At 31.7% G+C, this 72,089-nt stretch overlaps 5 protein-coding genes and 1 non-coding gene across 6 annotated transcripts; all 6 read right to left on the bottom strand.

The window, feature by feature from the left end:
• Positions 1 to 822: 822 nt before the first annotated feature.
• Positions 823 to 2,817, bottom strand: LOC124937881 (putative homeobox-leucine zipper protein ATHB-51). Its single transcript, XM_047478212.1, has 3 exons — positions 2,700 to 2,817; positions 1,711 to 2,003; positions 823 to 1,068 (listed from the first exon to the last, which is right to left on the bottom strand). The coding sequence occupies exons 1-3, from the start codon at positions 2,794 to 2,796 to the stop codon at positions 823 to 825; spliced, it is 636 nt and encodes a 211-aa protein (XP_047334168.1). The 5' UTR covers positions 2,797 to 2,817.
• An 11,551-nt stretch (positions 2,818 to 14,368) lies between these two features.
• On the bottom strand, positions 14,369 to 17,480 carry LOC124938133 (F-box protein PP2-A15). The gene is made up of 3 exons (XM_047478509.1): positions 17,009 to 17,480; positions 16,801 to 16,919; positions 14,369 to 15,159 (listed from the first exon to the last, which is right to left on the bottom strand). Exons 1-3 carry the CDS (start codon positions 17,324 to 17,326, stop codon positions 14,691 to 14,693), a joined length of 906 nt encoding a protein of 301 aa, XP_047334465.1. The 5' UTR covers positions 17,327 to 17,480; the 3' UTR covers positions 14,369 to 14,690.
• A 2,181-nt stretch (positions 17,481 to 19,661) lies between these two features.
• TRNAR-UCU lies at positions 19,662 to 19,734 on the bottom strand. The gene has a single exon. It is a non-coding gene; the product is annotated as a tRNA-Arg (tRNA).
• Positions 19,735 to 20,516: 782 nt separating this feature from the next.
• On the bottom strand, positions 20,517 to 26,626 carry LOC124938088 (pyruvate kinase 1, cytosolic-like). Its single transcript, XM_047478459.1, has 16 exons — positions 26,435 to 26,626; positions 26,229 to 26,325; positions 26,029 to 26,126; positions 25,738 to 25,893; positions 24,880 to 24,957; positions 24,589 to 24,720; positions 23,740 to 23,820; positions 23,580 to 23,651; positions 23,399 to 23,488; positions 22,695 to 22,839; positions 22,283 to 22,371; positions 21,694 to 21,789; positions 21,524 to 21,591; positions 21,225 to 21,324; positions 21,076 to 21,135; positions 20,517 to 20,864 (listed from the first exon to the last, which is right to left on the bottom strand). The coding sequence occupies exons 1-16, from the start codon at positions 26,501 to 26,503 to the stop codon at positions 20,712 to 20,714; spliced, it is 1,584 nt and encodes a 527-aa protein (XP_047334415.1). The 5' UTR covers positions 26,504 to 26,626; the 3' UTR covers positions 20,517 to 20,711.
• Positions 26,627 to 37,101: 10,475 nt separating this feature from the next.
• Positions 37,102 to 39,891, bottom strand: LOC124937879 (putative two-component response regulator-like APRR8). The gene is made up of 7 exons (XM_047478210.1): positions 39,789 to 39,891; positions 39,253 to 39,356; positions 38,948 to 39,091; positions 37,966 to 38,025; positions 37,703 to 37,855; positions 37,268 to 37,620; positions 37,102 to 37,218 (listed from the first exon to the last, which is right to left on the bottom strand). The coding sequence occupies exons 2-7, from the start codon at positions 39,299 to 39,301 to the stop codon at positions 37,102 to 37,104; spliced, it is 876 nt and encodes a 291-aa protein (XP_047334166.1). The 5' UTR covers positions 39,302 to 39,356; positions 39,789 to 39,891.
• Positions 39,892 to 48,753: 8,862 nt separating this feature from the next.
• On the bottom strand, positions 48,754 to 51,598 carry LOC124940496 (putative two-component response regulator-like APRR8). The gene is made up of 6 exons (XM_047481018.1): positions 51,466 to 51,598; positions 50,941 to 51,044; positions 50,636 to 50,779; positions 49,406 to 49,558; positions 49,011 to 49,323; positions 48,754 to 48,926 (listed from the first exon to the last, which is right to left on the bottom strand). Exons 2-6 carry the CDS (start codon positions 50,987 to 50,989, stop codon positions 48,845 to 48,847), a joined length of 741 nt encoding a protein of 246 aa, XP_047336974.1. The 5' UTR covers positions 50,990 to 51,044; positions 51,466 to 51,598; the 3' UTR covers positions 48,754 to 48,844.
• Between the last annotated feature and the right edge of the window lie 20,491 nt (positions 51,599 to 72,089).

The raw sequence follows: 72,089 nt of genomic DNA, 5'->3' as shown, positions 1-72,089 counted from the left end.
GTCAAGGGAGGGCACCACCAGATTTTGTCTTTTTATCTATAAAAAAAGTCCGAGAAAGGTTATAGATTAGGTGTATCGAACGAATTGCGTATAGTGAAGGCTTGGTCAAACATTTTCTTACAAACATAGTTCAATTAAAACTTTGTCCACGAGAGACATTATGTACAGTTTTTTTACACTCGGTTTATACACTTTAAAAAAAATTGAGCCTAAATTGATTTTAAAATAAATTTTTATACGGGTTAATCACACGTTATTTAAATAAACAATTGATTTGGAACTGACATTATATCAATCGATTCCAAATCAATTCAAATCTAGACAATTTTAAAAATGAAATAATAAAGGCTTAATGTAATAGATAAGTTAGAAGGAATAATGTGTCACTTATGTTACTTAATTATATATATATATATATATATAACATTTTAGGTCACCCGAGATAGCCGTTTGGTCGACGCTAGCATCATTATCATCTTGGACCTCCTCTATGTTAGCACCATCGGTGTCCTATTTCTTGAAGGAGAGGTGAGATCTTCATAATAACTTTTTATTTTCTACCATTTTCTAATAAACAACTGTTATCTTTGTTTATTTGATCTCTACTTGTAATTGTTCCATGATTAAATTAGTTTCACAATCATTGCAAAAAGGTCATTTTAATTCCAATACATTTTTTCAACAAACTCAAGAGAAAGGATAGATATAGTTCTTGGTTCCCCCAATAGATCTTAAGATTAGCTAGAAAAAGTAGTACAAGATCTAAAGTCTAGCTAATTAATTAAGTAATTAAATAGCATATATAGTCATTTAAATATTTAATTAAGGGTAAGGATTAGGCAGTTGATGAGACCAGAAAGGGGCCATCACGTGAGGAGCCGGCTGCACCATGGGGTTGTAGTCTCCGACATAGTTAACATTGTTGTCATGCTGACAAGTCTTGCCGGAGCTCATCCCATTTCCAGCCGATGCACTATCATTTGTCTCCTCCTCTGAAATCTCGGTGTACCCCATTGTCATCCCGTTTTTTGGTGCTTGCTCGAGTAGAATTGCCTTTAATGCCGAAACCTAGACAACCATATATATATAGTCATTGAAAATCTTGAAAATGAAATGTATCATTGAAAAACAAATTTTTATATTACTATTATGTAGTTTTCATTTAGGGATGAGCAATTGATTAACTCGTGTACTAAGTTCATGGACAAATAAATTTATTAAACTAATTTTTTGTGTTTATATTCATGATTTTGATTCGTCTAATATATTTTTAAAGATGTCTAACAAAATTTTGGCTCGTTTAACCCGTTTTTGCATTGAGACATTCAACTCAAATGTTAACCACAATATGTTCACCAATAACACATTCTGAAAATCTATTATAATAATATCAAACAAAATTACTTAATCTTTAAGAATGATAAAATAAGTATAGAAAATTTACCTCCCTCCCCTAATTTTTAACATTGTCTTTTTCGAACATAAATTAGTTAAAATATCAAAATAAAATAATATGTTTATATAGTAAATTTATTTTGAAAAACTAGTATACCCTTCTCGTTGTCAATATCAAATACTAACAATTAAAAAAATGCATTAATTTTATGGTATCTTACCAAAATGTTCTATGTTAGACAATTGAAATTTATGTATATTTGGTGTATTTTTATATGAATGTTTTTTTGATGAAGCTAGGTAAGTATTGCTGACCTCTTGTTCTAGTTTTTGCTTCTCTCTATAGACAACATCAAACTGTTGTTTGAGGGACTCGTACAAGTTCTCGAGCTGCTTAGCTTTCCACCTGGCACGTCGGTTTTGGAACCAGATCGCAACCTGGCGCGGCGGCAGGCCGAGTTCTCTAGCCAACTGCATTTTCCGGTCAGGGTCAAGCTTTATCTCTTCTCGGAAACTTCTCTCAAGTGAGTCCAACTGTTCAATGGTCATCCTCTTCTTCTTGTCATGAGGTCGATGATTAGCCGGCACCTCTGCCTCCGCCATTGTTCCTGTCAAAGACATATATAAATGTATTATGTAGAATAAGTTTGACCTAACTAAATTGTTTTTATTCATTATTGAAAAAACTATTGTAATTTCAGAAAAATGGATCAAAGAAGGGCATTGATCTACAAAGAAAAAAAAATAATATGATGATCAGAAGAGTTTAAACATAACTATATAAAAATAACATTAAAAAAAAACTTACATATCAGTCCAAAAGATTTTGTCAAGCTTTTAGATTTTTGAAAAATGCGAATAGTTCCAAACAAACTCATAAAAATAATTTTATAAAAGTATAGTTATATTTAATAACATTATGAAATATATACCTATATATAAAATCTCGAAACTATAATAAGTATTTTTTTTATAAAATTAATTTTATGTTTTTATGTTCATATGGATGTGCATTATGTTATATACACCTAAAAAAATTAATCACTCTATAATTTTTTAAAGGGTATATGTATTATAAAAAAAAATCAGAGTAATTTAAACATGATGAAATTAAGCATAACATACAAGAAATCAAAAGTTAAAATCTATGAAACCAATAAATTAAAAGAAATGTTGAGAATATAAATGCATGACCAATATCATATATATATTTAAGATTAAAGTGACTCATGTAATAAAGGAATCTCTTTAATTTGCTATAAGTAGAAGAAAGTGAATGAAACAAAAAGAGTAGAAATACATACCCGAAGGATACTGATCATGAAAACCGAAGTTGTAAACATGATTGAAAGAATTCTGATGGAGTGGTCTGAAATTAGTACTGGCACCGTTCCAATCCATTTTTCTCTTTCTCTGTTTGTGTGTTGATTGCTTTCTTCTTCTTCTTCTTCATTTATGTTGAAACCTATAATATATATATAACTGTTTGAATTCTGTAATTGTTGGTTGAATCAGAAATGTTAAATTGGACCACAAATGGAAAGAAATTAAGATAGAGGAGAGAGAATATGAGGGTTGGCAATTAAGGAAGATGTAATATATATATATATGACTGCATCAGATTAATTTTTCCCTTTTGGGGGGGCAACAAAGTAAATCTCAGTAAAGAAATGTCGTCAGATATCAATTCTTCGGATACAATTTATGATCAACAGTCAATTGTAAGTGTGTCTGTGTTTTCTGTGTGTGTGTGAGAGAGAGATGTGATCACTATTGAATTATCACTGTAACACTATCCACGAACTGGATCTGGAATGAAATGGAATAGTATCAATGGAGAAATGAAAAGGGTTCTCTCAGGTTTAGTCATAGTTCACTATTGGCTCCAAATTATGCATCAAGATCAAACTATTTCTCTCTCTCTCACTCATATTGGTCAACATTCTATGTTTTGATTGTTGTTTTTTTACTGAGTTTGATTGTTTTTATCATTATAATTAAATTATTCTCATTCATGACCCATTAATAATAAGACTTCGTTAATACTTGAGAATCTCATAGGTTTATTATGTCTTCTAGTTAATTTATTGAGTTTTTGGTGGGTTAGACAACACTTTTTGAGGTTTCAAAATTAGATTTGAGATGGGTTTGGAAAAAATTGATGGTAGACTTGACAAAAAAAAATGGAATGGAATTGATAAAAAAAAATGGAAAATTATGAATGAAATGTGTGGATAAATGGAATTTTGCCTCTTCTTAAGAATAAAAAATACCCATTTTGAGATTTAAGTTCAACTGGTTCACATTTCCCCCCTATATTATATGGGATTTGAATATGAAATATTTGATATACAAGATAATAGATAAGACCCATTGAATTAGTTGGAAAAAGAAAGGTAATATATAAGTGAAATAGTTGTAACCAAATATAAATTTAGTTTGATGAGAAATAAAAGTTGTTTAGTTGAAGTAATTATTCGATTCCTTTAAGATGTAACTTGTTAATTAATGTTAATGATAATAATGAATTATACTGGTTGAATCTTGATCAGTATGCACGCGTGAATATATTAGGGTTATAGGGTAATAGGCGTGGCAAGGTTTCGTATATATAGAGGAGAGAGTTTCAGGAGGAGGTCACAATCTAATCTAAACTGGTCCCCGCATTTTAAAACTGTGGATCTATCGGTTGCCCTGATTCTGGTCAGTTCTCATGCATACGTATGTAGTAGTTTTTAAGATATGATGATGATGTATGAATGAATAAAGGATGGTGGGGTCTTTAAATAAGGTTATATATAGAGTTAACTATTCAAGTCCAGTCCCAGCAGCAGCAGCAGCTACCAGTACTGTGACAGAGCCAAACCCTAGATCATGATATATACTCTTTCTCTTCTAGCTAGTCCAAAAGAGGAGAAACAAGACATTCCAAGATTATTCTTGATTTTGATTAGGACAATATTTTTCTTTTTTTGAAAATGATCTTGAATGCTCGATTATAAGACCTTGATTCATGGAATGTGTTTGATCAAATGTCTCAAAAGGTTTGTGAAAGTGCAGTTTGATAACACATCACAATTCCAATATATAGGTTTTGTTATAAACTGATGTAAAAAGTAATATTTTTATATAATAACTTTAACTATAGTAAAAAAAAATATAATTAAGCAAATCTTGTTTTTAAGCCTAATTTTTTTTAATTAATTAAAGAGAATTAGCATAACACCCCACCGTCATGACCCCCACTTAAATTTAAAACGCTTTCAGATCTAATCGAATATGTGACATTTTGGTCTTTTAAGACGACCTTTACTACTGGTCTACTTTAGTGGGTTTTCATGTTTTAAGTTTTAATTTAAACATTTTTTTAATCCTTACATCACATTTTTATTTTATTTTTTCTTATTTCTCTATTTTTAATTGAATTTTGTATAATCATTAATTAATTAAACCAAATAAAAATTTGAAAAAATATATAAATATATTCTTTTATTTTATTTTTGTTGGACAAAATACCAAACAAAATTCGAGAAAAGAAAAAACAAATTCTTACACTTAACTTATTTTTTAAATAATAAAATATTTATATTAAATAAACTTTCAAAAATTTATATTCACATCATAGAGCAGAGTCACATAGCAGAGTCGCTAAGAGAGTTGTAAACGTTTGAAATGCGTTAGTTAGTTTATGAGTTGTTTTTGGATAAATATTTATTTTAAAAGATTAATTCAAAAATAATTAATTTTAATCAATTTTTAGGTAAGCACGTTTTATTAAAAAAAATATCACATATTTTATTTTCCTCTCGAATCTCGTAAAAAAATATAAGGAGCCGAAATAATTTATTTGTTTAAATAATTTTGAAAAAAATAGTCGGAATATTGATCTTTAGAGTTGCCACTCATTTTTTTTTAATCAAGAAAATGTTTTATATTTATATAAGTAATTTCAAAGATTCTTTCATGTTCCATATTTGGTAACACTCGGTAAAGGACTCACACTCTATATTCATTGTAAACATTAAAGAACAATTTTACTTCACAAAAGTTTGGACTATTTATGAAAAAAAAATTTATACCCATTCAAATCAAAACCTTGACTTTTTTTTGATAGATTTTAAATTCAAAATTTATGAAAAGTATTTTTTATACCCATTAAAATCAAAACCAATTCATTGTGTTGACTTTTATTTTATAGAATATTTTAAATTCGGAATTCAAGAGCTTTAAAAACTTGATTTCAAGCAAATGTACATCAAATCTCTCCCATCATTATTTATAAATTGTTTGAATGATTATTGGGTTGTCATTCTTGAACTAAACAACTCGATTTTAAAATCAATTATAAACAAAATTAGGTATTTTTAATTTAAGTTGATTTATTTGAATTAGTTTAGATGGAAAGCTTATAAATGACTTTATGATCAATAAAGTCAAGAAGTTAAATAATCACATAGTAGTGAAAAACACATAAGCTAAAATGTAAATTTTTAGTTTTTTTATTTATGACATTAATTATAACATTAATGACAATTACATTTAATTGGAGAAAAGTCCTAGAGTCTTATTGAAGCTTTAGATAAGCCAAAATTGAGTTTAGAAGAAAAAAAATTGAAATTTTTTAATGGTGGATGTTGAAAGAGATTGATGGATGATATGATGTTTGGTTCTTGTCTTTCATCTTGGTCGAGAATCCTTTTTATAAATGGTCAATGTCGGTTGATGGCCTATGCCGATTTAAATTCGGACAAAACCATTAATGGTCTTACCCCTTGCCCGACCAAATTCTATTCTTTCAGGGAATAGGATGAGGACCTTCAACTTTATGTTGTGGCTCAATAATTATGATTTTGGACTTTATCATTATTCAATTTAAGGGAGTCAATTGTTCTTATTTGTGCATCGCGAGGAAGAAGACGAAGTTGGGCCGCTAACGCGTGTTGGACGTGGTATGTGGAGTTCCATTACGTGAGGCCAGGGCGTCCTATGCCTTGGTCGTTAGTCTGACCGTCAATCTGGACGTTAGCCTTCCTAGTGCGCTCTCATTAAAAAAAATAAAAAAACTAGAATTTCTTTTTATCAAATATTCTTTATTTCATTATTATATATTAATACTTAAATTTTTTATTAAAAAAAAAACATTTTCAACATAATGACTAAACAATATTATTTGAATAATCCTTATATTATTCCAATAAGCTAGAAATTTTAAAATCATTCTTAAATATAAATCTGGTTCCGCATTAATTAATGAATTTGTCGAGTACCGATTTTCCAAAAAAAAGAATTTGTCGAGTAGAGCTGGATAGAGATAATAAAAAAATATAGAATTTACTGCGCCGGAGATTTACTAGTGAAGGTAAGACAGTTTATCCTAATATATTTATTTTTAAATCACCAGTCCAAAATTCTCTTCCATTAAACCTTGTTTGATGTTGGGTTATGTGGGTTTGTATTTTTTTTAAAAAGAAAATTGATTAAATATAAGATATTTGAGTTTGTAATTGATTAAATTATTCTAATATTTTTCTGTATTTAAATTAAATAAAGGTATTATAATTTTTAGTTGATGAATTAAAGAATTTGATAGCTAAAAAAAATATATATATGATTTAAATAAAATGTGATAGTAATAAACTTCAACTTCATACCATTTCTAAATTATGAATTCTTTGAATTTAATGCATACTAGAGATGAATAGTTTTTTTTTTTACCGTCCACCCTCAAAAGTCATAGAATTAATAGGTACAATCTTGTTTGGATATTATTGGGTTATTTTAATAATTTTATTGAGATTAGTATTATAAAAAGTTGAATTATGTGGTTCAAAGATTGGAAAAATATTAATATATAATGAAAAATAATTTTATTAGACTGATAAAATAATATTTGAATTAATAATTTTATTGAAGAGAAAATAAGTACAAAGATGGTGGATAGATTTTTTATTGAGTTCAAAAAAAACTCAATATTAAACTGTAATTTTAGTAGTCAAATAAGTTCATTCATCATTTAAAATACTTAAATATTATTTTTATTTTATTTTTTAATTTAAATATAAATTTTAAATATAAAAAAATATTTTGATGATTTATTTTACAAAAATTAGTAGATAATTTTTTTTAATGAAATAATACTTTTTAAAATAATCTCACAAAAGTTCTACAGCCAAATATCAAACAAACTTTTGAAGATGATTCAAATAAAAGGTATAAAACGGTCAGGTGAGTAATTTGTTCTGTCGATTCGATCAGATTTTGTCTTTTTCTCAAATATTATTATTAAATAATATAATTATATCTAAAATTTTCTTTTGATATATTTTCTTTGAAAAACAAATAACAATATATTATAGGTAAATAGTTCAAACTTATTTATAAAGTGAAATATTTATATCTCAATTGTAAGTTGCAATTAAATTAGGTATATTTTTAGATTTTAAGCATAATTTGTCGGTCAATCGGTTTACAAGTTTGATCGCCACTAAGCCGACCAATCAAATTGTTGGGTTCAATTTAGCGGTTCATACACCGTCGAGCATTCAGTTTGATCAATTCGATTTAGTCCAATTCAATTTAAACGATATTAATCAATTTTTGTTACCCATCTAATTTAAATCACTCAAACAACAAGCATATACTATATTTATCTTGAGACTACAAAATGGATTCTTAATTTTATTTTATTTTTCAAATGGTTTAGATCTATCAGTGAGCTATAAAAACACTAGACCTGGTCTTGTTTAGTTAGGTAGTTACCTCATCCTTAATCTCATAATCAATCAAATTAGCAATTAAAATAATAATATATTATTATAAAGAAAAATAAATATAAAGATATTTGAATATTTGAATTATGTGAATTTTTAAGAGTTATGTTGGGAAATTGGAGAAGGAATGACATTTGACTGTAAAAAAAATGATAAAAAAAAGAGAAAAGAGAAATTTTTCACTATTTTTTCAGTGAAATTACGTTATAACTTTAATATTGAAAGTAAAAATCAATATATTTCATCATACAAAAATATGTTATATATTGGTGTTATTTTAGAACAAAATTAAAGAAATGAAATATTGAAATAATAAAAAAAAAACAAATGCTATCCAAAAGATTTGAATCAAATCTCCTTTGTCAAACCAAATTTGTTTTCTAATGTTTGGCTAAGTCTGAATGGAACAAAAACATAGTCAACTTAACTACTTAATTATAATTATTTAAGAGCTAGTTTGATATTAAGTTTTTTTAAGGTTAGATATCAAATTTATCCATAATCTAATATTGTCTGTATTTTGATGACCTTAATAAATATTTATTGAAGATTTATAGAAGAAGATAAATTGTATGCTTTGAACCAAAATTAGAACATTCCTTAAACTATTGACAACCATTCAGATTAATTACAATAATCATTATTTAAAATATAACAATTAAATAACTAAAATCTAATTTATTTATTTTTAATGTTAAGAATTAGAACAATGATTTTTTATCTTTTATAAACCACAATGACACTTAGTGAGTTTTTTTTATGTTTTTAATGTCATATTATATTATTTTATTATTATCATAAAACTTATAAATATTATTTGTATGGAGACATTACTTATTTAAAAAAAATAAAAGAAAAATGTATTTACAAATAATGCAAGTTATAAGAAAAATTAAACTAAATGAACTAAATGATTTATATATTAATAATTATAATCATAAAATTATATTATTATATAACACAAATAAAAGAAACTTAATTTTAAATTTCGGATGCAAATAAAAGATTAAAACACTAAATAAAATAGTTAAATTCCCGTGCCAATACAAGAATATTGTTAGTGATTGAGAAGTAGGTAAATTTTATTAAATTTGGTTAACCTTTAAATATTTTAAAATTTTGAAAATAATATATAAATTTATAAGAAAATAAAAATATAAAAATATTTTATTTTAAATTATTTATAGATAATAAATTATATTATAAATAAATATTAGATTAGTTATTGTGGAAAATGTGTAGTTTAAATAATAACTATTTTAATAAGAATGATTTTGCCTAGTGATTGAAAGACTCCATATTCACACATTTATATTTTCAATTCAATTTCCAATAATATGATATAAATTACAATGTTATATAGAGAATGAAGTTGTAGGTTATGGATAAATTTTAAATAAATATTTCTTTTCCAATTCATTAATAAATTTGATATTTAAACCCGTTTTTTTTAATATTAACTTATCATATTTTATTTCTTTTTTAATTATCAAATTATTTAATTAATGAATAATTTTATTTTATTTTTATAAAACTTAAATTTAAATAAAAAATATTATAATAATTCAAAACTCAAATAATTTATTCTTTTTTATATTATAGTTCTCATCTAATTAATCCTTTGAATATAGATTTGTTTTTTTTTCTAAATTAAATAAAAAATATTAACAAGAATGTCTTACAACTATAAATAAAAAATTGAAAAATAATTTGAAAAATCTTTGATTCTTTTTTAAAATGTTCAAAATTCAATTAATGCATAGATGGATGAACAAGAGAATGTGGTCCTATGATGGGAAATATGGTTGGCATGTCCATAAATTAGAACCTGCTAAAAGCCTTTTTTTCTATTTAATTTGCATAAAGTGAGTCTTGAAAATGAAATATCATCATATGTAAAAAGGAGGACAATGGACGTATCATAATTGATTAACAGTCGGCGCCGAACTAGTGATATAAAGAGAGGGATCAGCTATTATAGATTAATTTGTACAAATATTGACTTCCTTCATCATGTCTCAATCTTACCTTTAAAAACAGACCCCATAATATGTCCTTTTAGCAGGCAAAACTTCAAATAAAATAACTCATGTCTTCTGAATTAATACAAGAAATTGGAAGATCTAATTATATATTAATAATAATGGTCCAATTTGGAAATTCCAGACCCATCTGGTTAGGTTTGGAAAAAATATTATTTATTTTTAAAAATAATAATATTTTTATATAAGATTATAAAATATATTTTAATCATTATATATTAAAAAATTTAATAATATTTCTCAATTAAAACTCAACTTTATTGGTTTGTGTGCAATTTTATTGTATTATATTTAGATATAAATATATTATTATAATATAATAGTTTATTTGAAAAAGGTTTTCAAAATAAACTTAAATTATTTTAAAAATATTCAATTGAGGTTATTTTAAAAAACTATTTTTTAATATAAATAATTAAAATATATTTATATAATATATATATATATATTAAGTATAATATATTTTAATATTTTGTATATTAAATTAAATGTTATAACTAATGAAAAGTGAAGTATCAATATTTAATTAAAATGAAATAAAATAAAATTGAATATAACCAAAGTTACCATATCAATATTTTTATATTATTTAATTATATTTTGATTGTTGATGCAAGTTTATATTTTATATATATGTAGTAAAAATATTGTAAATAAACACTATTTAATTTTCAATTTTTTTTATTAGACTTCTTATGAATATTAATATCAATATTATATAATATATTAAACTTATCTTTTTATTTAGTTATAATATTAATATATCATAATATAATAATTTTATCATTACAAATATTATAGTTATAAAAATAGTATGATTTTATTATTTTTATTATAATTTTTTTCTATAATTAAATTAAATTATTTTTATTTTATATTTATTTCGTTACAATCAATTAAACACATTTACACAAAATAAATATAATTCAATAAAGGTTTAAATTTTAATTATAATTTTATTAGTTATTAAATATAATAATTAAAATATTAAATAGTAATGATACAAAATAAAATTAAATAATTATAAAAGAATTAAACTTTTTATTTTGGTACTGAATTCTTATAATACCACTTATACCACACAAAATTATAAAATTATATTATTTTTTATAATTCAAATCAATCATATATTTAGTAGGCCCTTTATAACTTAGATACTGAAGACTTTAATGTAGACATCTTTATTGGATCTTCTATCCATCACTATTAAAGTATATAATAAGAAGATGATTGTGATATCACAATGGTAGAAATATTTCTCTATTTAAATGAACAATTGTCATAAAAATTACAAGACTTCATTATCATTTTATCATTCATAATATATATATATATATACCATGTGTCTAGCTTGTTGTTTCAATCAAGGAGGTGAAATCATCTACTACCAAATGTTTACCTGTTTCATCTCACATGGGAGATATAAAGATAGTAGTTTTTTTTTAATATTAAAATAATTACCTTAATGCCCTTTATATACATATGGGAGGGACCATACTTTTGATCACCTTAAAAAATTAATAGAATATTACTTTGTCATATGGGTGTTAGTCTATTATTTTGATTCAAATTTTTCAAAGAAATATATATTCAAAATTTAATTTACTTATATTAAATAATCAATGGGAACAAAGGCACACTTGGCTCACTTATATGATCAAATTGAAAATGAGCATCGGAATTTGAATGCATTGCGTCGAGTTATTTTTCCGGTCCTAACGGGGCAGGGATGGACGGTCGCTTGAGCTGAGTTAGGCTTAAGTCCATCCCAATTTTTTTTTTTTATATATAAAGAATCAAATATTGAAAGAATTATTAGCTGAAATCTGTATAAATTAAAATTTGAGAGACAATTAATATTTGTGTGAGATTTGAGGAAAAATTTGTTTAATTTTTGTTTTAGCTGAGTTTTGTATAAAAATTATTTGATTTTATTTGTTTTTAAAATTTTATTAATCATTTTACCTTTTAAATACATAAGATAAAAAAATATAAGATTATACTTTTTAAATATATGAGATATAAAAGTAAAAATAAAAGATATTAAATAAAAAAGTATTTTATTATTTCATGAATAAAAGAAATGATGAAATAGAAAAAGTGAAATGTGAAAAATATTAGATTTTGGGTAAAAAATTCGAAAAAAACATATTATCAAACAAACTCGAGATGTTTTCATTATTATTATTAATATATATATATATATATATTTATATATTGTTAAAGTTTTTTTTATTATAATTATTTAGATGATAGTTTTTTTTAAAGATAATTTTTTATCTCTCAAACTATAAACTTTATTTATTTGTTTTATGTCCAAATAATATTTATAATAATTAACTATTTTTAAAAAATTAACATAATGTATATCTGTAAAAGATATATACGGATATTTTAAAAATAATAATAACAATATTTTACTCCTGATATTTTTAAATCACATATTTCCCTTAATATTTTTGAACTAATTTAACAACAAAAAAAAATTAAGTCCACCCTCCCTATATTTTATGAATTCGTCCCTAATGGGGGCAAGACTAAAACTATGAATACAATACGATACGACAAGGATATCGCATATCAAACTTTGAAAAAATATATTGTGCTACAGCGGAAATCACAAAAATCTAAACTCTTTATTAGACTAAGACTAATGAATAAATAATTATTTTAGTCCTGAACTATGATACTAAACAATTTGATATAATTTTTTTTTGTTTCCTATTTATAATCCTATAGATAATATCTAAATGTATTATGAATTATAAACAGACTGTATCTGAATTCATTGACAAAGATTTTGAGTTACGACAGGTTGACTTTTCCAATTCAATAAAACGTCTCTCTAACGATGAAAGTTATTAGAAAATGAAACTGGTTCTTATGAATCGGGAAGGACACCCTGTTTATATTGCTTATTATTTATTATTTAATTCATCATAAATAATAAATAAATAATTGATTTCTTTAATATACCGTGCCATATCAATAACCAAGAGCTTGTTCGGATTGGGATTATTTGAATAACCTAGAAAAAGAAAAAAAAATAATGATGGTTGATGATTTTGAGAAGGTGATGATTATATTTGGTAAAATAACTTAAAGGGTATTGATATATATAAATAAAATAAAAAATAATAATTTAAAGTAGAGGATACTTTAGTATTTTGGTTAATGAAATAAGTGATGTGATTGGTGAGAAGTGATTGATTGGAAAACTGATTTTGTATAAATTAAATAAAAAACTTTTGAAAGAACCAGGCCACTTTAACCCAATAACTAAAATATTTTAATAATTATTAAGTAAGTTCTAATAGAATAGCTTCATAAATATTGTTCGTAAACTACTTTACCGTCATCATAGTCTAGGATTAAAAGATACTCATGTATTTATATTTCAATAGACTCACTTTTTATAAAATAAAATAATAGTTTTATGGGATTTTCTGTTGTGGGATTAAAATATATCCATATTTTCTGTTTGGGGATTAAAAAACTAACGTTATGGGATTAAAATATACCCATGATTTTCTGTTGGATTTTCAATAGACATGGACATCACAGTCTACCAATTTCAATAAGCAACGTCGCGTTTTATTCATAGTCCTAATCACGTTTGCTCGTTTAAGCACAATCATAATGCTAACATTAAACACACAATCATTCCAAGGAAGGTGTAACAATGGTTTAGTCGCAATCATAAGCTAAGTCCATCACTTTAGTCATTGTCGACCGATCATTGTTCTTTATCATTATCGTGCGTTGACTATAACTTTAGTCATTGTCGACCGATCATTGTTCTTTATCGTGCGTTGACTATAACACAAACGAATAGTTATTCATATTCATAAATAAATCGATATATAATAATAGCAGAAAGGATCCGTAACAGGTATCCTTTGTCGAATAATAGCGCTTTAACTTATACATGGCTAAATGTCGCCACATTTATCTTTATATTCACTATGATAAGTCTTACATTTAGATTAAAGGTCGCAATTTGAATTCCCAGTAAAAAAAAATACTCTTATATAAAGAGATCATGACTGTGGGAAATCTCGATAACTAAAAAAAAATGATTTTATTAAAATATTTGGAATTACTATTGAAAGAAGATACATTTTATAAACTACTTTAAAGAACAATAATAATACAACCATATAGTTCAAGAAATGGTTACCAAGATTTGATTAAAAGGGGAATAAATAGTATACACCTGAGTAAATCAATCAATCATCTCTAATGTTCTAAAATATGGTATATCCCTATTCACTATAATACATGCAAAAAAAAAAAAAAAAAACTAGTGGAAATAAAGAAAATGAAATTAAATAAGGCACAGACCCACTTAATTTCACCTCATGAAGAAGAAGAACAAAGAAAGAACACATGCTCTTCTTCTTCTACAAAAACCAAACAACAAATTACAATCTCACCAAATCCTTGTGGATCAAACAACTACAAAATATAAGTAGAGTATATATTATATCACCTTGTTTGATCTCCGTCTTAGCACCTTCAAATCCCGAGGAACAATAGAAACCGAGTCTACACAAAGCCCTCCTTTCGAATGTGTACAGTCAATCTGTTTCATGGAGAACCGTACTTCGGTTGCACGATTAGAATCTTCCACCACAAAATCGCCTACTTTGTATTCTATCCAGCACCCGCGTTTTTGGTTTCCATATGTGTCCACTTCGTGTAAGGTGTCGTCCAGATAACGTTCTATAAAGAAATGCTGACCATCTGATAGCCGGATCTCGAACTTTACTGGCTTAATGTCCCAACCGTGATTGTGCTCATAACTGCAAACGCGTCGTCCCAACCTTTTATTGTATCTTCCCAGGTGAATCCTGAATGATAGGGTGTAGATATCGGCTGGAAAATGGAATTTCACTAAACCGTCTACTTCAAACCACCATATTTGTTGTAGATATGCGACGGCTTGGAATCTGCAAACGGAGAGGGGGGATAATCATTAGAACTTGCAACTTTTAAACATTTTTCTTTTGGATAGATATTCCATATGAATTTGGATGGATCCAAGGAAATCAGTTTGAAAATATAACTTAGTAGACAAATAACTATCTCATCACCAGATGCGATCACATTTAGAAACATAACTTAGGCAGTCATTCCATTTATTGGTTAAGTGTTAATTTGAATTAAGTTCATTTGCTAAATGTCAGCTGAGAAAAATAAGCTACAACTTAACTTGGTGATCTAATAAGAATGTTTAAAATACAATTATTACCTTAAAATTAATCAGTTCGGTTTTTCCCATGATACATACTTAAGTACTTCATGATTAGATATTTTCATTTAGTTATTCAGCACTTATTTTTCAATGAATTAACTCATTAGGCACTTAGAATTCATATTTAATACTTCATTTTCAATTTATCAAACAAACCCATACACAGATTTAGACATTTATTGATGATTTCTAATCTGCATCCAAATCAAATCCAACTACGGATACAAAGATTTTAAGCTTCCCCCAGAAGTATCAATATATGTCCTAATTTTTTTCAGCTTCTAACTGTATATCAATGGAAGATCTTTTACTAGGCATTGAATTAATCAAAGTGCTAATTAGTAAAATACACTGCAATCTTCTCTACACATTATTTTGCATTTTCTAAACTTCTCCTACAACAGGTAGGGTGATCACTAATCATAGCCTCCTTCATATTAACCATTATAGTTCAAGCTATTTGGGCTATAGTACTTGCTCAACTTTTCTAGAACACATCCACCAATGTTCTTGTATAAAAAAAGTTCATCATTTTAGTATGATGAGAATAGAAATCCTAGCAATTACAGCAAAATGCCGGTTTTTCTTATGTTAAGGTAAGATGTGATTTCGGGGTTCTTCAAGAATTCAAAATGTGACGTGAACAAATGCAAGTCAATTGGAATGATTCCTAAATATTACCCCCTATTTAGAAAATGAAACAGACAAGTCTTCATCATTTGAACTCATCCAACATAGACCAAATCCAGGAAATTATATCATCAACAGCATCGCAGTCATGATAACTACCCATTCTCAAGCTCAATTAGTCATTATTGGGCATGAGGAATTAGTTTCAAATCACCAATGTTCCTTCATGTTGCTTGCATAAAAAAAGTTCATCATTTTAGTATGATGAGAATAGTAATCCAAGCAATTACAGCAAAGTGCCGGTTTTTCTTATGTTAAGATAAGATGTGATTTTGGGGTTCCTGAAGTGAACAAATGAAAGTCAATTGGAATGATTCCTAAATATTACCCTTATTTAGAAAATGAAACAGACAATTCTTTATCATTTGAACTCATCCAACATAGTCAAAGGAAATTATATCATCAGCAGCATCACAGTCATGATAACTACCAATTCTCAAGCTCAATTAGCTTTAAAATCATAACAAGCATCAATTCTAGCTAACTGCTTCTTAAAAATGCGAAAAATTATCATCAAGAACAATATCAGAACCATAAAAAATCCTCAAACAGCTTAGTTTTCAGATATAAAGGAGGCAGGAAAAAACAATCATTATGAGTTCTTCAAATAACATCCATTAATTGAGTCAAAACATATAAAACTAACCTAGATTCTTCAGTAGCAATCCAGTTCCAGTATCTCCGATCCTCAATTCCAGTTATTGACATCGATTTAGCTGAGATTGACATACAAACTCTTCCCGTAAGCTTATCCAACCATACTTCCTGCAACATAAACCACACATCAGTAATATTTAGGTTTTCTAGAAAATGATTCATGAATTATAATCAAAGAATTCAAACAGATCACATACCTTTTTTCCATCGTCAAACGGTACAGGACGAGAAAGTAGGGCGAATATATCCTTCTTAGACAGATTCCGATACCTCTCAGGCGGCATTAGGTCAAGTAGATCTTGGTAATTCGTAGGGAGCTTCGATTCCCAAAGAGAATCGGCCGAAGCAGCGCCTCGAAAGGCGTGGTTGAGCCTGGCGAGTTTGCAAATCTCCGGTGGTGTTAAATAGAGAAAAACACACGCAACACAGCTTTCCGGTATATCGCCGAGACCAGCGCTTCCGCCGTTGATCGATCCATTCGAACCTTCCGCCAAAATTGAAAACGATGCTCCCATCTATACGAAGCGAATTGCTCGTTAACCGTTCAAATCATTGACGCCGGAGAGAGAGAGAGAGAGATTTAGAGAGAGAAAGGAAATGGCCGGTGATTTACGGAGGCGACTGAGAAATTGGTAAACACGATGGAGAAAGACAGCCGTTGCCTGTCCTTTCTTGACTATCTGTTGTTGGAATAATTTATTAAAACAGTTATTTTTATTATTATTATATATATATATATGTGAAAATTAAATTATAAATAAATGAATGTATTTTATTTAATTTACTTAAAAGAAAGAATCTGGTGGTTGGAAGGAATAAACCAATGGCACCCTTTTTTGGTTCAAAAGAGGAAATTTAGTGACAGCTTTTTTTCAAAACAATGTTGCTTTATTTCTAAGCAATATATCATAAATTCTTTTCAAACATGTTTAGTCATGAGTTAAACACATTAAATTAAAATTTATGATAACTCACACCAAAAAAAAGTTTTATTTATTCTATAAACGATTAGAGGGGTCTTTCAGTACAACCGGTAAAGAAAGTCGGTGAATTTGATAATTTCTGAACTCGTTAACGCTATATTTTATGTTATGCGTTATTTCGTTGGTTAACATTTATTTTTCTTATATTTTTCACACTTATTTTTTAAATGGTTAATTGAGTTATATTTTAGATGTATTTGGTGATGCTTTAGACAGGAAATTTGATGAAATAACCCTAATTGGAAAAATGATCGACACCTAATAAAAATTGCGCAAATGACCACTTCCTATTGTTCGGACGAAAATACCCTCGTTGCGTCATGGTCGTCTCGCGACGGAAATTCAAGACTGAATTGAGTATAATTGTTCAGCACGATCGTCTCGCGATGGGGTATTTTCGTCCGAAAATATGAAGTGGTCATTTGCGAAATTTTTACTAGGCGCTGATCATTTCCTTAATTAAGGCATTTATTAGCGTCATTTCATCAAATATCCCCTTTGGACACTCATTTTCTTTTAATATTTTTGTCGTTATTTTTAAACGACTTTCATCTATATAATATTGTATATGCATTTTAATATAACCAAATTAATACAAGAATCACAAAAAAGACTCAACCTACACAAAAGAGATAACATCCCATTGTATAGTCCCTCCTTTTGTGAGCACGTTTACAAATCAGACTTGCCCGAGCTAATTTAAGTCACTTTGAAGTAGAAACGTCTTGGTTTTCTCTTTTTGATATTTCTCTTAACATTCTCAAAACTGCATCATCCTATCGTTTATAATTGAAGGTGTGCATGGTAATGGTAATGAATATTTCATCTATATTGATTCTAACGATCAGATGTCCACATATCATCTCGATCATGAATTTCATGTCACCTTCTCTAGCATGCGTAGAACCAATCTATACCGCATTCACGAGGACAAACAACAATGTGATGAACAATTGAAAGCTCCTCCACGTACTTGATCGGTAGTGTTAGCTTTGTTATCGTGTTCTTCATTAGAGAATTGATGAGATAAACTCCAACTCAACACCATAATGTGTCTAAGACTTAGAGGAGTGATTTGTAGTAGATATAGGTCAGGAATCCATCTCCTTACAGGAGTGTCAACATTTGGGAGCCAGAAATACCAACAAATGTTAGACATATTCTTGTATTATTATATTATTTGAAATAACATGTTGGATTATAATCTTAGTAAAAATTAAATGAGTAATATATCTCTAGTTTTAATTTAAGAACAAAATATGTGACTCTTAAAATCCAATCATTTTGTTTTCTCCCCAAAAATTTAAGAAATAATTGTATACAAACTATTGTTCAAAAATGTCTTATTTACACCAATCTCATCCAAATACAAATAAAGATATCGATTAATTAATTATAGTTGTCATATATATATATCAAGAAATTAACATAACTAGAAAGTCACCTTTCTCCTTTGTAATTTTAAATTGCCAAACAAAACATAAAAAATAATTGGAATTGACCACTGAAATGATCAAATTGTATACTATTCATCCTACAAATTTGTGGGTTTTTTTTTCAAATAATTCAGAATCAAAATGTTAATTGGACTTGGATGCCTAAAGGCATGTTATAATTTATGCTAGTTCTAAGAAGTTTCATTCCAAATGAACAAAGTCAAAAGATTGATATTTTCACACATTGTGAGGTGAATATTTTATATTATATCCATGGACCAATAACAAATTGATAATAAACAATAGAAAATGAAAGAAGTTTCATTCCAAATGAAAGTTTGAAGATTGGTATTTTCAAACATTGTGAGGTGAAAATTGAATAATAAATCAATGGAACAATAACAAAAAAAAGAAAATAGAAAAAAGAAAATCACGCCCAGTGGGACTCGAACCCACAATCCCTTGATTAGAAGTCAAGTGCCTTATCCATTAGGCCATGGGCGCTTTTGATTAATGTTGTTAATATTTATTATATAACTATAATAATAATAATAATAATAAGAATAAGAATAATAATAAGTACAAAAACAAACTGTGAAAATTATAACTAGTATAAACTATATACAGATACAACCTTCCATGATCTTAAATTAAAACCAATCAATTTTTTTTTATCCATTTTTACCTTTCGACAATTTTTAAAAGTAACTGTGAAGATGATCTTGACAAAATATTTATTTTTGAATAACATTTAAATTATAAGTACTTGTATTTAATTGTTTTGTCTTAACATCAAACACTTTTATAACTATTGTAGTTGTTTGCTAAAATACCTAAATAACTAAATAAGCTTTTATATGTGATAAGGTCATCATTTATAATTCAGAATTTTCTTAAGTTTGTAAGAATTTGTTTTTAACAAATATTAATTATATATTATTATTATTAATTAAATTATATTGTAATTTATGTAATTTTTTAATTTATAAAACAATAATAAATAAGTTATAATTACAAAATCAATTAATATATATATATTAAATATATAAATATAAAATGGTAATAATTTATACTCCTACAATCTTAGTGTTTTCATCCAGTTTTTAATTCATTTGAAAAAAATAGGTATTTTCAAATAAATTCAGTATTAACTTAACTGATAATTATCATCAAAGAGAGCATATTATTTTAAATAAAATGATAAGGTTTCACATGGTTATTATACAAAGAAAATGAAAATAACCAACCAACCACCATTCAACAGGTGATTGCCCCCAAGAACCATATCACCAATAATTATTGTTAAATTAATAAAACCCTTCTTCTTTTGACCTAAGAGAAGTGGTAGGTAGCATTTTCTTCATTGTATATGCATATTCAATATTGAAACAAGAATAGGTTTCCTTCTTATCATTCTCAAAATGGGCTTTTCCAAAAACTAAATGAAACAATACCAAAAGCCATCTCATTGATTTTCTTTTCTAATCTTCCAGCTCGATAATCTTAACAACTGATGCATCCCCAACCTTCTGGCACACTACAACCCTATCGTGGGACTTTATAACTCCAGATGCCTTTCCGTGGTCAAGGGCCACCTTCAGAACCGAATCGTTAGTGGCACTGTTAGATTCAGCCTGCAAACAATATAAGAGAAAGAGTTGTTTTGATCAAACTGAAATCTCGAAAAAGAATATGAAAATCGGTTTAACTTAGCGAATTTAGATAGATTTTTTAAGTTAAATAAGCACCACTTATTTGTGTAGATTAAGTGGTAACCTGTAAATCTGTTTCAGTTATTCACCGATGAAACAACAATAAAAGACAACTAAAATTGGGAGCACTTACGGGATGACTAGGATCAGCCAGCATGGGGAAAAGACCCCTAACAATCAGCGATTGCCTTGCCTGGAAAAATGAGACTCAGACTTGAGCAAATATTGAAGATACTAGAAACAAGGGAGGAAAAAGTTAAGTAATTATTGGATCAAACGCACCTCAAATGCACCGGTGAAGCTCCACCTTAATTGATTTGTTTTGAGACGAGGAATAACAACAGATAGAACAGGCATTGTTGGCCTGTACTTGGCTATTAGCCTGCACAATCATAGAGCTTGTTTTCAGAAACTAAATTTTGGGACAATCATTTTGTTGCTTTTGGTATGGTCCAAATTATTTTTCTTCATTTAGTATTATAGAGATAATTTCACAATAGATGGTGATCTGATTATCTTTTGGATGATTGTAAATTTTCACATGCATAACAAATGTAGGTAGATCATGATATTATTTATACCTTGCAGCCCTGCCTGATGAAGTGAAGCATATGATTACGGAGGCTTTTACCTTGATGGCTGCTCGTACCTGATGGAAATGTAGTGTTTCACATAAGCAACATAACAAATCATTGTCGGTCTCATCAGAAAGAAGATGAAATTAGAAAATGTCCATGAAAATATAGCATACCGCTGAGGAAGCAATTGATTCCAGATGGGTCATTGGTTCGCCAACGTATTTGACAGTCTTCTTAAAGTACAAATCTTGATTGAAGACTTTCTCAGCCTACCAGAATATTAATATCAATACTGAGTGTTCCAAATTAACTTGCAAAACATATATATTTTATATGCAAAGAAACCCACGAAGGAAGTTTCCAACAAATCACTGGAAGTAGTAGAGTAAGGACGGAGTTGTGAAAAAATAGTTGAGACGAGAAAGTTCCAACTTCACATACTAGCCGTTTCTTGGCATTTAAATCCCCATAAGCAACAGTTAGGCCTTGCTTTATGAATTAAGATTATTTGGATGTACTCCAAAATAATCATTTATTCCATCCATCATCAATCACTTTATCAGTCAAATCACAACTAAAATACTAAAATTGTCTAACTATATTTGTTATAACATTTTAAAATATTAAATACAATTAATATTTTAGTCATTTAATTTAAATAATCCACTCTTTCATCAAATACGTCTTTTTAAATGGATTGTTTTAAAAAGAAAAAACTACATCAACCAAGCTCTTAGTCACTAAATTATCCAAGAAATTCACCTCTGCACAAATTTTTCCAACAGTTGAAATGGTCTCAACAGGGTACAACCCACGAAGGGTCTCAGCACCAAGAAGAATTGCATCACTTCCTGTATCATCAAATTGCAAGGAAAAGTCAGAAAAGTTCATGCCAATAAGTTTACATGTTATGCATGTGAAACTTGTAAAAAGGAACTTTCAGAATAAAATAATAATTCGTGCAACTTCTTGAAAACTTAATATCAAAATAGGAGATATAATTTCGTTACGACCCTTAATTTATTTGTAAGAACCATGTGAGACAAGTGAAGCTAAGCATCATCTAGGTGGCCTAATAGGATCAAGAACAAAATCCTGTGTACTTTGGCATCTTAGTAATCTAAATCTAGACAGAGATGTATATGGTAACATTTATCCACAACAAGAGAGATACCATCCAGAACAGCATTAGCCACATCAGTTGCTTCAGCACGAGTTGGTCTAAGATTTCCAGTCATACTGTCCACGACACGAGTAACAACAGCAGGCTTTCCAGCCATGTTACACTTGTAGAGAGCAGCTTTTTGGAAAAAGAAAACCTGCATACAAGAGCAAATAAGCAGCAAATGATAAATAAGAACCAAGAACATTCTAGTTTCAACAAATAGAGCCGTGCATTCAGATTCTTGGTTATTCATATTATTAAATATTAGCAAATGAGCCTGTTTGGAAACTTGTACTTGTCATGGTCACAATCTCATTGACAAATCGACAAAGTTAAAATTGAAAGCAATTATTGTTGTTTGGTATAAGATTCTTTATGAATCATGATCCAAATTATAGTGTAATTTTTGTTGCTTCATTTGGTTTACAATTTCTTTTCTCATGTTCCAAATTATAGTGTACTTTTTTGTTTGGTATTCAGATATTTTTCTCAATCATAATAAAATAATTATCCTGAAATGCAACATAATTTTTTATTGATTACGGAGATTTTGGTCAAAAATAACAAATGTTTTGTTTTCCGAATCATGAAAAAATGGTAAAGCAAAACTGCTCATAGTAATTGCGCAAAGAACTATAAATGTGTCAATGTAAGCTAAATATGTGCGTTGTACAGAGATCAAAGAAGAATCCCACAAAACATTTAGTGCAAACCTTTTCAGGTGGAAGATCAATTCCAAGATTTCCACGAGATAGAATAATTCCATCAGCTTCTTGTAGGATCTCATCAAAGTGGGTCAAGCCCTAAAGGGGGAAATATGGTGGAGTTACTATTTAAACAATTCAAACAACAAACTGAAGGCAGATAGAGATATGTTGATTCAAGGACACTCACCTCAACATTCTCAATTTTTGCAAATATTTGAGTTTGACTAAGATCGCCTAGCTTTGATAGGAATTCACGAGCCTAGATGAACATCAAAGAAATTTGTTAACCAATTCTTGTAGAAATCACATGAAGACAAAATATAAGCAAGTTGAATTAAGTTCCTTACTTCACGAACATCCGCTGCGTGTCGAGTGTATGATAGCGAGATAAAGTCAATCTTGTTCTTCACTCCCCATGTACTAATGACCTGAGATGAAGTTAATTTCATCAGAAAAGCTATTAATAATGTTTTCAGAAAATGACAAAATTAATTGCATTTTTTCAGAGATAAGCATTTGTTATCATGGTTGCGAAACTAAAGAAATTCAATGTCAGAACAAGGTTATTCTTTTCCCACATTTTCTCTATGATAATGTGCTATTTATGAGTCATATCTGGCACAAAGTCGAGGTTTAGGTTGATTCTCAGATTTGAATTCAGACTTCGCATGTTTAACATCAAGCTGTTTTGTTATGGTAATTTGTCTGTGATAAAAAACAAAACAAAAAATCTACATTTGGCTGAAAATTTTGATCACTAAAAATTTCTGGACCACAATCCAAAATTTGGCACAAATTTATGCTTTTTCATCCAAATGCTCCTAAGTCCAAAAAAAGGAATAACAGAAAACATGATTTGTACTAAATACCATTTTGCCATTACTCCCCAACCCAAAACCCTCTCCTCTAACTAAATGTCGTTTACAAATATGATCTCATTTGGATCCATGTTCAGAAATCTAACACAAAAAGTATTTCCAAATGGAGCATAATAACAGAAGTCCTATTCAGTTCAAGTTCAGAAACCTAAGTATACCACCACATCAAAGTTATAATGTGATTTGAAAACAAGTGTGCCATAAAGGTAAGAAGGAAAGCAAAATTATGAAACAAATAATATGAAATTGTAAATGGTTAACAAAGAAATCTATAAAATGAAATGAAACCAATCGTGTACTATCTCAAATCTTACTCACCTCTTTATCCTTATCAGAGAGTGTAGGCAGATCAATGTGAACTTGGGAGGCATGTAAGGTGAACAGTGACCCAGTTAATGTTGCAGTGTTCTTTATCACACAAACTACATCCTCTTCTTTCACTTCATCTACCTGCTCAAAAGAAAGTATTAATCATAATGTGATCATCCTACATGCTCAACTCAGTTAAGAAACCTGCTCTCAAGTTCATAGTAAAGAAGCCGGATCTTATATACAGAAAAACAACAGTAGAAGTTAAGTATCAATTGAAACAAAGGATACAGTAACTACCTCTAGCCAAACAGAAGTAGATTCACTGCCTGTAAATAAGTACTGACCAACAAAGATGGTATCTCCCTTCTTCACTGCCTGCACAAACCATAACCATTACTAGTCAACCAAACACCACTCAAAAGGATAAATGCAATTTCAACTACTTAACGTAAAATCTCAAATTCAAAATTTCAAAAATCGACCAAGGAAATATGCTGAAAAGGGGCCTGAAGCGACGTCTTCATCAAACTCATGATAAAATTCATAACATCAATAAACATAGTCCACTGCAGGTTATTATTCCTATAACTCAAACTCTTTTTGCCTCACTAATAGAAGAATGCAAGTTCAGACCTCCGTGTAGTAACTCCATTTTATCAAGTCAAACCAAAGGTACAAAATAGATGCAGTGTAATGACCCAACTATATAAGAGTGCATCATAAAATTAATAGGCGAGAGTAACATGACTTTGGGTCAAGTAGGGTTGAGGATAATAATTCACCCTGAGTCCTACTAGAAGAATAGGCTATATTGGTGTAACCATCAGTTTTTCTCTAATGAATCAAAGGGCTGTGTTTGTCTATCCTCTCTTCTTCCCCAATTTCCCCCACATATGTTTGTTGAATCTAGTTTCTAAAAGGTCATTGTCCAGCTTGGGTTTCCAATTTAGCTGTTGTATTTATCATTGAATAATGGCAAGCTTCACATAACACAAATTTTGGGGATTTATATACATATCTACTAAAATGACTTATGAGCCAAAAAGAAATCCTGTGCAAGTACTGCAACATCTACACAGATGACAGCCCTTCCAATATTTTGGAGAATAAATTAACTAGGGAAACATATCATTGAACAGGATATGTGTTTTATACCTTTGCCAATCTAGAGAAGTTGATGGGCAGAACTTCAGAAGAAGAGTCTTGACCTTGATAAGGAGTCAGAACAACCTTAGCATCCTCTTGAAGGGAAATGGACTTCTCACTGCTGTTGACAACTTGCAATTCTGCACCTACTGTATCTAACATAACCTGGAGAAAACACAACAAACATGAGAAGATTCTACGTGTTTGTCTTTGATACAGCATCAAAATCAAATAATAGGCACCACACTGTCCAAAGTTCTAAAGTCTTAGCCTTTCTAACTTCTTGTGCATAGTACTTACAGCACACAGCTTCTTGGAGTTCTTTACAGAAGTCCTCAAGTTTTCCAATGTCTCCTGATGATACTCAGCATCTCCCCACGAAAAGTCAAATCGAGCCACTGCAAATTCATACATACATACATACATATGCTCAAAACACAAATCTCCAAAATTTCTCTTGCGAATTAAACAATAAAAAAAGTAAGAGAACACATACATACCTGACATTCCAGCTTTAAGGCAGGCAGAAATATCTTCTACCGACCGTGACTTAGGACCGAGAGTCCCAACAATCTTTGTCATTGCAGGAAAGAAATTCTGCAAATCCAGCATGATCATCAAGTAGAAGTTTCAAATCAGATTCGAAAACAAATATTAGAAATAATCAATAGATCTAAATCAAGACGTTGAGGATTGATATACATACAGATTTTGATGGCTCCAGGATGGATGCCATCCTGATCGGCTCCTCGAGAAGTAAGTGATTGGAATGCATAGTTGATTTCTGAAAGATGAAGATCAAAGAACAGGAAGATGAAGATTGAAAGCTTGGAAGAGGCGGCCTTCTTTGAACCTTTAGAAAGAAGAAGAAAGAGAAATTATATGACTCTGAGTGGAGAAGAAATAGCGAAAGGGGAAAAGAACCTATCTTTCTCGTCAATTTCTTTTTCAAAAAAGGATATCAAAATTAAATTAAATTTAACTAATTAAGAAAACGGATTTTATTTTATTTTATTTATTTATTTGATTAGGGTTTTATTTATTTATTAGGATTAAACTAAATTAAATTTATTTGGATTTAAATAAAAATAATTAACTATTAATTGATCCAATGGGATCTACAAACCGACGGAAGTTTATTCTCTTCTATGTGCGGTACACTCGCCTTTAGTTTAGCACTATTTAAATTGATAGTGATTTTCACCTTCAGCAACTGAACAAAATAATATATATATTTATTTATTTGACTAAAATAATTCTCTATTTATTTTTTTAGGTAAAATTATTATTTAAAATAATTAATAAATAAAGAGGAGAGAAGGTGTCACAATCTAACTTCTTTATTTTTAATAATTTTTTTATTTAAAAAATTAAGACTATCTTAATATTATAACTCAATTTCAATTTTCTTTTTAGTGAGAATCGAATTAGTGATTTTTGTTCTTTTAGATTCGACTTTAAGTCATTAAATTATTTTAGTGGATTAATCCAATTAATTCACGTTGAATTAAATCGTATTAGAATAAATAAATCGGTCGAAAAAAGCTTAATCCGACACAAAAAAAAAAAATAGAAAGTTAGCATTAGTTACCCCTAATTTCCTTCTCTTTTTTTTTTATATATCATTCACTTTTTTCTCTAATTTTATTTTTTAAAAAAAGGGAGAAATATATGTTTATTCATGTCTTCCTTACTTATTTTTCTTAATTTTGATCTTATTCCGTGGTATAACTTATCGATTTCATCTCTAACAATAACTCTTGACAATTTGCGGTATATAATCGTCAATTGAATTATCTATAAGATTTTATTTGAATGTATAACCTTGAGAATTTATAAGATTAATATCACTTAACTTTTTTCTAATTTCATTATTACACTCCAAATGTTCGATAAAATGTTTGCTTTTTTTTTTTCTTTACTTTTTTTATCCTTACACTCTAAACTACTTGATAAAGTTCTAACTTAATTTAAATAGTTGAGTTTATTTTATAATCTAATATAAACATAATTTGAGAATATTCAATTATTTGTCCAAATAATATTTTACAATTAGATATCAAAAATTATGGAACATCATTATGTTGCAAAGAATCAAAGATATTGATAAAATTAGTGATGGTCATTTACCTACTATTTATATAATTCAAAATTAATCTAATAAAGTGTTATAATTTTCTCAACAAACAACAAACATCGATAAGAACGAAATGAGATAAGATGTTTATATCTAAATATGAGTTCTTATCAACGAGATATGTTGAAGTGTCTTCGGTTACAAAATTTGAAAGTCGGTTTAATCAACGAGATATGTTGAAGTGTCTTCGGTTACAAAATTTGAAAGTCGGTTTAATAATAAATTGCTTGATCAATTTATGTTAAGTTGATTAGATTGATTAATCTTATTTTGAAATTACTTGTTTCTATCATTAATTAACGTTTACAATTTATACTTATAAGTTATAACACCTTAGATTGGGAGGATGGTCATAATCGTGGAGATAATACTAGTTTCTATATTAATATATAAAACAATTAACTTTAATATTGTTGTTAATGAATTAAATTTTGTTAGTAAGATAATATTGATTTTAATCAAACTCATTTCAATATATTGTTATTAGTTTTGAAATGTTTTTTTTTTTCAAACTAATAACAATTGATTTTGGAATTAGCTTTATTAAAACTAATGTATTATTTTGATCAAATGAAGGTTGCATGAAATGTGTATTTCCTAATTTGTTATTTTGTAAGTATCTTTTATTTTATCTTTTATCATATAATTATTTAGATGAATTATAAAATTAGTCAAATCATGAAAATAGCCATTATTTTGTTAATAAGATTGAAATAACACATTCTAAATACATATTATAAAGATGGTTGATGACAAGACTACTTTTGTTTCATTCTTATTAAGAAATTTCTTATAACATTATTTGATGCAAAATTCATTATCATTGACATTACTCAACTAATGGGTAGTACTTACAAAAATATATGTCACAAATAATTTAATTTAATTAATAAAATATTAAATAAGTTCGCATGCTAAGAATAAATTAATTAAAGCATGACAAACAAGAAAATAACATTTATGTGTCGTTTCACAACCCAGTACGACACTAGTTCTAAAATGTATTGACCATTTGAGGTCAACAAGGGACACATTATAATAATAAAGTATTCATATTTTAATTAAAGTAATTGACTTAATTTTTTATATACTTTTAAATAAGATTGAACAAATTATTTTATTTTAAAAAGTTATTTTATTTTAATTTAAAATGTTTCAGTGAAAATAAAAATTAAGATATTTGTTTTTAGACAGAATGAGCCATCATAAATTAAAATAAACTCATCAATATAAACTATCAAATCTCAAATCTCTCTCTTTTTTGCTTGTACTTCCTTTATTTTTAAGTTATTAATTATTATTTAATTATTGTCATGTTTTTTTTTTAAATAATTATTACCCATTAATATTATTTATGGACTTGATTCTGATATATTTATTTATATAAAAAATTGTTTGAAATTATTATTATTTGGGTGTCCTTATAGTTGATTTTGTTTAATAATTATATGTTAGTAAAATAGTTCATCACATCTAATGTCAAATATTCTTGAAATATTATTAAATATTTCGATCCAATATATAATGTATCAAATCCAAGAAATATATTATCAAATATAGTATGTTGATAAATATAAACCAATATAAATATAATAGAATTTAAACTTTATCAGGATCATCTCTGCTTTGAAAAATATTTTAATTAATTTAAAACTATTTGAATCATAAAATACACAGATATATAAAGTCAATGTCATGGGACTATTTCAATATATCTCACTTTTCATTTTGCTGAATTTCTTCAAATTCTGATATTGTTGACCATCCTCTTTAATTATGGTTGTAGGTCATCGAATGGACTTGAGAAAACTCAATAGATATATTATAGAATCTGTCACCATTTTTTAAGCTAAATATTGCATTTGGTCCAAATAAACTAATATTTGGGATGAAAGAATTCACAGTATTAATGTTTATATACAGTTTTATATTATCATACCAATAAATAAGTATTGTCACATGAGTTATAAATTAATGATGATTGTGAAACTTTTATTGAATTTTTGATTAAGTAAGATGTTACATGGAGAGGTGGTTTGGATACAAAGTGTCAATTACAATATTTAAAACAATTAATGAAAAAAATATATGTAATTATTAGCATCTGGTTAATTTTCATATAATTCATACTATATTCATATTTACATTTTTTCCTTTGATATTTACATGTTTTTAATCTTTGACTAAATTATAAGATTACATAATTTTTCACTGATTTGTATTTGTAAACATGAAATTTGCCTTACCTTAATTTTAAAATAATATTATTATTTTAAATAACATTAAAATAATATTTTATATTTTATATTTAAAATAACTCAAAAATGAATTAAAATTTAATTAAATATTAATTATTGTGATAATTAAACTTTAATTAGGAAAAATATTCAAAATTCCAAAAATAAATCGGGGATAAAATATTGTATTTATGTACCCAAATTAGACCGAAGAAAAAGTTAAAAATATTTAATTGTGATTTAATCATTAATTATGTTTAATTTATAACTTAAAGCAATTGAATAAAATACCCAAAATATCTAAAAAAACAATAATATATGATCATAAGTTTTATTATGATTCTAGAAATATTTTTTGTGAAATTTTTGTTGAAGAAAAACGTAAAAAATGGAATTAAAGTCGATTTTAAATAACTTTTTTATAAAAATAAAATCTGATAATTCAGTGTAATCGAGTTTTTGTTAAAATTCTGTATCAAGATCCTGGACCATCAGATGAGTGCTCAGGATTCATCCACCAGCCTAGACACTCTCACGCATCCGGATGTAGCAAAACCATGCGCGTCCGCCCACACCGAAACAACTAACAGGATGGACTAACCCCGTTAGTCAATACCGCTGACCGCGGACGGAACGTGAACGCCGTTAGCCAAAACGACGTTGTTTCAATCTTCTTCTTCACTAGGACGCAAGGCTCGCCAAAAACACGACTCGCCGGTGTGCGATCTACCAGAAGGGACAACTCATGTTATAAGCATCCTTATCCCTTCAAATTCTGACCACGTCTCCACCTCATCCTCGCCTTCAAGACACCCTTATCCTCCAGCCTTATCTTTCCTTGGATAAGGCTGCCACATTTTAGGGATAAGATCGACGAATGATATTTTTACATGAATTATCTCTTCTCAACCGACCTTAGGGCAGTATAAATACTCCCTTATGCTCTGTGAAGCAAATCATCAAAAAAAAAAAACACTAAGAATTATAGCCTATAACAATCAGAATCAAAGTCTGAAAATCCGGCCAAGAAATGGTTTTTTTTAAAACCTTATCCAGCGACTCTTACTTCGATTCAGACTTCTGGATAGCCTCCAACACCTCTTAGGAGTGTTCTCCAAGTGTTGCTATGAATCTAGAACGCCTATATATCAATCTGTAATTGGAAAATTAGATTTTTTTTCAGATTTTCTTGTTTGATCTGTTCTTGAGTTTGATTATGTGATTTCTTTGTTTAGAATCATTCTACATATCATGTATGAACTTTCTATTGGAAGAGATCAGATCAAATCAAACTAAATCAAGAATTTTGAAAAATTAAATTTGAAAACTAGATTTAAAAAAAAAATTGTTCTTGGTTTTAATCCGGATTTTTTGATCTAGTTAATTGCTATACATGTTTGTTAACATGTTATGATGAATTTCAAGCAACTGAAACAACGTTTTGATCATGTTTGATCAAACTTTAATTTTTAAAATTTAAGCTTAAAAACTGGATTTTTGAAATCTTGTGTTCTTGAGTTTAATATAGATCTTTTGATTCAATTAATTGCTATACATGTTTGTTAATGTGTTGGAATGTATCCAAAGCAATTGTTTCATCATTTTGATCATGTTTGATCAAATTGTGTTTTTTATTTTTTTTTGGATTTTGATTCAATCTTCAAAAAATGTTTTAATGTTTGAATGATGTTCTTGTTTTGATTCTGTTCAACTATATTCATCATTTCAAATCTAATGGAACAAAAATAAGACCTTGAATTGACCTAATTTGAAAAATCCCAAAATTTGACCTAGAAATGGTATTTTGAAATTGATCTTTTTAAAGATCTTGAAATCGTTATTCATGTTAGGGCTTCTGTTCTTCGTGATCATATGAACTAACTGTAGCTTACAGATCACGATTCCATGATCTGAAAAGTTATGGACTTCTGAAATTTCTAACCAAAATAAGAACACCTCGGTCCTAAGGCTTTAGTCTAGGACCGGTAATCCTCGGTCATGTTCTTCAGTCGCTATCGAGAAAACTTAGCCTTCGATCGAGGACTAGGACTGGTGTTCTTCATCTTCGACCATGGACCAGGACTGGTATTCTTCAGCTCTGACCGAGGATCATGACCGGTGTTCTTCAGCTCTAACCGAGGATCATGACCGATGTTCTTGAGAAAGAACCGAGCCCCACGACCGATGGTTTTAACACATAACTGATGATTACATTTCACAACAATTTAAGCTAAGTTTATGAAATGTACTTACTTATTATGAAATAGTTTAAAAGATTGTGATTACAATTACCATTTTATTTATTTATTGGAGAATGATTAGGATTTTGTCTAGACATCGTGGAGTCTTAACAAATCATTAACAATAAACTTTAGATAATAAAAGTTCATAATAATCAATCTCGGTGATCCAAATTTGGTATTTATCATCTTTATTGTTGATGAATGTATTGTGCTTATATCCATATCTTAATTAAGGTCGGCCATATGAGTTAAGGGCATAAGTAAATTATGGTGAGCTATATGAGTTTTGACCAAGGTTTGAATCTAGGCTTGCGGTACAATAACGGTTTGATATTGGACACACTAGGACTAGTTTTGTGACCTACAAATATATCATTTTAGTTATAATTTTATTACACATAATATTTGTCATTTATTTTTCTCTTTTCTTTGTAAATTGTAATATTCTCTTGACAACATAGAGAACAAAATTCTCCTCTGCCTATGATTTTTTTCGTCTTGAATTTCTATGTAAATCTTGTGTTATTATTGTGCTTTATTAGTTTATACTCCATATCTTTTTTATCTTGATTAGTCTCAGATTTATATTCATTTTTCAACGATTGGTACTAAAGAGCTTTGTGATTTTTTATTTTGAGACTATTTGTTTTTCGAAGATGTCGAGTATAAAGTACGCTATTTTGTTTTGGATTGCAACACTATATTTTTTATGGCACGTAAAGATGCGAGGTTTGCTCGCTCATAGAGATTTGGATGAAACTTTATTAGAATTTGATAAGATGCACAGTTTGTAAAAAATAAAAGAGAAAAATATGAAGGATCACAAAGTTATGTCTCATATACATTTACGTATGTCGAACAATATTCTACAATATGTCTGAAGGAGACGAGTGTTGTTGGGTTATGGATGAAGCTATAAAAGCTATGTATGACAAAAAGTCTTACTAGTAAGCTGCATATGAAACACCAGTTATATTTTCATCATATGTCATAAGCTACATCTTTACAAGATCATTTTTCGGCATTTAAAGAAATTGTTGTTGATTTAGAGGTCTTGGAGGTCAAATATGACAATGAAAATTTAAATTTGATTCTTTTGTGTTTGTTGCTCAATCGTATATCACGTTTCACGATACTATTTTATTTAGTCATAGTTGTCACAACTGATGATGTATATGATGCATCAGTTTCAAAGGAAAATATGAACACCTAATTAATTATTCTAGTAGTCCGGGCAAAGAGTCTTATTGCTAAAGGGAGAACTCAAGAAAGGATTTCAAAATGTTATCAAACAAATTGATCAAATTAAAGAAAACTTTGGAAGTTTGTAATTATTGCAAAAAGGAGGTCACAAAAAATCTAAGAGTTGGAAACTACAAAATAATATTTAGAAAGAGGATAGTATTATGATTGAAAAATAGACCAAAACAAATTCGGTAAAACTGGTAAAACTAGTATTGCTGAAGTCAAAGACAATGAACTCCTCATGGATTCTCTTTGCGATGTAAGGTCGCAAAATGATTGTATACTCAATTCTGGTTGCACGTATCATATGTGTCCCAATCGGGACTAATTTTCAAAATATGATACAGTTTCTAAAAGTCATGTGTTAATGATAAACAATTCATCATTTAAGGTTGTGGGTATATATGAATAATAAAAATCAAGATGTTTTATGAAGTTGTTCGAACACTTAATGATGTGAGAAATGTTCCTGAATTGAAGATAAATATTTTTTCTCTCAGTACCTTTGATTCAAAAGGGGACAAATACATTGTTGAAGGTGAAGTTAAGAAGGTTAGTATATGTGTAAATGTTGTGATGAAAGGTGAAAGAAAACCTAACATGTGATATGTTTTTAAAAACTGCACAGTTGTAAACGATGTTGATGTCGCCACCTCATTCTATCACAAAGTTGTGACATATGTGACTTGGTCTTATGAGTGAGAATGACATGATCGATTTGAACAAGTGAAAACTTCTTGATGGACAAAGTATTAGTAGATTGAAGTTTTGTGAACATCGTGTCACTGACAAGTAGAAAAGAGATATGTTATCTAAAAGAATTCACAATACTGAAGAAACACTTGATTATATTCACAAGCTTACGTAGTTTATGAGACATTCACGATTGTGTAGTTAAGATTAATTCAAAGTGTTCAAAATAGATGAGCAAATTAAGTAGTGTCACGGTATGTACCACACTTCAAAACTTAGTTTATTTTATAATTAATGTAATTCCCACCTGAATTTTTTTCCAAATTTTGAAGTCTGATACCTTCAGAGCACAATTTGCGAGAGCAAATATGCCCCTCACCATAGATATATATCTATTAAGCTTAACTTTTCAAAGAAATATTAATACTTTTAGGTGGTGATTGGTAGAATGTATTAGACTATTAGGATAGTATACCTATACTAATAGTGAAATTATAAAAGTGTTTGGTTTGATTAATTTTATATGTACAGGAAAACTAATGGTATAACTTATACTTGGATGAGGTATAAATTAGTAACACATCCTACCTGTGATAAGGCAGTATTAAAATTTTAATTTCTTTTTATTATTATTTTTATCTATTTTTAAATATTAAAATTTATTTAATCAATAAATAAAAATAATATTTTAATTTCAACATATATTACTTTCTTTTATAAAATAAACTTATTTTATAAATTTTATTATTTAAGAATTTTAATAATTAAAAAGTTAATTTATTTTTAATAAAAAAAATTATCGTTAATTTTAAAATTAGTAGTATAAAATAATAAAAATATGAGTATTAATTATAATTATTTATTTTTATATAATATTACTAATTATTTATTTTTATATAATACTATTAATTTAATAATAACATAATTATATTATTATTTATTTATTTGATATAATATTTAAACTAATTAAAATAAAATATCAATATTTAAAATATTAATAAATTTAACTAAGAATAATATTAAAAAACAATTAACAAAAATAAAAATAAATAAAAATAATATTTTATTCTTTTACTAAATTTTATATTATCTACCAAACACAAATTATAAATTTATACAATTTATATTATATTTTATACTTCCAACCAAACAATAATAATATATATAACTTATACCTTCTTATACCTCCTTATAATTTATACCTATATATAATTTATACCTTATATATTTATACCTCGTAACAAACGCAGCCTTAGTTTGCATTAAGCTTCATTGTTTCATTTTTACACTTTTTTTTAATTCAAAGAAAAATTAATTCAAATTAAAAAATGTAGCTTAACATTTCATTTAATGTTATATATATTCTATTCCATGTTTCAATTTAGTTTTGGAATTAAATGTAGTGTTTGATGTGATTTCAATTTTTCAAGTTACATGTATATTTTTATTATATTATTTATATAAAAAAATAATATAAAATATTTAAATTAACAAAATATAAATATCTTAAAAATTAAATATACTTAGCACTTGTATAGAGCTAAAATCATTTAGTTATTATTATAAAGAAAACTATTGCCTACAATATAAATGAATAAAAGACTCATATAAATAATATATATATTATATATATATAAAAAAAAAACACACAAAAGGTACTAAAATTTTAATCAAACTATGTTAATAGAGTTTTATATTTTAAAATTAAAATAAAATTTTAAAAATATGTAACTTAGTATTTATATAATTTAAAAAAAATTTATATCGATTATTTATAATATGTATCTGTATATGTATTATGAATATGATTCGTTTGGTTAGAGTCAACGAGTAATAACTTGATAGTTAATCTGTTCATAAAATTTGAATTGGTTAAATTTAAAATTAATATAGAGTTTCTGTAAATAATATGATATATGTATTTTTAAATTAGTTTTAAATATTGTTTTATATTAATTTTGTGTTATAAAATATAAATTAATAATTAAATGTGTACAGTTGATACATAATTCTTTTTTTTTTTTTTTTAATTTTCTATTTAATTAATAAATAAAAATTCAAGCTTTCTTTTAAAAAAATAATTATGTAAACACTAATAGGGTTGAAACTTCTTTTTTAAATATAAATATGTTTAAGATTACTTTTTATACAACTTTATATTTATGATATAAGATTATTTGATAGACATACTATTCTTTAATAAAAAAAATGAAGAATTTCAACTTTTGCTTAGTTTTCAAAGGCAATAATCAAAATAATCTGGTTAATATATATTTTATAATTTATTAGAGAAATAATAGGTTCTAATGTATTTTATGACACTCTAAAATCAATTAATTAATCAAATTTATGAAATTAACAAGAATTAAATTTAATTTTGTATTAATTCTTTTCTGAAATAGTTTAAGTTTCAATAGCCTTACATAAAATATTATAAGCCAAATGTCCAATTTCACTAACAACATTAAAAATTACATTTTTAGCCCTCATACAAGAGAGCACAGACCCATTGATAACAGGATCCCAACTGCTAGTTCTAAGGTATTATTCTATTTAACTAAAAGCGATTAAATCTGTCCACAGTTTTTTTTTTTTAAAAAGTAAGTATTATCCAAAGGAATTTTGATGAATAAAACTCTCTCAACAAAAACAAATTACATTTGATTTATTTAGACAATCAAAGATAAATATGGATTGATGTAACTATTATTTTATTCAAATGTAAATGATTCATAAAAAAACAGAATTTTATTTTAAAACAGCCAACATCGACACAGACACAAACAGACGCCTCCCAACCTAAAACCTAGTCTTTAATCTAAGTATGGTTTTTGTTTACATTTTCGTCCCTAGAAGTTCCAACAACATTCTGATCCAAATTCAAATTCAGTCCAGGGTAATTGATCTGCTCCTGCACTTTGAACCTCAAAGCCATCTGCACTTTGAAAAATGAAAATTGTCACAAACACATAATTAAATCAAACTCGAAACAAATCAATAATAATGAAGGTTGTATATGTATACCAAAGAAGCCTATGGCGAGGACTGATCCAACGGGAGTCCAACATATTAGAGATCATAAGGAAGTTATCTGCGACAACTTCTTCATGATTCTCCAGAATCAAATCGTCTACTATATGCATATCAGCATTTATAGACACGGGTGAATCCAAAATGTTATAAGAAATTTCAGAAGTGGCGGATGAACCACTTCTAGGTACAATGAATTCACAAAGAGCCTGTGCATTGACCTTATTTAGGGGTTTGTCATAACAGAACTCAGCACCATTTAACAGGCAATACATTTGCACCTCAAGGTTTTCAAATGCTGATAAAACTAAAATCATTCAAACAAAAAAACTATCATTAAAAGTTAAATTCCAGCAGAAAAAGAAAAAAAAATTAATAGCCATGCTCACCGAAAACTGGTAGCTTCTTTATTTCAAGAACTTTCTCAATGAACATGAGTCCGTCCATGTCGGGGAGGTCAAATTCAGTCAGCACGATATCAATCCCACGTCTGCTTTCACCTACCATCGACAAAGCTTCTGAGGCTCGTTCAGCAACTATAACTACATCGATCAAGCAAGATTTTTGTAAATTTGAGACCCGAAAGGAAAATAATTAATAGCTCGCACAAGCAAGAATTTTGCACATTTGACGCCAAAATAAATATAGAAACCTTTGTATTGGCAGGATGCAAGAAGTGCTTCAGTCCTTTCAACTGAGGAGCGATCAGAATCCAAAAGCAATATGCAAACCTTAGCAGGGGAAGGTTTCATCTGGAGATATTGAAAGGGTACGGTGATGGAAGAGTTTTCACTATTCATGTTTGAGACAAATGGGAAGTAGAAAGAAAATAGAGGACGAGAATTGTTGACTTGTGTAATAGAAAATGTCATATGGCGGTATTTATAAGCATATGAATTTGAATGCTTGTAATCTCCAAGCATTTAAAGTTTGATGGTTCTTATCTCTAACATTAATAAAATTTAATAAAGGATGATGTGAATCAAAATAGATTCCTCACTCTCTCAATCTTTAGCATACATCAACTTTTTTAGCATTTGGAAAGTGTTTTCAAATTAATTGCAAATGATTTAGCTGACGAACTACTTTTGTGGCACTTATGTAAATATGGTTATGTATTCTTGTACCACAACACGTGTTAAGCATGTCTAGATTCCTTAATGGCAACAAACCAAAATACATTACACCTACTCCATTTTGTGATATTTGTGGAAGAAAGATCACCAAAAATAAATGTAAGAAAGAAATGAATACTCATGAAGCATACACAAATATTTTTGGGGAATAAAGATTTCATTCAAAATCAGCATAATACATATGAAGATTAACTTCCTACTAAGGGATATACAATTCAAATGATTATTTGATGGATATAACTGATTTCAATAAATCAGTTGATAAGTTGGTGTTTAATGATTTACACCAAGAGGAGGAGTGGGGCATCTTGAGCCCTAGTTCATGTTACTAGTTAAGGAAGCCTTTCAGTATTACTCTTGTAATACTTTCTTTTCTAATCCATTAGTTGTTTTACCTATCCATTCCATTCCATTCTTCTTGCAGCTAGATGAAAATAATGTAACATACCCATCACGAATAGCTTATAAAAGACAAGAGGTTTGGATTAAGGGGCTTACCATACAGAAGTATCATATTTGATTCTCGTTCAAAGGCCCCAACGTGTGTGTATTTCTTTTTCATAATTTTCCTTTTGGGGGTTTCAATGCGGTGAGTTGTTGTGTTAGCTTCTTCACGTGCATGTCCAAGTCGGTCTGGACAACCTGACATCACGAAAAAGAGAAAAATATTAATAATAACCAATCACAATTGTAAATATCTGGTTTTGTTGAATACTTTCTTAATATACAAAAGCATGTCAAAGAAACACACACACAACCATACATACAGTCTAGGGTTCACGTATTTTGCTTTTCGATTTTACCTTCCAAATTTATCAATCTCCATGAAGCCTTCTTTTTCTTCTTCCTCATGAGTCTTGACCAGACTAGTAAAGAGATGCTAATGCCACAATTCAGGATGCGGGAACTGAAATCAAATAAACTTCAGTCCTTAGATATTGTTATCATTGAAATATTTAGAATCCATTACAGGAAAGAAAGCCATAAGAATGCACAAAATTACACAATGAGAAACAACATTGAGGATTCAAGATGTTCCTGCAGATGCCCAAGTTGAATTATAAAAGCAATCAGAAGCATATTATAAGTACATTTTGTGCAAACTTCTACCTAATCTTATAGAAAAAGGATCCCAACAGCAACAGATGAGGATCTAAAACCTAAGAACATCGTTTCCCTACTTGTTTAAACCACTACCAAAGAAAGTGCTAATTAAAGCAATCAAAAGCAAATGAATTCATCAGTTCGATCATTTCTATATAAGAAACCCTAAATAAAGTATTGAACATGTATTGAAATCCTAGCAGACGACTACGAGATTGTAAGATACGATTCTTACATTACTTCAGGTTTGAAGAATGTTGAGGATCGAACCGGATGGCCGTCTCGAACTGAACAATGATCGACGGCGACCGATCTGAACAATGATCGACGGCGACGGTGACGGCTTTGTCCCTGAGAATCTAGGGAAAACTAATTCGCCTAAAAAAATAATTATATATAATTTTAAAAATTTTCTTTGAAATGGAAAAATTATTATTATTTACTATTTCAAAATAAGATTTTCAGAATCTATAATTTTTTAAAATTATAGATTCACACTATATAATTTTAAAAATTAATTATGTTTAATTATAAATAATTTCAAAATTTTCAATGAACACAATGAAAATATAAAATATTATAGAAAATTTTCTTATAAAATGTGAATTAAAATTAACCTAAAAGTATATTATAATAAAATTTAATTGTGAACTTGAAAGATTCAATTTTGTTTTTTAAGGCTTATTTTTTTTATATCTTCATTAATAAATTAATATAATAGTTTTTTTTTTTGTTTAAACACAGACAAAACAACTAGTTATATTAAGATTTGTTACAAAATGTGAAAATTTATAGTGTTTAATAAATATCAATTTTATTTGTCACATTTAATTTTGTTGTAATTTAGTTGTTTATGTCAAAAATAAAACTAACCAAACAATGATAATGAAAGAATTTTTTAACATCAAATGGTAGTATTTGTTCTTTTAGTATGATATGAAAATTTGTCAAATAAATACTTTTTCAATATTTTTATCTAATTAAATTACAATTTTTATGTCAAATACAAAAAAACATCATTTTCAAATTTTATTTTATTAATTTTTAAAGTGATTATAATGGATATAATAATAAAATATAATATTATCACAGTCACTTTTAAAAACTAATTAAAATGTGAAAGTAATTAAATGAAATAAAACATTTTTTATATGAACTAAATTACTTTTTTTCCTAGTGTTTAGAGAATGTAAGCACTCTTATTTTATCATTCAGTTTATAATATTTGAAAATTTATGATTAGCTTATTACACCTTACTAATAATTAATTATTTTAGGTAGTCAAATTTTATTTTTAATTTTGATTTTAAATTATCCAATTTTTGATCTATGCCACTTTTTTTTTAGAGCGATTTAAAGTCATTTTTTTCATTGAATGACGGAGAACATTTCTCTCCAAATTTTATCCATTTTAATCAAGCCAAAATGTAGAACTATCCTTGGAAGTTCAAAAACACAAAGGGGAAATTCAAAATTCTCCTTCGATTCTCACAAATTTATATTGAGAGTTAGAGAAACGAAATGGACAATGAATGATGGATAAAAAGTTGTTACCAAATTATTCCTTTTACTCTATTAATCATTGATTGAAATTTCGGTGGTTTTTGGTTCTGGTCGATACCCTATTTTGAGCTTCTATTGCATTTATGGGATGATTTAGATGAATAATCACGTTTTTGTTTGAACCAAGTTGCAGTTGAGTTTGTTATATTTTGGTATTGTTATATTTTGGTAGGTCGTGGACATATTTTGGTGCATAGTGGAGTTTGTGGTGACCATAATAAGACAAGTTGCATGATGTTTTTCTTGGGTTTTTTAGCCTTGAAGTTCCTCATGAAGGTTGAACTATTGGCTGTTGGACCGCAATGCTCGGGGTAGAAATGCTTGGATAAGAAGGTGATCGTGTTAAGATTTGGATCTCCAAATCCGACATGTTTGAAATGATTTGTAAAAGCGCATAAAAAGAAGAACACAAAAAGACACAGATTTATAGATTCAAATGATCTATGTTCACTTCAGTCGCCACTAGATTTCACTATGAAGAAAAATACAGAGTTTTGGCCTCACACTTTATCTCTCTAAAATTATGTGTAATCAATATAAACTCTTAATAATAACATTCATAAGGTAAACATTAATGTAATAAACATAAATTACTATTAGTCAGGCACAACCCGTAGTGGGTAAGGGTACTGTGCGATGTACTGACTCCTTGACTTTGTCCAATGTTTTGCATGCTCCATCTTTTCCAGTAAATTTCTTATCCATTAGTGCTATTATCCTCCAACTGAAATGTGTTGTCACTTTTGATATTCCCAAGGTGATCTTCCAGGAGAAGGGAACGAGTAGGAGGCTTGGGACTGGCACATGGCGTAATGGCTTGTGGTTTCTTGAGAGAAAAGAGATGGACTCAGCCCTCGCATCTGTGGTGGAGAGATCTGGAGGAGTGAGGAGTAGTGTGGAAGACTTGTTGTTGCTCTACCATAGGCGAATGGGTCATTCTTCTTTTAATCTGTTAAGTCGTTTGTATCCAGCTATGTTGAAAAAAGCTAATAAAGAGAGACTGGTTTGTGATGCTTGTGAGTTTGGCAAGCACACTAGGAGTTCGTATGTCAGTACATGTAGTAGGAGCACCTGTAGTTTTGATTTGATACATTCTGATGTGTGGGGGCCTTGTTCCACAACTTCTGTTAATGGTTTTCGATATTTTGTGTCTTTCATTGATTGCTTTTCTCGTACTACTTGGCTGTATTTGATGAAAACAAGAATGATGTGTCTGCTTGTTTTAAAAATTTTCACAAAGGGGTTCAGACTCAATACGGGGCAGTAGTGAAAGTATTGAGGTCTGACAATGGGACAGAGTACACAAACAATGAGTTCAGAGAGTACTTATCCTCTCAGGGAATCCTGCATCAGACCACGTGTCCGTACACACCAGAACAGAATGGGGTGGCAGAAAGAAAAGAACAGGCATCTCCTTGAGGTAGCAAGAAGTATGATGATCTCAATGAATGTACCAAAGTACTTGTGGGGATAGACAGTCCTGACAGCAGCGAGACTGATCAATAGGATGCCCTCACGTGTGTTGGAGTGGAAGTCCCCGCTTGAGTTATTGAAAGGTGAGATTAGTGATAGTCTCCCCTTGGACCTGGTAAACCCTCAGGTTGTTCCCCACTCCATCATAAGTCTTCTTCAGCTTCTCCCAAACACACCGCACATCCTCCATACCATCAACATTGGCCGCAATCGGTGTAGTCATCGAGTTTAAGAGCCAGACATACACCAGCATGTGAATGAACCTCCAATCATCCCATGCTGGAGTACCCTCAACCGGCTTAGTAACCGCTCCAGTCAAGTACCCCTCTAATTTTCTCCCTACTAGTGTGTATCGCACTCGACGTGACCAGTGCAGATACGAAGCTGGACCATCGAGTTTCACATCAATCGGGGGAAGCTCCACCCTAGGTGCTGGTGCGGGTGCTGGTGTAGGTGCTGGGGTTGGTTTCGGTGCCGTGTCACTAGAGGCAAAGCTGAATGCTCGCATCAACATTGCGATCTCATCACCACTCAGTTTTTCCAAGGCCTCTTTCATCGCAAGACCCATGTTTGAACCCTCACCTGTCATCGATCCGACTCTGATCTACACGAGATTGAGTCAAATCTTCCTTCTTCCCCAAAACCACGATCACACGATCTTTAACCCGTAAGATCTAAAACTCATTATCTCGAACTTCTTCCTCTTCCTTTTAACCCGTTCTTGATCTCAAAACATCAAGGAGACCAGATCCAAACCCTCACCGGCGGGTCAGTTCTGCCCCTAGCAAGGCGGCGGCGCCCCTGATGGGCGGAGGTCCTGATAGGGGCGGCGGAGGTCTGGTGAGGCCGGCGGCTGTTGCACAGTTTTTAGATACAAAACCCTAGATCTGAAACCTAGCTCTGATACCAAGTAGTTTTATATAAAAAGGAAAAATCACTTCTTATTAAATTAAAGACTAGAGTTATATAGAGGCATAAAAGCACTCTTACAAATAACCCCTAAACTAACATTCCAACCCCTTCTTTTTTTTCTTCCTCATGAGTCTTGACCAGACTAGTAAAGAGATGCTAATGCCACAATTCAGGACGCGGGAACTGAAATCAGATAAACTTCAGTCCTTAGATATTGTTATCATTGAAAAATTTAGAATCCATTACAGGAAAGAAAGCCATAAGAATGCACAAAATTACACAATGAGAAACAACATTGAACATTCAAGATGTTACTGCAGATGCCCAAGTTGAATTATAAAAGCAATCAGAAGCATATTATAACTACATTTTGTGCAATCTTCTTCCTAATCTTATAGAAAAAGGATCCCAACAGATGAGGATCTACACCTAAGAACATCGTTTTCCTACTTGTTTCAACCACTACCAAAGAAAATACTAATTAAAGCAAATAAATAACTGTGTTTGAATTCATCAGTTCATTTCTATATAAGAAACCCTAAATCCTAGCAGACGACTACGAATTGTAAGATACAATTCTTACATTGCTTAAGGTTTGAGGATGAGAACTCTCGAGCTGAACAATGATCGAAGGCGACGGAGACCGAAACGGCGACGGAGACCGAAACGGCGACGGCGGCTTTGTCCCTGAGAATCTGAGGAAAACCAATTCCCCTAAAAATTATATATAATTTGAAATTTATCTTTGAAATGAAAATATTATTATTTACTATTTCAAATAAGATTTTCAGAATCTTCAATCTCCATATAAATTCACGTTATATATATTTTTTATAAATTAATTATATTTAATTATAAATTATAAATAATTTTAAAATTTTCATCTAAATGAAAATATAAATTATTATAGAAAATATTTTTATAAAATATTAATTAAAATTAATCTAAAATGTTAATATAATAAAATAAGAGTGATAGGGGAGGGAAATTGAAAAGAAAATGGGAGGAAAATTAGAAAGAAAATAAGGAAAGATAAATGATGTGACATTACTTTATTGGTTAAAAAAAAAAAAATAGTAGATATAATTTTTTTTATTAATTTTTAGCTGATTAAGGCACGTAGTAATTCGGGAAATTTGATGAGATGACATTGAAAATGCCCTTAATTCCTTAATTGTAAAAAGTGTCAGCGCTTAAAAAAAAATGACACTTTTATTTTTTTTTTGTACGATATTGTCTATGTCGCTAGACACTACCAGCATTCGCGAGACGCAACCGACATTCGCGAGACGACTTTTATTTTTAAAAAAAAATCGTCTCGCGAATGCCGGTTGCGTCTCACAAATACCGGGTGCGTCTCGTAACGGATGCATTTTTGTCAAAAAAATAAAAGTGTCACCAGCGTTTTTTTTTAGCACAGACACTTTCTACAATTAAAGGCATCTTCAATGTCATCTGATCAAATTTCCCGTAATTTCCTCGCCTATTTTCTTTTCCAAATTTCCCCCAATCATTTCTCATCATAAATTTTAATTGTGAACTTAAAGATTGAATTTGGTTTTGTTGAGGTTTTTTTTTATATTTTCATTAACAAATTAATATTATAGTTTTTTTTAAACACATACTAAAAACTAGTTAGGTTAAGATTCGTTACAAAATGTGAAAATTTATCGGGTTTAATAAATAAACAATTTTATTTGTCACATTTAATTTTAAAATAGGCCAGAATTACAAATTGAGTTTTTTATTTAGTGTCCATTGCAATTTCGGACCTCATATTTAAAACCTCACAAATTGGGGCTCCCATTGTTAATTTGTACAAAATAGGGTCTCTCGCTAACGGGACCTCATATTTAAAACCTCACAAATTGGAGCATCCCATTGTTAATTTGTACAAAATAGGGTCTCTCACTAACGGACATAGACGTCTGTTAAAAATAAATTATATGGCATTTATATTTATAAACAAATAAATATAGGTGGCGTGACAATTATAATAAAGTATTATTTATTAAAATAAAATAAAAAATCAATGAATCTTCTCACGATCTCTCTCCCTCCTTTCCATCTATTCCATTCTTTCTCAACAGTAAGTCATCCATCCATCTTCTCGGTCTACTTCATTTTTTTCTAACAGTGCATTGTATGGTATGCTCACACTAGGTCGTGGATTTGTTTGATGAGACATTTTATCTTTTTCCCTTGTTTCATCCAAACCATTATCTTCTTCATTTTCAAAATCCGTATCTTCTTCATCTTCAAAACCAGTCAAAACTTGTAAGGATATTAAATTCAAAGTAAACCCATTAACATGGACGGATCTTTACTGTTGAGAAACCCTTACAAGTTGTAATGGTATTGAGATCAAAACAAGTCAAAACTTATAATGGTATTGGGTTCAAAACTCGTCTCTTCTTCTGCACGGCGGAAGCGGGAGGCAGGCGACATGGAGAAGATGGACGGATGACTTATTGTTGAGAAAGAATGGAGTAGATGGAGAAGATGGAGAGAGATCGTGCTTGCTGTGTATGGAAGATTCATTGATTTTTTTGTTTTATTTTAATTAATAATATTTTATTATAATAAAAATTATTAAAAGAAAATTTAATTTGCCACGCCACCTGTATTTATTTGTTTATAAATATAATTGTCACATAATTTATTTTTAACGGGCGTCTATGTCTGTTAGCGAGATGCCCTATTTTGTATAAATTGACAATGAGAAGCCCCAATTTGTAAGGTTTTAAATACGAGGTCCGAAATTACAATTGACACTTAATAAGAAGTCTCAATTTGTAATTCTGGCCTTTTAAAATAAGTAATTTTAATAGTTGTATCTATCTTAAAATTGGTAATAATGATTTGTTTGTTTATTCCTCTTATATGTTGATGATATAATGATACCAACTAATGATGAGAAGAAAATAAAGAATGTAAAAATGTAATTTGGTAGAGAGTTTAATATGAAGGATTTATGAGCTGCATAGAAAAACTAGGAATAGAGATAACAATCAAAGAATGAACCAAACCAAATGAATGATCTCGTTGACCCGCGTGCAATCAATATGGAAAGACCCTTTCTAGAGATAAAATATCTAAAAAATTACACCTAAGTCAGAAAGGGTATATTGAGAAAGTCTTTCATCAGTTCAATACAAATAATGTTAGTCCCGCGAGTTCTCCATTAACAACTCATAAACTCTTTTATTCTATGTCACCTCAATCTAATAAGGATATCGACTATATGTCACAAGTTCCATATTCTAGTGTAGTTAGGTCACTTATGTATGAAATGATTTGTATTTCAACAAATTTTGCATATTTAGTAAGTGCAATTAGTAAATATCTGACAAATTTAGGTAAAGAACATTGGAGAGCAGTTTATTGGATCTTACATTATTTTAAAGGTTCAACGGATGTTCACCTACAGTTTGGGAGGACTATAGATGGAGTTGTTAATCATATTATTATGGTGATCTTGACAAAAGAATATCACTTGCATGTTTTGTTTTCTGTATTGACGATTGTGCGATTAGTTGGAAAACTACTTTGTAGAGTACAATTGTGTTTTTACTACAAAAGTAGAACATGATGATTACAAAAGCTTGTAAAAAAGATATTTGAATGAAATACTTATTTGGTGAGCTCAAGAAGGATTTATAAATGACGATTAATGATGTCAATTTGAAACCGACCCGTAGTAATCGAACAGAATTGTCCCGTTTGTGGCCATTTTTCCTAGTTTGACCGGTAGTAGACTAAGGATGGGACGTGGATGATATTTGTGTCCCCGCCCCGATCTCATCCCGATTTTGCTCCGAACACTATAAATATAATTAAATTAAATATATAAAATCACCAATATATTTATTTATTCATTATATTTTATAAGAGTTTTAAATTTATTTCTTTATAATAATATAATTTTTTAATATATTACAATATATATTATATTAAAAATCCGTTTTAAAAATGGTGCCCTATGGGGATTTTCCGAAACCGAATGGGACAGAGATAGTTTAAAAAATAAAATCGAAGTAAAATGGGGTGGGGATGACAAATGCATTCCCCGTCTCGAATCGCCTCATTGCCATCCCTAATGACGATAGTCTTTTGTGATAGTCAAAGTACTATTTTTTTACGAAAGATTAAAAGTTTCATGAAGAATAAGCACATTGATGTACGATTTTATTTTGTGTGTGATATTATTGATGCGAGTAAAATTAGTACTATCGATAATTCTTCTGATATGATGACGAAAGCACTCTCCATTTCTAAGTTTGAGCATTGCTCTAACTTAGTTGGTCCTGGATTATGAGTAAGCTCATTGGAGCTTTTAGAGATGGAAAACTATTATGGTTATGGTCTATATTTTGAGAATTAATTTTTTTTGACATACTATTCTTGTCAAGATAGAGATTGTTAGATTATAGTGACCTATATGGATTTTGACGAGGCATGCGCTTAGACTTGCGGTGCAATAAAAAAAATCCAATTGTTTTTATATTGAGCTCACTAGACCCAATTATGTGACATATAAATATATGATTTTAGTTAGAGTTTTATTACACATAATATTTTTCATTTATTAGTGTTGAAATCATTTTTATAAATAAATATGTTTACTATGGTGACTATTTTTATAACATTATATCTTAAGACACAATTATATAATAATTTTTTTTTATATAACCATACTATTCTTTAATAAAAAAAAGGAAGAATTTTAAACTTTTTCTTAGTTTTCAAAGGCAATAATCAAAATAATCTGTTTAATATATATATTTTATAATTCATTAGAGAAATAATAAATTCTAATGTATTTTATATATGGCACTCTGAATCAGTTAATTAATCAAATTTATGGAATCAACAAGAATTAAAATTAATTTTGTATTATATTTTTGAAATAGTTTAAGTTTCAATAGTCTTACATAAAATATTATAAGTCAAATGTTCAGTTTCACTTACATTTTTACCCCCTCCTACTAGAGGGCACAGGACCCATTGATAACAGGGATCCCAACTGCTAATTATAAGGTATTATTCTATTTAACTAATTATAATTATTTAATTAACTAAAAACAATTAAAAAAAGAAGCAAGTATTATTCAAAGGAATTTTGATGAATAAAACTCTCTCAACAAAAACAAAAACAAATTACATTTGAACAATCAAAGATAAATATGGATTGATGTAACTATTATTTTATTCAAATGTAAATGATTCATAAAAAAACAGAATTTTATTTTAAAACATATCATCGACACAGACACAAACAGACGCCTCCCAACCTAAAACCTAGTCTTTAATCTAAGTATGGTTTTGTTTACATTTTCGTCCCTAAAAGTTCCAACAACATTCTGATCCAAATTCAAATTCAGTCCAGGGTGATTGATCTGCTGCAGCACTTTGAACATCTGCACTTTGACAAATGAAAATTATCAAACACACATAATTAAATCAAACTCGAAACAAATCAATAATAATGAAGGTTGTATATATATACCAAAGAAGCCTATGGCGAGGACTGCTTCGACGGGAGTCCAACATATTAGAGATCATAAGGAAGTTATCTGCGACAACTTCTTCATGATTCTCTAGACTCAAATCGTCTACTATATGCATATCAGCATTTATAGACACGGGTGAATCCAAAATGTTATAAGAAATTTCAGAAGTGGCGGATGAACCACTTCTAGGTACAATATATTCACAAAGAGCCTGTGCATTGACCTTATTTAGGGGTTTGTCATAACAGAACTCAGCACCATTTAACAGGCAATACATTTGCACCTCAAGGCTTTCAAATGCTGATAAAACTAAAATCGTTCAGACAAAAAAATTATCATTAAAAGTTAAATTCCAGCAGAAAAAGAAAAAAAAATTAATAGCCATGCTCACCGAAAACTGGTAGCTTCTTTATTTCAAGAACTTTCTCAATGAACATGAGTCCATCCATGTCGGGGAGGTCAAATTCAGTCAGCACGATATCAATCCCACGCCTGCTTTCACCTACCATCGACAAAGCTTCCGTAGCTCGTTCAGCAACTATAACTACATCGATCAAGCAAGATTTTTGTAAATTTGAGACCCGAAAGGAAAATAATTAATAGCTCGCACAAGCAAGAATTTTGCACATTTGACGCCAAAAGAAATATAGAAACCTTTGTATTGGCAGGATGCAAGAAGTGTTTCAGTCCTTTCAACTGAGGAGCGATCAGAATCCAAAAGCAATATGCAAACCTTAGCAGGGGAAGGTTTCATCTGGAGATATTGAAAGGGTACGGTGATGGAAGAGTTTTCACTATTCATGTTTGAGGCAAATGGGAAGTAGAAAGAAAATAGAGGACGAGAATTGTTGACTTGTGTAATAGAAAATGTCATATGGCGGTATTTATAAGCATATGAATTACGAATGCTTGTAATCTCCGAGTATTTAAAGTTTGATGGTTCTTATCTCTAACATTAATAAAATTTAATAAAGGAAGATGTGAATCAAAATAGATTCCTCACTGTCTCATTAATAAAAAATTTAGCATTTGGAAAGTGTTTTCAAATTAATTGCAAATGATTTAGCTGACGAACTACTTTTGTGGCACTTATGTAAATATGGTTATGTATTCTTGTACCACAACGCATGCTAAGCATGTCTAGATTCCTTAATGGCAACAAACCAAAATACATTACACCTACTCCATTTTGTGATATTTGTGGAAGAAAGATCACCAAAAATAAATGTAAGAAAGAAATGAATACTCATGAAGCATACACAAATCTTTTTGGGGAATAAAGATTTCATTCAAAATCAGCATAATACATATGAAGATTAAATTCCTACTAAGGGATATACAATTCAAATGATTATTTGATGGAAATAACTGATTTCAATAAATCAGTTGAAAAGGTGGTGTTTAATGATTTACACCAAGAGGAGGAGTGGGGCATCTTGAGCCCTAGTTCATGTTACTAGTTAAGGAAGCCTTGCAGTATTACTCTTGTAATACTTTCTTTCCTAATCCATTAGTTGTTCTACCTATCCATTTCATTCTTCTTGCAGCTAGATGAAAATAATGTAACATACCCATCACGAATAGCTTATAGAAGACAAGAGGCTTGGATTAAGGGGCTTACCATACAGAAGTATCATATTTGATTCTCGTTCAAAGGCCCCAACGTGTGTGTATTTCTTTTTCATAATTTTCCTTTTGGGGGTTTCAATGCGGTGAGTTGTTGTGTTAGCTTCTTCACGTGCATGTCCAAGTCGGTCTGGACAACCTGACATCACGAAAAAGAGAAAAATATTAGTAATAACCAAACACAATTGTAAATATCTGGTTTTGTTGAATACTTTCTTAATAAACAAAAGCATGTCAAAGAAACATACACACAACCATACATACAGTCTAAGGTTCACGTATTTTGCTTTTCGAATTTACCTTCCAAATTTATCAATCTCCATGAAGCCTTCTTTTTCTTCTTCCTCATGAGTCTTGACCAGACTAGTAAAGAGATGCTAATGCCACAATTCAGGACGCGGGAACTGAAATCAGATAAACTTCAGTCCTTAGATATTGTTATCATTGAAATATTTAGAATCCATTACAGGAAAGAAAGCCATAAGAATGCACAAAATTACACAATGAGAAACAACATTGAACATTCAAGATGTTCCTGCAGATGCCCAAGTTGAATTATAAAAGCAATCAGAAGCATGTTATAAGTACATTTTGTGCAATCTTATAGAAAAAGGATCCCAACAGCAACAGATGAGGATCTAAAACCTAAGAACATCGTTTCCCTACTTGTTTAAACCACTACCAAAGAAAGTGCTAGTTAAAGCAATCAAAAGCAAATGAATTCATCAGTTCGATCATTTCTATATAAGAAACCCTAAATAAAGTATTGAAATCCTAGCAGACGACTACGTACGAAATTGTAAGATACAATTCTTCTTACATTACTTCAGGTTTGAAGAATGTTGAGGATCGAACCGGATGGCCGTCTCGAACTGAACAATGATCGACGGCGACCGAGCTGAACAATGATCGACGGCGACGGTGACGGCTTTGTCCCTGAGAATCTGAGGAAAACCAATTCGCCTAAAAAAATAATTATATATAATTTTAAAATTTATCTTTGAAATGGAAAAATTATTATTATTTACTATTTCAAATCAGATTTTCAGAATCTATAATCTCCATATAGATTCACATTATATATTTTATTTTATAAATTAATTATGTTTAATTATAAATAATTTCAAATTTTTCATTAACATAATGAAAATATAAATTATTATAAAAAAATTCTTATAAAATTTAATTAAAATTAACCTAAAGTTATATTATAATAAGATTTAAATTGTGAACTTGATAGATTCAATTTTGTTTTTTAAGGCTTATTTTTTTTTTTTATATCTTCATTAATAAATTAATATAATAATATTTGTTTTTAAACACAGACAAAAAAACTAGTTATATTAAGATTTGTTATAAAATGTGAAAAATTATAGTGTTTAATAAATATCAATTTTATTTGTCACATTTAATTTTATCATAATTTAGTTGTTTATGTCAAAAATAAAACTAACCAAACAATGATAATGAAAGAATTTTTTAACATCAAATGGTAGTATTTGTTCTTTTAGTATGATATGAAAATTTGTCAAATAAATATTTTTTCAATATTTTTATCTAATTAAATTACAATTTTTATGTCAAATACAAAAAAACATCATTTTCTAATTTTATTTTATTAATTTTTAAAGTGATTATAATGGATATAATAATAAAATATAATATTATCCCAATCACTTTTAAAAATTAATTAAAATGTGAAAGTAATTAAATGAAATAAAATATTTACTTTTAAGTAAAATATTTTTTTATATGAACTAAATGAGTTTTTTTTCCTAGTGTTTAGAGAATGTAAGCACTTTTATTTTATCATTCAGTTTATAATATTTGAAAATTTATGATTAGCTTATTACACCGTACTAATAATTAATTATTTTAGGCAATCAATTTAAATAAAACTCAAATTTAGGTATTATATAAATAAAAAATAAAACTTGAAATGAGTTAAAAATATCAAGATTAATATTTTTTTTTTTATTAATTTTGTAAATTAAAAAAAAACAATTATAGCTGGAGAAGTCGTTGTCGACCAACTTGAAAATACGACAAGTCGAAAGCTGAACGTCAACAGTCGGGACGATCACAATCCTATCGCACAGAATATATGTTCAAAGTGAACACCAAGGACTAAAAATGACGCATTTTTTTGTCTCTAGATACGCAATTCTTCATGATCTCGTTCTATTAGTGAAGACTTTTAGTATTCTCACCTTCTTTAGTTGGCGTTTACCCGTTTTAATTTTAATTTTAAATTATCCAATTTTTGATCTATGCCACCTTTTTTTAGAGCGATTTAAAGTCATTTTTTCATTGAATGACAGGATAACATTTCCCCTAAAATTTTATCCATTTTAATCAAGCTAAAATGTAGAACTATCATTGGAAGTTCAAAAACACATAGGTGAAATTCAAAATTCTCCTTCGATTCTCAACAAATTTATATTGAGAGTTAGAGAAACGAAATGGATAATGAAGGATGGATAAAAAGTTGTTACCAAATTATTCCTTATGCTCTATTAATCATTGATTGAAATTTCGGTGATTTTTGGTTCAGGTCGATTCCCTATTTTGAGCTTCCATTGCATTTATGGGCTGATCTAAATAAATAATCGTGTTTTTGTTTGAACCAAGTTGTAGTTGAGTTTGTTATATTTTGGTAGGTCGTGGACATATTTTGGTGCATGGTGGAGTTTGTGGTGACCATATTAAGACAAGTTGCATGATGTTTTTCTTGGGTTTTTTAGTCTTGAAGTTGCCTCAGGTAGGTTGAGCTATTGGCTGTTGGACCGCAATGCTCGGGGTAGAAATGCTTGGATAAGAAGGTGATCGTGTTAAGATTTGGATCTCCAAATCTGACATGTTTGAAATGATTTGTAAAAATGCAGAAAAAGAAGAACACAATAAGACACAGATTTATAGTGGTTTACTCAAATGGTCTATGTCTACTTCAGCTGCCATTAGATTTCACTATAAAGAAAAATACAGAGTTTTGACCTCACACTTTATCTCTCTAGAATTATGTCTAATCAATGTAAATCCTTAATAATAATATATTTATAAGGTAAACATTTATGTAATAAACCTAAATAATTATTAGTCAGGCACAAACCCAAACTCAAACCAAAATACAAACTCAATAAACTCTAATTAACTATTATAGAGTTTATAAGTATAGGCTCCATAACTCAACAATCTCCCACTTGGAGACTAACTTCATCATTTCTCAATCCGTAGCGGCTTCCATCATGGTGTCTTAACGAAGAAGACCAACTGAAGTTGCACACAATTTCAGTTTCTCATTTGTCACAACTTTTGTCAACATATTAGTTAGATTCTCACTCTTGGGAATCTTCTCAAGAGCTAACACTCCATCTTCTAAAGTTGATCGGATGAAATGATAACGAACCTATATATGCTTCGTCCTGCCATGATAAACATGATTCTTTGCCAAATGAATGACACTTTGACTGTCACATCGCAACACACTTCCCTCGTAGTCTTGACCCAATTCCAGCAAAAGGGTTGCAACCACATCATCTCTTTAGTAGTCTCTATCACAACAACATACTCTACTTCGCAACTAAAAAGAGCAATAATCTTCTGCAGTTTTGAAACCCAACTAATTGCAATACCTTCGAGAGTATAAATGTACCCTGTTGTGCTCTTTCTACTATAAACATCACCATCTTTATCAGCATCAACATATCATTCCAAACCCATATTAGACTTTCGAAAACAAAGCGAAACACATACTTCCTCTTAAGTATCGTAGTATCCACTTTACTGATTCTCAATACTGTCTATCCGGGTTACTCATGAACCTGCTAACAATTCTCACTGCATGTGATATGTCTAGTCGTGTGCAAACCATCATATACATAATACAACCAATGTGAGAGACATATAAAATAGTGTCCATGTAATATTTTTCATCATCTATTGAAGGCGGTTGATCTTTAGATAGTTTGAAGTGATTAGCTAAGGGGGTAGTAATTGGTTTTACATCGTACAAGTTGAATCTACTAAAAACTTTCTTCACATATTATTTAGTGAAAGTTTGAGAGCTCCTTTATCCCTAAAAATTCTCATCCCAATGATGTGTTTTGCAGCACCCAAATCCTTCATTACAAACTTTTCAGACAACTATTTTTTTATCTTGTTAATCTTATACAAGTTTATTCCAACAATCAACATGTCATCAATATAGAGTAGTAAAATAATGTACGATTTATCAAACCTCTTGATATAGCAACAATGATCATTTTCACACCTCAAAAAATTGTTACTATTCATGAAACTATTAAACTTTTTGTACAATTGCCTTGGAGCCTGTTTTAAATCATACAGACTCTTCTGAAGCTTATACACAAGCTCACATTTTTCTTTGATTTCAAATCCTTGTTATTGTCACATATAAATCTCTTCATCTAAATCACCATAAAAAAGAAGTTTTGACATTCATTTGTTCAAGATGAAAGTCTTCTTTCACACCAAACTCAAAATAGTTCTGATTGTCATCAATTTGATCACCACTAGAGAGAAGATCTTATTGTAGTCAATACCTTCCTTATATTAAAATCTTTTCACAATCAACTTTACCTTATACCTCATAGTTTTGTCATGTTATTCTTTAATCTTCAAGATTCATTTATTGTAAAGTATTTTCTTTTCCTTTGGTAGCTCAGTGAGCTCCCAAGTCTGATTCGACGTCAAAGAGTTAATCTCATCTTTCATCGATGACTCCCACATAACCGATTCATCAGATTGTATTGCTTGCTCATAGCATTCATGTTCACCTATATCTGCCAACAAGATATAGTTCAGATATGAGGACCACCTCTCGACTTGTTTTTATTCCTTCATGATCTTCTGAACTATATAACTAATGTTTTTTGATTTGCCTCTAAAGCCACGTTCTCAACGATTTTATCTTCAACAACATATTGGTCTTCTTCGACAATTGATACATACATATATATATATATATATATATATATAGTTAAAAAATATCTCAAATCGACCGTACTAGTGTCTTCAAACTTGGAATCACCATCTATTGTCTTCCCAACACAATCTTTGTAGAGAACATATTCATTGAAAATAATGTTTCTGCTACGAATGATCTTCAGATTTTTATTATCCTATAAACGATAATCATACTCAATATCGCCAAAACCAATAAAAAATATTTATTAGACTTTGGATCAAGCTTGCTCCAATCACATTTTAATATAACATATGATAAACAACTAAGCACATTCAAATAAGTTTTATTTTTATTTTTATTGCTCTAGGCTTCTTCAGGAATTCTACCTAGAAGGTTTAGGCATCCATGCATGTAATCTTATACTTCTAGAATGCTCGTTCAATGTTCGATTCATCCGTTCAACTACTCCATTCTCTTGACGCGTTCAGAGAATAGTCATTACAATACTGATCCCATTCACATCACAATACTCTCTGAAATATGAATACATGTGTTAGATAAAATTAGACCGGTTCACAGAACTTAACACAAATAAACCTTCCATGCAGGAACAAAGAACCAGACCAGTCAAAGTACCCAACCGGTTTGAGAAAACCAACCGGTCAGATCACTCAACCGGTTAAGAAGCTCCACCGGTCAAGTTATCAAACCGACCTGAAACATGACCGCTCAAAAGAAGGCTGGAAACACTAGACAGCCGGTCAATAACCGGAAGTCATCAGGCTAAATCAAATGACCGACAAGCATAAGAAGATACTTCGGGTATCTGTTGAGAACGATACCAAAGGAACAGACTGAACATTGCCATATTCATACAAGTCTGAGGACAGTCTGCAGGCTGTAGAAGACCGTCCTACAAGATCCTTCTACTTCAGGATAAATCAGAAATGAAATCTTCCAAGTACAGACAACTGTCTAACCAACAGTCACCATATTGAGTAAAAGACAAACCTAGCAGGTTTGTCTTACACACTGGAAGAACAGACTGACAAGTCTGTAAAGTTGACCGCCAGGTCTGAACAGTTGACCGCCAGGTCTGAATCACTGAACCTCTGTTCAACCAATCAAATTCAAGGAAGTGAAATATGACCGTTGGCATATTTCACCTATAAAAGGAGCAGCTGAAGAAGAGTAAATGCGGGATACGGGGGATACGTGAGACACAAGAAATTCTAAGGGGGACACAGTGAGCAATTAAGTTACAAGTGATAAGATCATGTTCTCTCTCTAGAAAAGGCCTAAGTGCTAAAGTTGAAGTGTGTATTTACAATTTCGGTGTAAATTGTACGAGTGTTATCGAGCAGGAAATAAGTTTCGATCGGATTGTATTTGTATTCCTTAGTGAATATCCTTCTCCCAGTTTCGAGAGGAAGGGGTGACGTAGGAGTTTTATCTCCGAACATCCATAAAAACCTGTCTTGTTATTTACTTTCTGCCGGTTCTACTTTCTAACCGATCTATACTAACCTACCTACACCGCCTTGACCGACTCTACACTACCTAAACCGAATCACCGAGTTACAAAACCGACCCAGCAAACTTCCAAACCTGTCTTACTAAAAACCGGTTCTGTCTATCCTGTAAGTGTGCTGCTTCAACCTGAAACAAACCTCTTCCGCGTTTGAACCTGGTTTAAGGGTTTGTGACAGTTTGTGTAGTATTGAAACCTCGGTGTTAATCTCTAACCGGATTAATCACCACCCTTTGAGTGAGACGCGGTAACCGGCCCAACCCCGGTCCTCCAGCCGCGACCTAGATCCTAACAATTGGTATCAGAGCAGTTAGTTTCAATACTCAAGCAAGCATGTCTTTTGATAGGCCACCAATGCTAGAAGGTGATGACTTTGCCAACTGGAAGGCACGCATGCACCTACACTTAATCACCATGGATGATGAGATGCAGTTCATTCTGGCCGAAGGACCGATAATCATTGACAAGGATAGAAAGGAATAGACAGTTGAAGACAGGAGAAGAAATAACCTGGATAACCATGCCAGAAACCGGATCTCCAACAGTGTGTACAGAAACACATACTGCAAGGTCAGAGACTGCAAAACCGCAAAGGAAACATGAGACACGGTTATTCAGATCTATGAGGGAAATGAAAGAACCAAAGAAAACAAGGTAATGATGGCTACTCAGAAGTTTGAAAGCATCAAGATGAAACCGGGAGAAACAATGAAAGAGTACAATGACCGGTTCACTAGTGTGCTAGATGAGCTAGCAACTCTTGGCAAGAGGTATGACAACAAGGAGGTCATCATCAAAGCACTAAGATCTCTTCCAAGTGCGTGGGACATAAAGACAATGGTGATGAGGGAATCAAACTGCCTAAGTAAGATGAAACTACATGATGTATTCGAAGATCTTAAGGCATATGAGTTTGAAATGAGATCTAGGACTGAAGAAGAGGTTTCGACCTCAACCTCAACTAGAGCACTGATCACATCCACAGAACCGGCTGCACATGCACCGATCAGAACCGCCGAACAGTTCACCGAGGATTCCATGACAATGCTTGCATAGAAATTTGGGAGGTTCATGAAAAGGAGCCAACCGACAAACTACAACTATGGTGATAAATCCAATGTAAGATGCTATAACTGTAACTGTTTGGGACATTTCAAGTGGGAATGCAGAAAACCGAGGAGGGATGACTGGAAACCGGACAACCAAAATAACCGAAACAACTATCAACAAACCGGTGAAGGAAGTGAGGTTCAGAAAGCACTGATAGCCGATGATGGAGGAAGCTTATGGGCTCACAGTGACAGTGATGATGAGCTCACATGCCTCATGGCAAATGAGGAACATGTATTTGACTCTCCTTGTGAAGAATTTACTAAAGATGAGTTATACAATGCATTGAATGATATGGTAGCAGAGTATAAGAACCTACTAGCCATGTTACCTAAGCAACTCAACTTTAGAACCGACCCTATAGTACCTATTCTGACAGAACCAGAAATACCTGCTTTAACTAAACCAGAGATAATACAACCTGATGAAACCCCTACCTTAGAAACCGAATTAGCACCTGAACTATCCTCTGAAACCGAACAGTCTAGTGAACCAGTTCGAGAATTGACCGAGGAGGAAAATGCCCGCCTCAAGTGTAAAATGGCCGCATATAAGAGATCTAGTGACATGGTAAAGAAGATGTGTAGCTATAAGAGACATCCTTTTTGCATGTTCGGCTTAGGATACAAAAAGGATAGATCCAAAGACCAAAAACCCGCAGAGAAAGTAAGACTCTCAAAGAATGACCTTCCTTTTATAAGTTTCATTAGAAGTTCCTTAACCGTTGAAGAGGAATTGACCGCATACTATACGGCAGAAAAACTAACCTATGTAGGTCCAACCGACTCTAAGAAGTGGCTTGACCCTAAGAAAAGGAAAGCCGACTTGCTCAAAAATAGGAGAGCCAATCCTCAACCGCATAGGAAAAAACAAAAATCATCCTCATTTAAGGCCTTCGTAGAAAAACCGAGATATCCAAAACCGAGTGCCAAAAAGACGGTCAAGACCTTAGCAAAGAAAGCTGTCCGGTTTGTCAAGGTCTGGATGCCCAAGGGACTAATCGCATGTGGACCCAAGTAAATGTGGGTACCAAATAGTTGTAAATATGTACATTTTGTAGGATTTAAAGAAACGGCTAGGAAACTCTGAATGGTACTTGGATAGTGGTTGCTCCAGGCATATGACCGGGAACAACAACCTGCTAACCGACATCAGAATAGAAACCGGTGCATTAATTACTTTCGGTGACAACTCAAAAGGTAGAACTGTGGGCAAGGGTAAGATTGTCCATGGTAACTTAACTATTGATAATGTACTCTTAGTAGAAAACCTACGTTTTAACTTGCTAAGCATTAGTCAAATGTGTGATGCTGGATACACGGTAGAATTTCTTAAACATGCATGCTTAGTTAAGAACTCTCAAGGCATCATACTACTAACCGGAAATAGGCTAGGAAATATCTACAAGGTAGACTGGAAAACTAAGATAGAATATCCTGTATGCATGATAGCCAAGACTGATCAAACTTGGTTGTGGCATAAAAGACTAAACCATCTGAACATGAAAACCTTAAACTATATTCGCAGTAAAAAGCTAGTTGAAGGTATTCCTGACATAGTATTTAACAAGGACAAGGTTTGTTCAGCATGTCAAATGGGTAAACAAACTAAGTCAACCTTTAAAAGTAAATGGAATATTCAATCTAACCGATGCTTGGATCTTCTTCACATGGATTTATTTGGACCGATTCAGGTCATTAGCCTAGGAGGTATGCTTTACACCATGGTAGTTATTGACGATTATTCTAGGTACACATGAGTAATATTTCTACCATCTAAATGTGAAACCGCATCAAACTTGATCACACTGATTAAACGTTTGCAAAACGAAAAATCAACTCGCATTAATAGCATTAGAAGTGATAGAAGTACCGAATTCACCAATAGTACCTTAACCGCATTTCTTGATGAATCCGGTATTAGACACGAGTTGTCTAGTGCTAGGACTCCTCAACAAAATGGCCTGGCCGAGAGAAGAAACCGGACTCTCAAGGAAGCCGCACGGTCCATGATAGCCGATTCGGGTATTGCTCAAAAATTTTGGGCCGAGGCTATCAATACTGCATGTTATACACAAAACCGGTCTTTAATTAATAAGTTTCACAACAAAACACCTTATGATGTGTATTTTGATAGAGTTCCTAACCTCATGTATCTTAAAATTTTCGGTTGTAAATGCTACATTCATATAAATGGTAAAACCTATCTTTCTGCTTTTGATGCAAAAACCGATACTGGGATCATGCTAGGTTACTCAGCAGTGAGTAAGGCATATAGAGTGTATAACAATAGAACCTTAACCATTGAGGAATCACTTCATGTTGTTTTCGATGAATCGGTTGAAATTAATACTGCATCATGCTTTGATCTACACAACAGATTGGAAAATAACAATATCCATTCTGATAGTGAAGATGAGATTCCGGTCTTCAGGCGGTTTGTCCATGAACAAATGGGTAATATTGAAACCCAGCCGGATCAAGCTGTCCCACGACAGGAAGCTGACACGTCGGTCCAAACCGAGGAAGTCGGTCGGTCTGACAATCCTGTTCAGCCTACCGATATGTCTAGCCTTGATCAAGCAAACGGTAATTTGGTAGACATCCCTGAACCGAATTTCAAAAGGAACACTAAACATCCTCCTGAGCAAATTATAGGTGACCCTTCAGAACCTGTTCGAACTAGGCGTCAAATTCTGGAGGAATACTTTAATTCCGCCTTTATATCCCAGATTGAGCCGAAAAGAATAGATGAAGCATTGTCAGATCCGGATTGGATCTTGGGAATGCAAGAAGAGATAAACCAGTTTGAGAGTAATAAAGTCTGGTACCTAGTCCCTAGACCGAAAGATCAACCGGTCATAGGAACAAGATGGGTATTTAGAAATAAACTCAATGAAGACGGTTTGGTCACGAGGAACAAAGCCAGATTAGTGGCACAAGGTTACAAACAGGAAGAAGGCATTGATTTTGAAGAATCATTTGCCCCTGTAGCTAGGATTGAAGCTATTAGGATTTTTCTAGCTTTTGCTGCTTTCAAAAACTTTAAGGTTTTCCAAATGGATGTTAAAAGTGCATTTTTGAATGGTGACCTACGTGAAGAGGTGTATGTTGAACAACCACCCGGTTTTAAAAATGCTGAACTACCCAACCATGTATACCGGTTAAACAAAGCTTTATACGGTTTAAAGCAAGCACCTAGAGCCTGGTACGATACACTAACCGCATTTCTGTTAAAACACGATTTCACCATCGGTTCGGTGGATAAAACGTTATTTAAGTTTGAGAAGAAGGAACATATCCTACTTGTTCAAATCTATGTAGATGATATCATCTTCGGTTCAACCGATCCTAAGTTATGTGATAAATTTTCAACCCTGATGACTAACAAGTTTGAAATGAGTATGATGGGGGAATTAAGCTTCTTCCTAGGTCTTCAGGTTAAGCAACTCGAAGAAGGAACGTTCATAAGCCAACCCAAGTACACCAAGGAGCTTCTAAAGAAATTTGGGATGGACACATGTTCCTCGGCAGCTACTCCAATGAGCTCATCGGTTAAATTGGACAAAGATGATGAGGGTCAATCAGTAGACCTGATCGCTTACCGGGGCATTATCGGTTCTCTCCTATACCTGACAGCGAGTAGACCGGATATTCTATTTGCAGTCGGTGTGTGTGGAAGATTCCAAGCCAATCCAAAACAATCACACTACACAGCTGCAAAGCGAATACTGAAATACCTAAAGGGAACACCTGATGTCGGTCTGTGGTATCCAAAGGATTCATCCTTTAACCTAACGAGTTATTTAGATGCAGACTATGCAGGTTGTAAGATTGATAGAAAAAGCACCAGCGGAACATGCCAATTCCTAGGTGACCGGCTTGTTTCATGGCATAGCAAGAAACAAACATCAGTTGCCACATCAACCGCAGAAGCTGAATACCTGGCGGCCGGAAGCTGTTGTTCACAACTTCTTTGGATCCAACAACAACTGAAGGACTTCGGTGTCACAGTCGAAGAGTCTCCGATCTTCTGTGACAACACAAGTGCCATAGCAATCACCTACAATCCGGTTCTACACTCCAGAACCAAGCACATTGACATAAGGCACCACTTCATTCGGGAACATGTCATGCTGAAGCATATCCGGTTGGAATACGTATCAACAGATCAACAAGTAGCCGATATCTTCACCAAGCCTCTACAGGAAGCTAAGTTCTCTCAATTCAGACTTACACTCGGTTTAACCGACATTAGTCAGATCATCCCTAAGGATGCTTAAAAGGGAAACCGGTTCGGACAGACAAAACCGGTAGTTTCTCCTAAACTGTCGGACTTCAAATTTTCCAAGGTATCTATGGAAGAACCGCCTGGTCTATCAGACAGAGTAAACCGACCGTTTATTTAGTGCATGCACCAAATCACCGCATCGGGACGAACAACTAATAACTGACCGGTTCAGAAATAGGTTATCTTAGATTATTTGAACTTCAAACAAAAATGGAATAATTACCTGTGTTTAAACTTATCTGTTCTGAAACATTGCCTTTTCAAAGTAAAATGGTCACACCTAAAAAGACGTGAAGATCTGATATCTTTCATGGTCCAAGTCTATCACCAACACCCTAGGCTGTAGACATGCCTATTTCATGCAAAACTCTTTGTCCTATGGTTAATAGACATTATCACCTGTGATATCTGGATAATAGGTTTCTCTCTCCACTAGTATATAAGTTGAACAAACCTTAAACAAAACAATCACAAGCTGCATAACTCTTTCTCTCACTAAGACAAGATGTCTCAGTTCCCAAACATCCTTCAAGTGGATTTCAACTCTGCTCAAAGCACTGAGCACTATGAGATCTTCGAGATGATCAAATCACTTGAAGATACTGGTCTCCAACACTTTCTAGATGACAAACATGTCATCTATTCTGAGTCTGTCCTGGAGTTCTTCTATAAAGCCAGGGTTTTTCGTGGAACTCCTCACTTTGACACTCACATCCAGTCAAAGGTAGGAGGTATCGTCTTTAATTTTACTGAAAATGACTTTGCCAGATGCTTTAACCTACCAAAGCAGGGGCTAACCGACCTCAACATACCAACTGAACTAAAAGCCGAAATCTCCTTAGCATTTGCCCAGTCAAGCCATCCAGTGGATGACCACGGTGCTAAGTCACTATTGAAAGCTGAATACCAGCTTCTCAATGATGTAATCGGTCGAGGCATCCTGGGAAGGGATGTGACCAACACATACTGCACTGCTGCCTTCAACATGATGGCTGCTATAACTACTGGCACACCGGTCAATTGGTCGAGGGTACTGTTCGACGTCCTAGTCTGGATGATTGGCGTTAAAACAGTCGGTCTCATTCCTCAGATAAGTTGTTTGCTTCTGGAACTTGGAGTTCCGACATGCCCCGGGGAAGGGCTGAACCAAGCTCAAGTGCTAACTAAGGAAATAACCGACTTGTTCTATGAGCGGTTTGAGAAGGCTTGGAAGAGGAGGAACCGTCACATTCACTCCAACGGTCACACCAACTCAAGCGGATATTAGGTCATTTCCTCCTACACACAGTCATTTTGCTGCACGCACCGGGTGTATCTTTGTTCAACATCCTTATGATCATTTCGGTTTTATCTATGTTCTCTTCGGTTTAGCCTAAGTTATCTTCAGTTTCTATCGGTTACTTTTCAGTGTGTTGTTGCATGGGTCATTAATGAAAAGTAACATTTAATTAATGAGGTAACCCCCAACTACATGAGTAATCAATACCCAACTAACTTGGTTACTTTTCAACTAAATCCTACCTCGAGCTCCGCAATTAGTCAAAAGCAACCTCTTCCCAACACACTTTGGAAACATAAAGATTCTCTTTTCCAATAAGACAAAACTGACATTCAATGTTGATGTTGTCCCTCCAAAACCGGATCTATATAAAGAGACCTTTCCTAATCAAATTAACACATCTCAAATCATAAACTCCTTCTCTCTATAATAGGAAAGTTTGAATCATGCCGAGCAGAACTCTAGGAAACTTCCTAAGCATCAACTTCGATTCATGTATGGAACATTGGGACATAGAAACAAAGGAGGTCATGTTCGAATCTCTCATTGACACCGGTCTTCGAACCTTTCTCGAAGAATCCGGTCCTATACTCCTTAAAGATGTCAAGACTTTCTTCAGAAGTGCTTGCATCAGAGGAAACTATATCGTTTCCACGGTGAGAGACCATACCTTCTAGCTGGATGAAGCTGAATTTGCCCAGATGTTCAACCTGCCCACAAAAGGGTTTTCCGACATCCCAACCCGGGTGGGAAGTGCAGCAACCGATCACTCAATATTCTTCTCTGGAACCGATGTTCCGGTGGAAAACCATGGGTTAAAAACCCGCCTTGCTCACCACATCCAACTCATTCTTGAGATTGTAACCCGCTCTATCATTTGTCAATCCCCGAATCAGCGTTACTCCAAGAAAACATTCGACATGATGACCTATATTGTTAGCAACACGACCATCAATTGGTCAACGGTCATTTTTCAGAACCTGAAAATCATGGTGCTAACCAAGAAAGGTCTCGGTTATGCTCCTCACATCAGTAGGATCATTCTCAAGTACCGCCCAGAATTTGGACCGGGCACACCGGCATCTCCCTCAAACATCCTTGACATAGATGGAGTGGAAGAAAAGCTTTCAAGAGTCGTTATCACATAAGTTATCTTTATCTCTTATGTATTTCTATCTCCAAACCGATCTATATATCGGTTTCTATCTTGTATCTTCACTTAATGAAACTCTATTTCAGTCTAAATAACCGGGTCATCATAAAAATCAGAATATCCATCTAAGTAACCGGTTAATATCATTAAGTAACTTTGTTTTCATTGAAACATCCGGTCAATATCAAAGAAACCGCGTCTTCGCAGTTATGCACGGTCTCAATAAAAACCCGCTTAAACTCAAAAGATTGCAAAAATTCTGCTTATTCATATAACCGGTTAAAATTCGATAACCAAACTCTCCGGTTAAAATAAAAACACCGCAGCATCAAACGGTTTCAAAAAGGGGGGATTGCGTCATCAAAACCGAAATCGAAATTTTTTAGGGAAATTTGGCGCCCAAAAATTCTCGCTCACAAATCCCGCCCTTTACTTCCCGCCTATGTGTTGGCGCCCTTAGATTCCCGCCCCTTAGATTCCCGCCTCTTTGATTCCCGCCAACTGATTGCCGCCGTTTGGATTACCGCCCTTAGATTCCCGCCCACGGTTTGCCGCCTTTTTGGCTTGGAGGGAAAATTCCCGCCAAAAGTTGATGGGACGGTTGGGCTTCGAGACCGCGCCTATAAAAAGGGTCCTTGGCCATTTCATTTCACTCTTACGCGAAACAACTTTCTCTCTCTAAGCTCTCAAACTCTCTCTCAGCGGTTACTCTCCTGTTTTCTCAAACTCTCTTAATCATAAACAATGGGTCGTGACTCGGCTTTGTTCAAACACATCATTCAGGTGGATTTTGAGGAGATCTGCCAAAACGGCTCGGTTCCGGCAAAGGAAGTTATTGCCCGGATTTCCGAAGCCGGACTCGAGTATTTTCTAGGCGGTCCCTTTGTTCTCTACAGAGAAGCGGTTAAAGAATTCTTCAAAACCGCATCTCTCTCTGGCAACAAAATAACCGCAACTGTTGGCGGTAAACAATTCGAGATAACAGAAGAATTGGTTGCGGAGATCCTACATTTTCCAACAGATGGCCGAAACGCTTCGATGGAGCTAACCCCAACAACATTCGAGGCGGCCTGCCAGATTCTCTCTGCAACCGGGGAACCGGTGAAAGTATCCGGTAAGAAATCGACATTACGACCGGAATACATACCGCTTTGTGACATCTTCACAAAGTCGGTTCAAGCGAGAGGTGGAAATTACGACAACCTCACCAAGGCCAAAATCGAGATGCTTATCGGTTTGCTGGACGGTACGAACGTCAACTGGGCGAAGGAGATTTTCAACAACATGAAAGACATGGTGAAACCGGATTCCGCCCGGTCATGGGGATACGCCATCCCTCTTGGAAAAATCATGCTTCACCATAAGATCAACACCGGTTCTGGTGTTCTTCTCTCATCAATCAAGATAATAAGATCCAAACAATTCCGGGAGAGGAAGCAGCCGGCCCGCGGTTCCACAGGAGGCCGAAAGAAGAAATCTACAACCAAGAAACTGACTGCGGTAAAAGGCAAGTCCGGAAGCAAGGATAAGGAACTGATAGTATTCACGGAACTGCAAACGCAAGATGAGGAAGACTCGGCTTCCACGTCTGACCGAACAGGATCATAGAAAACCGATGACAATCCATCTGATAAAGGACCGATTGAAGAGGAACAATCAGCTACAAGTCCTGACAATACCGGTGCGTCCGCAAGCCTTGGGAACACCGATGCCGATGCAGACGGCCGTGGGGAGGAAGAGGTTACCGCTGACAACGACCAGAAGATGGCCGAAATTATAGTGCGCAGAATCCTGGAGGAAATCGAATTGTGAGTTCAAGCGGCTGTCGCAGTATACCGGGAATGGCACGAGTACTGATGCGACAAATTCTTCAAACACATGTTACTGGGCCTAACCGATGAACAAAGTTTCAGAAGGCTGAAGGAGATAGAAGAAAACGTTATAAGCCTCACAGACGCCAAAGATCCTAACGAAGCCATGGACCGACACGCAATCGTGAAACCGCGTGCTTGGCTACAAAAGCTAACCGTATGTATCCGAAAGCTTTCAGAAAGGTATGTTGCGGGAACACCGAAGGCTAAATTACAGCTCTTGGTGTTGGATAAGCTTGAGATAAAGAAAGGAGAATTCACTGAAGAAGTAGATCGGCTTGACGCGGTGCACAGACAGCGAGAAACAGCGCATTCTCCGCGTCTTGAGACCAATGACGGTCAGAATCGAGGTGAAACGCCTCCTCTAGCGGATCCGGTCATAAACGAAACCGACAAAAGGACGGAGACTCCTTTCATTGGGCTTCTTGAAACCAATCAATCTGGGGATTCAGAACCGGCGGTCACCGAAGAAAGGGTAAAGACTCTTATCCAAGAGTTTGCCAACTCAAAGGTTCGACCGTGGAAGAGGAAATTTAAGAAAGCCGCGCTTCAAACAATTGCATTGGCCGAAACAACGAGGGATAATCTTGTGAAGGCAGAGGCCCGAATCACAAAAATCGAAGCCGACTACCGGGACGACACCATTCTGCACAATGAACATCTTAAGCAAACCGAGGACTTGGAAGATAAGACCTCAAGGATGGTGGATGACATGGGTCGGTTTGAAAGGGAAACCGAGCAACAGCTCACAAAGGTCGATGAAGATCTGGGGCGGTCATGCAACGAAGCCGCTTCCACACTCAACAGAGTCATCAGCCTCGAGGAAAAGAATGCAAGCCTTGAGGACCGGAATACCCAACTTGAAGCCGACCTCAAGGCGCTAACCGAACAGGTAAATGAATTAATCAAGGCCAAGATTAATGCTGATACAACGGTTGAGGAGGCAAACACCCAAGCGGCTAAGGAAGTTCAAGATGCGCTGGACGAAGAAGCGAGGAAAGCAAAGGAGGCACCGCGATTGTTCGAAGAGGAAATAGCCGTGCGCGAACGAAACACAACGGCTAGATATCCGGGACTTGCGAAGTCCATGGCAGCTCAAGCGGCCAAAGATGCAGAGCGGTTAAACGCACAAAAACAAGGGCTCGAAGAATATGTCAGAGCTCACAAGAAGACCAAGGCGACTTCTTCCTCTTCGGTTCCGGCAAAACGAAAACGGAAAACACCATCAAAGAAGGTTCAAGTAGCCGGGATGCTGGAAAGGATTACCGAGACAATCATTGAATCTCAACCGAACCCAGCTATGCACACCGAGGATGAACTCGAAGAAAACCTCGAGCCGCATTCTACAAGACAGCGAGTCTCCAATGCGGTTCCAATCAGCACGGGCGGTCAACCGCAAGCTGAAGGTTCATCTTCAAGACCGGATCAACCGGATGAGGAAGAACCAACCGATGCTATGATGAAAGACTTCACATTTTCCGAATCAAAATAGGGGCTCACTTTTCCTAATCTATGTTTATTTCGGTGTCTATATAATATTTTCCCTTTTTCGGTTACTTATATATATATAAAGCTATTTTTGAAACCGGCCTATACTTGCATTCCTACATGATTTTGATAATTTTAAATAAAATAATCAAAAAGGGAGAAATTGATAAGATAAAAGATAATAATTTTCCAAAATTTTCCAAAATTTTTCTCAAAATTTTTTAAAATTTTTCGAAAAATTCTCCCAAGTTAGTTTCAAAAATCCGGTCAAATAAAGAACCAGCCTACGTTTGCAATCTTACATGATTTTGATAATTTTAAATAAAATAATCAAAAAGGGAGAAATTGTTAGATAAAATTAGACCGGTTCACAGAACTTAACACAAATAAACCTTCCATGCAAGAACAAAGAACCGGACCAGTCAAAGTACCCAACCGGTTTGAGAAAACCAACCGGTCAGATCACTCAACCGGTTAAGAAGCTCCACCGGTCAAGTTATCAAACCGACCTGAAACATGACCGCTCAAAAGAAGGCTGGAAACACCAGACAGCCGGTCAATAACCGGAAGTCATCAGGCTAAATCAAATGACCGACCAGCATAAGAAGATACTTCGGGTATCTGTTGAGAACGATACCAAAAGAACAGACTGAACATTGCCATATTCATACAAGTCTGAGGACAGTCTGCAGGCTGCAGAAGACCGTCCTACAAGATCCTTCTACTTCAGGATAAATCAGAAAGGAAATCTTCCAAGTACAGACAACTGTCTAACCAACAGTCACCATATTGAGTAAAAGACAAACCTATCAGGTTTGTCTTACACACTAGAAGAACAGACTGCCAAGTCTGTAAAGTTGACCGCCAGGTCTGAACAGTTGACCGCCAGGTCTGAATCACTGAACCTCTGCTCAGCCAATCAAATTCAAGGAAGTGAAATATGACCGTTGGCATATTTCACCTATAAAAGGAGCAGCTGAAGAAGAGTAAATGCGGGATACGGGGGATACGTGAGACACAAGAGATTCTAAGGGGGACATAGTGAGCAATTAAGTTACAAGTGATAAGATCGTGTTCTCTCTTTAGAAAAGGCCTAAGTACTAAAGTTGAAGTGTGTATTTACAATTTCGGTGTAAATTGTACGAGTGTTATCGAGCAGGAAATAAGTCTCGATCGGATTGTATTTGTATTCCTTAGTGAATATCCTTCTCGCGGTTTTGAGAGGAAGGGGTGACGTAGGAGTTTTATCTCCGAACATCCATAAAAACCTGTCTTGTTAATTACTTTCTGCCGGTTCTACATTCTAACCGATCTGTACTAACTTACCTACACCGCCTTGACCGACTCTACACTACCTAAACCGAATCACCGAGTTACAAAACCGACCCAGCAAACTTCCAAACCTGTCTTACTAAAAACCGGTTCTGTCTATCCTGTAAGTGTGCTGCTTCAACCTGAAACAAATCTCTTCCGCGCTTGAACCTGGTTCAAGGGTTTGTGACAGTTTGTGTAGTATTGAAATCCCGGTGATAATCTCTAACCGGATTAATCACCACCCTTTGAGTGAGACGCGGTAACCGGCCCAACCCCGGTCCTCCACCCGTGACCTAGATCCTAACAACATGTATTCACCTCCGTTGTTGAATCTCAAATACTTAACCTTCTAATTTGTTTCATTTTCAACTAAAATCTCCAACTTCTTGAAAATAACAAATATTTTCAATCATTCTTAAATTGAAGAGTCTTTTTATTAAATGTATCTTGTTGTTAAAAGATGGTTTCTCATACATATCAGACCCATGGTGATCTTCTCCTTTGCTACATTGTGAGCAGCTGTTTTGACTAGCGTCAATCGGACAACTCCCAAAACATGTATACCAAGGAGTTTTATTCAGCTTCATCCCTCTTCTCTAGTTTCTCACTTAAAGGAACATGAAGCTTCTTTTTGTAGAGGTAATCTTCAATTTGTATCATCTAGAAGGTATAATCTGTTCCATCGAATCTTCTAATGTTGTGTCATATACTGTTCTCGCTTTCCATCGTTTACAATGCTCTGATTTAGCCTATCAGCTCTAATACCAGTTGTTAGGATTTGAATTCCCCAAATCTGACCTACTTAAAACGATATGTAAAAATGCAAGAAAAGAAGAACAAAAAAACGAAGAACACAAGAAGACACATATTTATAGTGATTCACTCAAATAAGCTACGTCCACTTCATCCGCCACCAGATTTCACTATGAAGAAGAAATACAGAGTTTTTGCCTCAAACTTTATCTCTCTAAAATTTTGTCTAATCATTATAAACTTTAATAATAATATTTTTATGTAAATATTTAGGTAATAAAACTTAAATAACTCTTGGTCAGACCCAAGCTGAAACTCAAATACAAATCCAATAAACTTTAATTAACTATTGTAGAGTTTATTATAAGTGTAAACTTCATGACTCAACAGACCACGGGAAAGAAAACTTGGACAGCGAGAATGCACATTCAATTTTTTTTACTTATTTTAAGCTTGAGTTGACTCAACTGCACTTGGGTTGACTCGTCTAGTTTATCCGGTCCAGTCCCTACCGGTCTTGCTACACCTGTCGGTGACGGCCATTTCCGGCCCTGAGTCAGTTGCCCACAGAGGTTTTATGCGACCTGAGAAAAAAAAATATGTTTTATTTTTTATTTTTCTGATCATTTTATTTTAAAACACAATATTAATATCAAAAACGTCCTTCAAACATAGGCTATTGGTCATATTTTTTTATTTTTATTTTTTTTAGTTATTTTATCAAATATTTGTAGTTGAAGTAATTCGAAAGTAAGTTGAAATTGTTCGTTCTTGAAATTAATTGTTTTATTTAGATTTTAATTTAATAATTAAATATGAATATCATACTCACATGAAATTATTTAATATTATATATTTGATTGTAAAAATTAAGTGATACAAATTCAACACAAAATTAATACTAAATATTTATTATTAGTAGTATATTATATCATCTACCATACTTATTTATTTATACGCTAACCCTAATCCCTACCTAATCCAATTTAAAATAAATGAATCTATCTTTTGGATATCGGTTTAAATTATTTCAATTAATATATTTATACAACTAAATTTATAAAACTTATTCATTTGCTTATGTTGAACCCATAATATATGTCTTACAAATATTATATTTTTTTAGGTATTTTATATGACTATTATCAATTAGGAGCATTATTTTTTTAAGATAAACATTTAAAATAGTTAGACGATCTCTTCAAAACTTTTGGTTACTTGGGGTTTATGTTAAAGTTCACCTGTGGAGAAGTTCAAACGACAATCTAATTCTCAAAAGAATTAATTAAAAGCCCATAATTGTTTTCATGTGGAGATGTTAAAGGAGGGCCTCATGACCACATTTTATTGTTCTGTTTCATTTACAACTCATGTTCTAAAAATGAGACTATAAACATCATACAATTTTATTTTTATTTTTATTTTTAAAATGACTTAATGTCATTTCATTAAAAATAAAAATAAAAATAGAGAAATGAGTTCTAAAAAATAAAGCTAACCTTTGTTAAAAACACCAATTAAGTTTGAAATAACTGAATTAAAGAACAATCAGAATAATAAACAATTGAATTATAAACAAACCATCAAACAAGAACTATTTGAACATTTCATTCCTTGTAATGATTTTATAGGGGATATTTCACCTTTAACTGAATTTCCAACTATCTTTATTAATCGAAATTCTCCTCGATGCATGTACGAGAGCATTACCATCAGAAACAATATTATCCCAA

This window comes from Impatiens glandulifera, chromosome 5, assembly GCF_907164915.1.
Source record: "Impatiens glandulifera chromosome 5, dImpGla2.1, whole genome shotgun sequence".
NCBI lineage: Eukaryota > Viridiplantae > Streptophyta > Magnoliopsida > Ericales > Balsaminaceae > Impatiens > Impatiens glandulifera.
This window is presented reverse-complemented; position numbering and strand designations above follow the sequence as displayed.

Excerpts from the sequence above, each read along its gene's own strand:
- LOC124937881 (XM_047478212.1), bottom strand. The coding sequence starts at position 2,796 with ATGGATTGGAACGGTGCCAGTACTAATTTCAGACCACTCCATCAGAAT. Across the intron at positions 2,004-2,699 it reads TCATGATCAGTATCCTTCGG|GAACAATGGCGGAGGCAGAG; the intron begins GTATGTATTTCT and ends TGTCTTTGACAG. Across the intron at positions 1,069-1,710 it reads AGCAAAAACTAGAACAAGAG|GTTTCGGCATTAAAGGCAAT; the intron begins GTCAGCAATACT and ends ATGGTTGTCTAG.
- LOC124938133 (XM_047478509.1), bottom strand. The coding sequence starts at position 17,326 with ATGGGAGCATCGTTTTCAATTTTGGCGGAAGGTTCGAATGGATCGATC. Across the intron at positions 16,920-17,008 it reads CGTTTGACGATGGAAAAAAG|GAAGTATGGTTGGATAAGCT; the intron begins GTATGTGATCTG and ends TTTATGTTGCAG. Across the intron at positions 15,160-16,800 it reads ATTGCTACTGAAGAATCTAG|ATTCCAAGCCGTCGCATATC; the intron begins GTTAGTTTTATA and ends CTCCGTTTGCAG.
- LOC124938088 (XM_047478459.1), bottom strand. The coding sequence starts at position 26,503 with ATGCATTCCAATCACTTACTTCTCGAGGAGCCGATCAGGATGGCATCC. Across the intron at positions 25,894-26,028 it reads ACTCCAAGAAGCTGTGTGCT|GTTATGTTAGATACAGTAGG; the intron begins GTAAGTACTATG and ends TGTTTTCTCCAG. Across the intron at positions 24,958-25,737 it reads ACTTCTCTAGATTGGCAAAG|GCAGTGAAGAAGGGAGATAC; the intron begins GTATAAAACACA and ends TGGTTTGTGCAG.
- LOC124937879 (XM_047478210.1), bottom strand. The coding sequence starts at position 39,301 with ATGAGGAAGAAGAAAAAGAAGGCTTCATGGAGATTGATAAATTTGGAA. Across the intron at positions 38,026-38,947 it reads AAATATGATACTTCTGTATG|ATTCTGATCGCTCCTCAGTT; the intron begins GTAAGCCCCTTA and ends TATTGCTTTTGG. Across the intron at positions 37,621-37,702 it reads AAAGAAGCTACCAGTTTTCG|TTTTATCAGCATTTGAAAAC; the intron begins GTGAGCATGGCT and ends GAATGATTTTAG.
- LOC124940496 (XM_047481018.1), bottom strand. The coding sequence starts at position 50,989 with ATGAGGAAGAAGAAAAAGAAGGCTTCATGGAGATTGATAAATTTGGAA. Across the intron at positions 50,780-50,940 it reads GAGATTGATAAATTTGGAAG|GTTGTCCAGACCGACTTGGA; the intron begins GTAAATTCGAAA and ends TCGTGATGTCAG. Across the intron at positions 49,559-50,635 it reads AAATATGATACTTCTGTATG|TTATAGTTGCTGAACGAGCT; the intron begins GTAAGCCCCTTA and ends TGATCGATGTAG.